The 64729-nt window shown below is 33.3% G+C and overlaps 5 protein-coding genes and 1 non-coding gene across 9 annotated transcripts; 3 read left to right on the top strand and 3 right to left on the bottom strand.

The window, feature by feature from the left end:
* Positions 1–19528: 19528 nt before the first annotated feature.
* On the bottom strand, positions 19529–22057 carry LOC107624278 (UDP-galactose/UDP-glucose transporter 3). The gene is made up of 7 exons (XM_021113705.2): positions 21954–22057; positions 21771–21868; positions 21467–21617; positions 21279–21310; positions 20723–20831; positions 20469–20585; positions 19529–20125 (listed from the first exon to the last, which is right to left on the bottom strand). Exons 1-7 carry the CDS (start codon positions 22055–22057, stop codon positions 19720–19722), a joined length of 1017 nt encoding a protein of 338 aa, XP_020969364.1. The 3' UTR covers positions 19529–19719.
* Positions 22058–33241: 11184 nt separating this feature from the next.
* On the top strand, positions 33242–34945 carry LOC148581875 (serine/threonine-protein phosphatase 7 long form homolog). Its single transcript, XM_088494261.1, has 5 exons — positions 33242–33669; positions 33732–33822; positions 33908–34433; positions 34490–34603; positions 34779–34945. Exons 1-5 carry the CDS (start codon positions 33242–33244, stop codon positions 34943–34945), a joined length of 1326 nt encoding a protein of 441 aa, XP_088350387.1.
* A 6-nt stretch (positions 34946–34951) lies between these two features.
* LOC148581874 (uncharacterized) lies at positions 34952–36501 on the bottom strand. Its single transcript, XM_088494256.1, has 3 exons — positions 35913–36501; positions 35558–35744; positions 34952–35489 (listed from the first exon to the last, which is right to left on the bottom strand). Exons 1-3 carry the CDS (start codon positions 36499–36501, stop codon positions 34952–34954), a joined length of 1314 nt encoding a protein of 437 aa, XP_088350382.1.
* Positions 36502–37629: 1128 nt separating this feature from the next.
* LOC107621464 (transcription factor MYB88-like) lies at positions 37630–40806 on the top strand. 4 transcript variants are annotated; one of them, XM_088495202.1, is made up of 8 exons: positions 37630–37915; positions 38213–38278; positions 38478–38740; positions 38818–38984; positions 39159–39304; positions 39679–39813; positions 39880–40082; positions 40218–40806. In XM_088495202.1, the coding sequence occupies exons 6-8, from the start codon at positions 39767–39769 to the stop codon at positions 40388–40390; spliced, it is 423 nt and encodes a 140-aa protein (XP_088351328.1). In that variant the 5' UTR covers positions 37630–37915; positions 38213–38278; positions 38478–38740; positions 38818–38984; positions 39159–39304; positions 39679–39766; the 3' UTR covers positions 40391–40806. The 4 variants fall into 4 exon arrangements, with proteins under 4 accessions (XP_088351328.1, XP_088351326.1, XP_088351323.1 ...); XM_088495200.1 differs by having other exon boundaries at positions 39390–39813; XM_088495197.1 differs by having other exon boundaries at positions 39159–39813.
* Positions 40807–42890: 2084 nt separating this feature from the next.
* LOC107621465 (uncharacterized) lies at positions 42891–44020 on the bottom strand. The gene is made up of 4 exons (XM_016323484.3): positions 43898–44020; positions 43491–43814; positions 43322–43423; positions 42891–43247 (listed from the first exon to the last, which is right to left on the bottom strand). The coding sequence occupies exons 1-4, from the start codon at positions 44006–44008 to the stop codon at positions 42891–42893; spliced, it is 894 nt and encodes a 297-aa protein (XP_016178970.1). The 5' UTR covers positions 44009–44020.
* Positions 44021–64367: 20347 nt separating this feature from the next.
* On the top strand, positions 64368–64475 carry LOC148581873 (small nucleolar RNA R71). Its single transcript, XR_015896507.1, has one exon. It is a non-coding gene; the product is annotated as a small nucleolar RNA R71 (small nucleolar RNA).
* The last annotated feature ends 254 nt before the right edge of the window (positions 64476–64729 follow it).

The raw sequence follows: 64729 nt of genomic DNA, 5'->3' as shown, positions 1-64729 counted from the left end.
CATCACCCTCACTGGTGAATATTTATCCATCACCATCACTGGTGAATATTTATGGGGGCGAGCTCATCCGGGCCTTTCACAGTGCCCGGCCACACTTACGACATTAGGTTAACAGAGCTTCGAGTCTCAACCTGGAGCACATGGTGGCTAGCCATTGCTACTACCCAGGGAAACCCTCATCTCCAATGGTGGAAGTGCCAACATTCACAATTCATTCAACAGCATATATGCATTTATACTTAGCCATAAACATGGCTCCGCCGCCACACGGCATAATCCAGCCATCCGGCTCACGTTAAATCCATAACCAGCCAATTCATTAACAATTACGGCCATTCGGCCCATGGCATAACAAGCACTTCCACCGCCATCCTCCACATCTCACATAATCATCTTTGATCCTCATGGATCATTCATTTTTCCCTTGCTTCACTCGCAAGTTACCACATTCACTAGCCCTTTTCCTCATGCTAGGCATATCATAATGATTTAAGACATAAGTGGTGAGATTGGAGGCTTAGAAGTATGAAGTTTGGCTTTTAAAACTCAAAAATCAACTTTGGGATGAAAACAGGGCCACGCGTACGCGCACTCCACGCGCACGCGTGGATGATGCTTTCTCGAAGAACGGCGCATACGCGCCAAGTGCGCCTACGCGCGAGGGGTCATTCTGCTAAAAATTTTCTAAGTTAAAATCTGCAGAATTCACAGATTCAACCCCCAATCTTCCGACGGTCATAACTCTCTCATTTTAAATCATTTTTCACCCGTTCTTCGAACAGCATGGACATCCCGGATCCAATTTCATTTCTAAACAGATTTGGCACAAATCAAAGATCCGTAGTCCAAGTTATGTCCCATCAAAGTATGCCCAAAAACCATATTTTCATTCAAAACCACAAAGTGCCATTTTCAAAACAAGCCACTTTCAACTCTTTTCAAAATCAATTAAAACATGCCAATTTCATCCCTTTTCTTTGAAATCAATCAAAGTGTACCAAATTCAACAACAAGCCATCCTCAACTCACGCATTGACATTTTACCAAAATTCTCAAAACTACCTCCAACCATTTTAACACTTCTCCATCAAAAGGCCAAAGGATAAACACAATATTATGTCATACATCCTTCTCATCCCAATTTCTAACAATATCAATTTCCAATCAACCATCATTATACATAATCATCATACTCACCAACAATATGGCACCACCCATCAATTCAACCTCAATCATTCATCAAGCATATATCACAACATGCATTTTCTCACATATCACACAATCAAGGCATCAATATTCATAATCACACATATGATCACATCATATATCTCAACCATTCCACAACATCATCAATTCAATGCCTATCTTAGGGCCTCTAGCCTAAGTATTTCCTACCACATTACATATTAGATACGGGAAACCGAAACCATACCTTAGCCGATTTCCCAAGCTCAACCGGAGCACTTCCAAACCACTTGTCCACAAGCTCTCAAGGTATCAACACCTCCAAGAACAGATTTTATCACACAAAACCCTCTTCCAAGCTTTCCAAAATCACCAATCAAGCTCCAATATTCACATATACACAACCTAAGCCACAATCATCATACCCATACACAACATCTCAATGCCCAAACCTCATAGAACAACAAATTACACTAGGGTTGAGAATCTTACCACACCCAAGGTCCAAAGAGACAAGATTAACCTTCTCCTTCAAGAGAGTTGGGTCCTATAACATCAAAGAACCCAAAATCTCAACATTTTTACTCATGAAACTCGAAATCAAGGGCTGGAATTTCGAACAGTAAAACGTGGCTTACCTCAAGATTAATTGTATGGGTTTTGTAGAGCTCTCCGCGGTGAACGCGTGGCCGCAAACGGAGCGGCAATCGGAGCTCTAGATCAAAAGTTATGGTGGTTTGAAGATCAAGTGAGAGATAGAACTTGAGAGAGTGTTCTTCCCTCCATGGCCTCCATTTCAGCGTGTTTAGTGTCTCAAATGAGGAGAGAGAGTGCTGAAAACTAGGGTTTTGGTTTAGTTTAGTTGGGCCAAGGGCCCACTTTGGGTCCGGTTGGCCCGGTTTGGCCCGTTCGGTCCAATCTTGGTCCGATTTCTATAAAATTGGAACCGAAATTCTCGTCTCAATTTCCTCTATCATATTAAGCCATAAAAATAACATTTTTGGCTTTCTAGAATAAATTCTCATTTATGGGTTAATTAGCCGTTAATTAACCGGATCTTACAGGATGCACGTCGGGGGACAGTCTAAGTACAATTCAGACTTGTCGGGTTGGCTGGATAACCGACAGATGAGCCTCATCAGCCATAGGACAGGCATGCATCATATGCATTTGTATGCTTTGCTTGAGTTTGAACTTGTTTTGGTTTGCCTAATTGCTAAACTGTTCGTAACTGCTACTTGGACTATTTGCTGTAATTGCTGCCTACTTGTGTTTTCTTTGTCTGCCTTGCCTGTGTTTGTCCTGACATGCTACATTTGAGATTGAACTTTGGTGCTATATTAATGATTGTGTTGTTTGATTGCGTGGTTGGTTTCTGATTGAAAGTTTCTTATAAGAAAGGAAAAGTTTCAGATTTCTGAAAGATTAAACATTGTTTCTTTGAAAAGGTTTTGAACAATTACCTATTGGTTTTTAAAAGATTCATAAGGCAATAATAATCACTGAGCTTGAAAACAGTTTTCTTATAAAATATCTTCTTATGACAACTTTGAAACTCCGTGGTGAGACCGTGTGGTTAGGTTCTCACCCCCCTACAGCTTTACCTTTTCAGGAACCAGATGAAGAGGCATTAAGAAGAGTTATACTGCGCTTGGTTTATAAGATGTTGTATTAATTAGATTATTTTCTTCCCTCGTCTTTGTTATTATAAGTTTGTAAGAGGGATAGGAATTGTATGTTTTATATGTATATTATATTATGAGTTATTATGTAAGGAGTCTTGTATATGAATCTATGCCTGTTTGTATTCTTCTTAAGATAAAGTGTTTGTTTCCGGTTTTCTAAGAAATCAGCGATACAATGTCGAGTCACAGGCTCCTATGTTAGTATTTAGTATGTAAAGTAGTCATAATACTTCTTTCTATCAGAGTCGCGCAGCCGGAAGCGTGACTTCTGATAGTGAGGGTGTTACAGGAATCACCACTGCTCCCACTTGACTATATCTTAATCACCGTAAACTTTTTCTTAGGTTTAACTAACATGTATTAATAGAATGTTTTAACAATTATTCTCCACATATAAGTCATTTACACATATAAGTTCATACAGGTCATTTATATTCTCGCACCCTGCACATAATTCTTCTTCTTCTTCTTCTTCTTCTTCTTCTTCTTCTTCTGACACTTCATCTTCTTTTTCTTCTCCTTCTTTTTCGTTATTTTTCTCTTTCGTTATCGTCATCACCAATACCACCAACTCCTCCTCCTCCTTCTCTCATTGGACTTTTTTCTCCTTTCTTCCTTTTCCTCCTTCTTCTCCATCATCTTCATCATCATGATCATCATCATTATAGCATCGTTGTCTTCTTCTTATATGTATCGTTGTTATCGTTATTGTTATCGTTATCCTAGAAATTTTGCCATATTGATGATGTTGTGTGATCCAAAATTTTTGCCATAGAATTTTCTCAATGAGTAATACCCAAAATAGGTCTCCAAAGATTTTGCGGTCCAACAGATTTGTCTCTCAGAAAAATTAATTAGGTCACAGGTTCCCAAGATATTAGATATATGTCATATAGGTTCCCAAGTCAGGTTGAACCGGTTAACACGACATTCTCTCTCCTATGTGGAGGTTGTAGGTGTGACGTGTCAGGTAAAGCAACACGCGTCGTGCTCAGGACACATTAGTCCCCGGACACGTGGCTAAAACGATGTCGTTTTGGGACAACGCCAAACGACGCTATTTTGAGGGGACAGATACGTCTCCACTGTTCCCTGATTCTCAAAACTTTGATGTTTTAAAGCCAAATAGGTCTCCTAAAATTTTTGTTATAAGTCAAAAAGGTCCCTTAATAAGGGGCACCTATCTACCTATCTACAATAAGGGGGATATACAAAATTACGGAAACTATAGAGGGATCAAGCTCATGAGCCATACCATGAAGTTATGGAAAAGGGTGATAGAACGAAGGTTGAGAAAAGAGACATAAGTAACAGAAAACCAATTTGGTTTTATGCCAGGCAGATCCACCACCGAAGCAATATACCTGTTAAGAAGGATGATGGAGAGGTATCGTAGTAATAAAAAGGATCTACATATGGTGCTTATTGATTTGGAAAAACCATACAATAGGGTGCCAAGGGAGGTCTTATGGAAGGTTTTAGAAAAGAAGAGAGTAAGGATCACATATATTCGTGCAATTAAAGACATGTATGATGGGGTCACAACAAGTGGGAAAACTCAAGGTGGTGAGACAGAGGAATTTTTTATTGGTATAGGATTACACCAGGGATCTTCCTTAAACCCAAACCTTTTCACATTAGTCTTGTAAGTACTCACAGATCACATCCAAGAGCCTGTGCCATAGTGCATGCTTTTTGCCGATGATATCATCCTTATGGGAGAGTCAAGAGAAGACCTAAATAAGAAGTTGGACTTATAGAGAGAAGCTCTGGAAGTGTATGGTCTGTGCATAAGACGTAGCAAGACGGAATATATGGAATGTAAGTTCGGTCTGCAAAGGAAAAACCCTAATATAGAGGTGAAGATTGGAGAAAATATCCTACGAAAAGTTAAAAGTTTTAAGTATCTTGGGTGCATCATATAGGATAATGGAGAGATTGAACATGATGTAAATCATAGGATCCAAGCAGGTTGGTCAAAATGGCAGAGTGCATCTGGTTTTATATGTGACAAAAAAGTGCATTTAAAACTTAAAGGTAAATTCTATCGCACTGATATAAGACCGGCTATGCTTTATGGTACAGAGTGTTGGGCGGCCAAAGGGAAGCACGAACATAAGCTAAATATGGCAGAGATGAAGATGTTGAGATGAATGAGCGGTCATACGCGATTTGATAAAATAAGGAACGAAGATATAAGGGAAAGAATTGGAGTAGCATCCATTGTGGAAAAGATGGTAGAATCGCATCTTAGGTGGTTTGGGGATGTGAGAAGAAGACCGACAGAGCACCCAGTTAGGAGGGTGGATGAGATGGAGGATGGACAAGGGGTGAAAGGCAGAGGAAGACCTAAAAAGACCATCCATAAGATGGTCAAACGAAATCTACATATAAATGGTCTCGCTATAGACATGATACATGACAGAACTCAATGACGTCGTTTGATTCATGTAGTCGACCTCAACTAGTGGGACAAGGCTTTGTTGTTATTCATCTTTCCTTTCTTGTTTTACCTTCTCAAGTTTCTTCTTGTTTTACTCTTTCTTAACAAGAATAAAAACAAAAAAATCAGACAAAGAAGAAGAAGAAACACATAATGCTACAAAATTACTTGAAAGAGAATGAACTTACATTCATTCAACTAAAAGAAAGAAAGAAATAAGAAAAAAAAAAGAAGAAAAAATGCAGCATTAGAGAAAATATTTTTTTTGTAGTTGCAGCAAATTTTGGGGTAAAACTAAGACATTTAGGTGTATTATTTAAGAATTTTTGGTGGATTTGTACTGATAAATTCTACATAAATCAAAGATCTTCCTCTTCCTCTTCCTTATCTTCTGCTGCTTCTTCTTCCTTTTTTTTATCATCATCACCATCTTCTTCCTTTTTTTTTGCTTTTTCATCTTTCCTTTTTTGTATTACCTCTCAAGTTTCTTCTTGTTTTACTCTTTCTTAACAAGAATAAAAATAAAAAATCAAACAAAGAAGAAGAAGAAACACATAATATTGCAAAATTATTTGGAAAAGAATGAACCTATATTCATTCAACTAAAAGAAAGAAAGAAATAAGGGAAAAAAATGAAGAAAAAATGCAGCATTAGAGAAAATATTTTTGTGTAGTTGCAGCAAATTTTGGGATAAAACTAAGACATTTAGATGTATTGTTTGAGAATTTTCGGTAGATTTGTACTGATAAATTCTGCATAATTCAAAACTCTTTCTCTTCCTCCTCATCTTCCTCATCTTCTGCTGCTTCTTCTTCTTTTTTATATCATCATCACCATCTTTTTTTCCTTATTCATCTTTCCTTTCTTGTTTTACCTTCTCAAGTTTCTTCCTGTTTTACTCTTTCTTAACAAGAATAAAAACAAAAAAAATCAAACAAAGAAGAAGAAAAAACACATAATGCTGCAAAATTACTTGGAAGATGATGAACTTACATTCATTCAACTAAAAGAAAGAAAGAAATAAGAAAAAAAGAAGAAGAAAAAATGCATCATTAGAGAAAATATTTTTGTGTAGTTGTAGCAAATTTCGGGGTGAAACTAAGACATTTAGGTGTATTGTTTGAGAATTTTCGATAAATTTGTACTGATAAATTCTGCATAATTCAAAGCTCTTCCTCTTCCTCTTCTTCCTCCTCATCTTCTGCTGCTTCTTCTTTATTTTTTATCATCATCACCATCTTTTTTTTCTTATTCATCTTTCCTTTTTTGTTTTACCTTCTCAAGTTTGTTCTTGTTTTACTCTTTCTTAACAAGAATAAAAACAAAAAAAAATCAAACAAAGAAGAAGAAAAAACACATAATACTGCAAAATTACTTAGAAGAGGATGAACTTACATTCATTCAACTAAACGAAAGAAAGAAATAAGAAAAAGAAGAAGAAGAAAAAGTATTAGAGAAAATATTTTCTGTAGTTGCAGCAAATTTTGGGGTAAAACTAAGACATTTAGGTGTATTGTTTAAGAATTTTCGGTGAATTTGTATTAATAAATTCTGCATAATTCAAAACTCTTTCTTCTTTCTCCTCCTCATCTTCTGCTGCTTCTTATTCATCTTTTCTTTCTTGTTTTACCTTCTAAAAAAATACATAGTATTGCAAAATCAATAGAAAGAGGAGGAGAAAAAAAGTGCAGCAACAACAGTAGCAATAAAAAGAACGACGAAGAGGATGAAACATGCGAAGAAGAAGAAGAAGGAACGCAAAGAAGAAGGAGAAGAAAGAGGAGGAGGAGGAGGAACGTCATGATTTCACGCGCGCGTTATGAAAATAGATTTTATTGGTTTAGGGTTAACTTGTATAAATTTATATACCAAAAAAATTTGTATGTGTAACAGATCTCATGGTTTAAATGTTTTCATTTAACAAATAAAAAATAAATGTATTAAAAACTTAATCCTTTTGTATTTTTTTTAAGTCTTAATTTATTATCTTAACATGTGCCTTAGGGCACAAGTTAGATAAAAAAAATTTCTTTGCAATATCAAATTAACATAGGCAACAACGCCGAAACACACACACAGCACAAAGCAGAACAAACAGAGCAGAGTTTCTTTCATTCTACAATCTACACTATAACTTGCAAAAAGGAATGAACAAAATAAATAAGATATCTAAGAACAGAGCCTCACTTATGTAAGTCCATATCAAACAAACCACATTCTGCGCCAAGTTCAGAAATGCAAGGTGCTCAAACCTCTCGCCATTTTGGACCAAACCGCTTCAGAGACCTGAACCATTCCAAAAAAGAAACCAAATTTAGAAAAGAAAAATAAAACCGAAAAATTTAAAGAGTTTCCTAAAGAACGCCTTAGTAGATGTAGCCATGTAGGCAAACCAAATGCCAGTGACGTAGAACGCCAGAACCAGGACACGGCGGAGGCCGGCTCCGTGAGCCTCCATTAATGTAACGACAGCATTTTGAGGTTTATGAAGATGAATCGTGAATGAATGCCACGATATGTGCGAGTGTTTTGGGCATAGTTGTAAAAACCGAACCAGATCGACCGATTTGATCGAAAAACCAATAAACTAGACCCTAAGCCGGTTTGGTTATCTCTTGGACCGTTTAAGGAAGAAAACTGGTAAAAACTGAAGAAATCGATCAAAATCGGTGAGAACCGGTACAAACCGGTCTAATCGAATCGGTCTGTTGTGAAAATTTTCCAAAATGCTAAAGCTAATGTTCGAACCTAGAACCTTGGTAATGCAGCCTCTTTCTCTTACTGCTCAGCCACCATGCTTCCTACTATTACATATGACAAATAATAATTATATAGTATACATTCAACTACATAATTTTATAAATATCTAATTTAATTTAATTTTTTATTTTTTATTTTTTGAATTAATTATATTTTAATTATGTGTCATTATTAATATAAATATAAAGTTCACTAAAAATTTATTAATTTGCTTGATCTATTTCAATGCTAGTATTGTGATTAAGATTATTTGTTTTGATGCTAGTGTTAAAATCTACTGATATTATAGTTAGATGACACGCTTTATGAATTAATTGTTACTCTTATTGTGTCAAATTAAGAAACTATTATAGTAGTACTGACAAATTCTATGTTTTTCTATTAATTATTTTTAGAATTTGAGACTTGATTCTTCATAAAATGTTAGTGTAGATATGTATTTTAAATTTTAATTTTAAGTTTTTTATTATTTTTATTTATGTGAGACTAGTTTTATCGGTTCAACCAGTAATTTATCGGTTAAACCAATAAACCAATGAACTAGTAACTTGACCGGTTCAATCACCGATTTAGTTCTGACAACTATGATTTGGGAGAAATTCATGAGTCCCTATTCTTTATTAATAGATTTTTTTTGTCAACTGCCATTACACACATCCCTTCCTTTTTTAAATGGGTTTCATATATCAATTTTCTAGACATAGCTAGGATTTGAACTCATTGCACCTCCTAACAAGACAAACATAGTTGCCACTAAATCAAGTCTTACTGTGCTTCCTTTATTAATAGATTAATTACCTTTTGTATTTTTTAAAATACACAAAATATTTTTGCATTAAATGTTTATGTTTACAATATGAATAAATTAATCTCAAAAATAGCACAAAACAGTTTTTAATAAGTTTAAAAAATCTCAAAACATTCTTTAAAAAATGTTTAAAAAATTAAAATAGTCCTTTAAAATTATTTATATATAATTATTTTTAAGAACAAATCACGTATATAAACCATTGGCATGAAAAAATTACGTGTATCAACCAAATGAAATTACCTTACGTGCATGTCCCTAAAAAGTATATCTATATAAATCGAATGAGGTGCATTCTATTTACAAGAATCAATAGTAAATCGAATTAGAGTATTTGATTTAGTGTGTTCAGCTGTAAATTGAAACAGGCAGTATCGATTTACTAGGGGAGCACATAGTATTGAGCTTACATCATAGAAATTCAAAATATACCAGTTCAAATTAGCACATAGTTTTCGGATTGCTGGTAAATCGAATCAGGGACGTTTGAATTAGCATATGATTTTTGAATTAAAGGTAAATCGAATCAGGACAGTTCGATTTACATGGAAGGTGGCTCGAAGGTAAATCTATAACACCTAATTCGATTTACTCTTATTCTCGCTATATATGGAGTTCGAATTTAGTTCATTCGAATTACATTTCACCTCCATACTCCACCACATCCGAAAATCCAAAGAAACTGATGCTATTCTACAAGTTTGATATCGTACAAATGGAGGACGACCCAAATCGAATCTATCGGTTGGATGGAGTCGCGCATATTGGTGGTAGCGTGCATGATGAGGTTAGTAAATTTTTATTTTTTTTTAATTTAAAAAATAAATTATTGTTAATGATATTGAGTCACTTAGAACTTGATTATTAGAATTATTAGAATGTCTAAACTTAAAGTAGTAGCTAGAGTATTGATTTAGGAGTGAGTGTGTTAGAGGATTGTTAGTGATATTAAACCGTTTAAAACTTGAAGTTTATAATTAATAGGCTTTGTAAACCTTGATTAGTAGTTAGAGTATTCATAAAGAGGTAAGAACCTTTAAGTTAATTTCGATTTCAAGCTTCGGATTATGTAGGTAGTAGAAGATTGGCCTAGAGAATAGAATAATTTAATTTATTTTAAAAATTGAATTATAAAATGTTATATTAATGATGTAAGACAATTATAGGAATACACTAAAGGGTTTAGGGTTATGCTGTAAATAATAGATTAACTATGTTTTGTTAAAATTTAATGTAAATATGGTTAAAGTATTTTTCGATTAATATTAGCCGTTTTAGGTGAATGTTGTTTTGTAAAGTGTTATGATTCTAAGACAATTTTTCGATGTCATGCAACCCACCGCTGTATCTCGAGCATGAGAAGGCAACATGGTATGCCGTTACATGATGAGAGGATCATGCCGTACGTCCAGATGGCTGGCTTGGCCCATCTCGCGAGGCTCAACGACCACTGGTTTAGGTTGGATGAGCCGTTAGTCAGTGCATTTGTGGAGAGATGGCGTTCGGAGACTCATACATTTCATATGCCATTTGGTGAGTGCACGATTACGCTACAGGATATAGCCTACCATCTTGGGCTCCCGATCGACAGACAGTACGTTAGCAGTTGTCTGATGGACTTCGAGCGGTACATCGAGGGAGGCCGTCCAGCATGGACTTGGTTTGAGAAGTTGTTGGGTTGTTGCACCGCCGGACTGCTTCGACAAGTTCACTGTAAAGTGCACTTGGATGCAGGAGACATTCAGTCATCTTCTAGAGCGCGCAGACGAGAAGACAGTTAGGAGGTACGTGAGAGCATACATGATGATGCTATTATCAACACAGCTCTTCGGGAACAAGTCTGGTACACGCCCGCATGTGTATTCGGTGGCTGCCATACGTGGTGATATTAGAGGACATGGGCGGATATAGCTGGGGATTTGCCGCCCTGTCGTGGTTATACAAGTGCCTATGTCGTGTGGCCAACAAGCACGTGGTGAAGTTGGCAGGACCACTGCAGCTCCTCCAGTCTTGGATCTTCTAGCGATTCCCGGGTTTTAGGCTTGGCGGGTTTGTCACAAGGTACAAAGTTGATTATTAGTTCTTTTCTGTGCTCCTATTTTTTCCGATTTTTTTGTCACTTGCTAATAACATTTCTTGGGTGGTAGGTGGTCTGGTTATCAGCTGACGTCGAGCGAGAAGGGACCTCGAATTGCGCATTGCAGACTGCATATAGATTTACTTCGTCTTGGCGATGTGAGTACGAAACAGTTTAGTCTTTTATTCTTGACTTATTTTGTGTGGTTACTGGAGATGAATCTTTATGTTAGACCCGATTGCCTTTTCAGTTCGTTTGGATGCCGTACAGCTCGCCAGACGTCATGCAGGTAGTGCATCCCGAGATATTAGAGTCACGTCACACAGCGTTATGGATGTCTACGACGTTACCCGCACTGACATCGATTTACTTTGAAACGTACTAAGTATGCATAAATCAAATGTGACTAATTTGATTTACTTGGAATGTAACCATGCATGCATAAATCGAATGAGGCTAACTCGATTTACATGAATAGCTACTAAATCGAATTTCACTGTTTCAATTTACATAGAACTATGCTAAATCGAGTTTGGTTGCTTCAATTTACATAGAAATGCCCTCTAGGAAGATAGACGTAACGATTCTCTTTTTTGGTGATTTGCGTAATATTAAATTGGCATTGATTTATCTAAGTGATTTGCCCTATTTTTAAATTAATAAATTTTAATTTTTTAACTTTTTATCTATTTATCTCAAATTTAATTATTTATATATATATAAAATTTTATGTATTTTCAAATGCTAAATTATAAATTAATTTTAAAATTAAAAAATTTAAAATTTAAATAAACTCATATTTATTTTTTATTATGTAAATCTTAATTTAATTTTTAAGTATCATATTTTATGATATTTTTTAATAATGAAAAAGAGAATGAGTTAGCGAAGAATTTTTATGTAACATAAAATTTTTCACATAAATAATGGATAATATTTATAAAAAATCTTATGAAGATAATACTTTGAAACTTGCATGCAAATAAACTCATCTATGAAATTAAATTGGTAAGTTTTGGTCAATTACAAAATTAATGTGAATGATTTACAAAATTTCAATGCAATGTGAAAACTTCTAATACTTTGCAACACTTAAAGAATAAATGTCTTAGCAAATTCAAGTGTTTTGTTCATATTTTTTTAAAGTTTAGAATTTGTAAAGTTGATAAAATAAGTTTACAGTTAAAACTATTTGTGCTACTATAATTAATAGTTATATCAAGAAAAATTATTTTTTTCACTTATAAATATTTTTTTAAATTTATTTCGTGTCAGTATTTTAGGAGTTTAAGTATATAAATAATGATTTTTATAATGCAACGACCTCTTAAATTTAGTTATTATTATTATTATGGTGTTTACATCACCTCAATGTAAGTATCATATGTTAATAATTAAATAATACTATTTCTTATAACATTTTAATCTTAATGAATAAAATTATTTTTTAGTTTATATTTTTTTATTTTTTGTATTATTTGTTTATTATGTATATTTTTAATAATATTTTATTATTATGATTAATAAAAATAAAGTAATTACTCAAATTAGTCCCCGGAATTTTTGAAATTAGACACTTTAGTTATTCGAATTTTAAAATATACAAAATTATTTCCAACGTTTGTTTCTGTTAGACAATACAGTTCCTCTCCATTAGACAATACAGTCCCCCTCCATTAGTAACTAACAGTAATTGCTGACGTGGAACGTTAACTCGCACATGCGGCCGTTAAGTGTCCACGTGTGCAAGCTAGACAATCAGTTCCCAAAGTTAAATACAAAATAGCCTTTAAAAATCTTGAAAATATCAAAATAGTCCTTAAATTTTTCTTTTAAATTCTAAAACAGTCCCTTTGAATATTTTAAATCTTTTTCAAAAGCCAACATCTTATAATATTTTTATGAGTAATTACTCAAATCAGTCTTCAAGAATTTTAAAAGTAGACCTTTTAGTCCTTAAAAAAAATTAATACACAAAACATCCCCAATGTTTAACTCCGGCAAACAAATCCAGTCCCCAATTCATTTTTCGGAGGAATAATTACCCAAATCAGTCCCCAAAAATTTTAAAATTGGACATTCTAGTTTCTAAGAAAAATTAATACCCAAATCAATCATCAACGTTTTTCTCCGTCAGACATAACAGTCCTCGTCCATTTTTCAACATGACTCACTAAATTCTTCAAGTATTTATTAGAAAAAGAATATTAGTAGATATTATAATCAAATTAACTTTTAAGGTTAAATTAAACCTATTTGGTTTTTAATATAGTATTTTTTTTTAAAAATTATTGAACCATCCTCACTGCATACATAATTCTAAATCTAATAAAAAGAGATGCACTAAGTCTCATATTCTGTTAAATTAAAAGCATATTATTGTAGTTTGTTTAGTTTTATATCTTGTTTATACGTTTCATTTTGTTATGTTGAATATTCTCTAACTTCAAGCCAAATATGTCTTTCATTAAGAAGTGGTCTAAACATTGATTATATACATGTGTATGCACTTAAAATTGTAAATAAATATGTTCATACAATCATTATCATTGAAATTATTTGATATTTTTGGATTTAATGTAACTTAACTTAGTGTAATAGCTAGGAATTAAGTATAATCAAAGTTATTTTTTTATTTTCACTTGAATCTCAACTTGATTACCAAATTATCAATTAACTCAAAAAACTAACTAAATTTCTATTTCATAATAAATACCATACTAAAAATCAAATAGGTTTAACTTAACCTTAATTAAAAGTTAATTTGATTATAATATATACTAATATTTTTTTTATAATAAATACTTGAAGAATTTAGTGTGTTATCCGAAAAATAGACAGAGACTATTATGTCTGATGTAAAAAATGATGGAGATTAATTTGTGAATTAATTTTTGTAGAAATTAAAATGTCTGATTTTAAAATCCTTAAAACTGATTTGGATAATTATTTCACTAAAAAATGAACTAAAGACTGATTTATTAGTCAAAGTAAAATTTTAAAAATATTTTTGTGTATTAATTTTTTTTAAAAAAAATTAAAATGTTCACTTTTAAAATTTTGGATTCTGAATTAGATAATTACTTTTTTACCTTCGATGTTATCTTTTTTAACCTTTACAGTTTACTCTATGGAAAATTTAGAGTGACCGGCCAGTGATAGCAGTGAATAGCCAATAACAATGAGAGATAAAAACTGTAGTGATGTTGAAAAGAACAAGAAAAAAAAAATGAAGGGACAAATAGTGAATATAAAAACAAAAAATAACTTTAAAAAATTAATTAAAATTAACTATTAAAAATTAATTTTTTAGCTAGACTCTTCATCTCAATTTTTGTTAAGATTAGTATAATTTTTAACAACTTTCAGCATAAATAAGAGGTTATTTAATTAGAAATAAAATTAAAATACTAAAATTAATCGTAAAAAATTATCAGTTTATTATGATGATGAATTTAACCATAAAAATATTAAAACTAACTCGTGATTATAAATGATAAATTTTAATAGATAGAATTATTCAAATCCTAAAATACTATAAAAAAAATTCTCAAAAGTTATCAGTTTTTTGACACATTATTCTAGAAATTAATTAAGAATTTAAAACAAGTTAACTCATCGTAAATTATTAAAAAGTAAAGTATCACTTTTGTTCTTAGCGTTTAGAATAAGTCTCAAAATTATCACTAACATTATTTACTTTATTTTAAATTAGTCCAAAATCGCCCCCAAAAAAAAGTTAGTCCATTCTTTTTTCTTTCTCCAAATTTACTTTAATTTTAATTAACCATAAACTCTAACCCTACACATAATTAATCTTACTAAATATAACCTAACTTTAATCCTAAACTCCAATTCTTATGTCATCCCATCTCCCATCTCCAACTCTCTCCACCATCAATCTCAGCCTTACACCATCTGTCATCTACCAGCACGCAACAACATCCACTGTCACTATCATCACTACTAGCATCATCCTATTTAAAGGTGTTCAGATTTAAATCGATCCAAAAAAAATCACGAAAGTACACCAATTCAAATCAAAAATTGAAACAAACTGCTCAATTTTAAATTTTTTAGATTTTGGATCGGATTTATTGCGGTTCGGTTCGGTTTACAATTCTGCTTTGCACAATCAAATCGAACCGAACCACATATATAATGATAATATAAATATTAAATATAATAATAATAATAACAGTATAAGACCCTCCACCTTTTCTCGTAGCACTTAGGCTATGTTTGGTTGGAAGAAAAAAAATAGAAAGAAAGGAAATAAAAAGAAAAAAAAGAAAGGAAAGAAATTGAGTGAATTTTTATTTTTCTTAGATGTGTTTGGATGGAAGGAAAATAAGAAGGAAAGAAATGTTATAAAAAGACAATTTTACCATTGTATTATAAAATATATTAAAAAAAGTGAAGGGATAATATTAGAAGTAGAGAGAAAAAATAAGTTTTCTCTTCCTTTTCTTTCCAATATTGGAGCCTACCAATTTTTTTCCATCCCTTTTTCTTCCTCTCTAATTTTTCTTCTTAACCAAACAATAAAAAATAATCATTTTCCTTCTCATTTCCTTTCTTCCCTTTTCTTTTCTTCCATTTTTCCTTCAAATAAATATAGCCTTAGCAGTAGCACAGTGCCGCACACACAGTCACACACCCCATGCTCATTTCCTACAAACACAAACCCTAACCTAAAGTGGAGCATCTTATGTGGTTGATTCACATAAAAATGGTACTAGCAATATTAAAAGTCACTTGTTAAATCAGTGTAAAAAATTTTTTAAAAAAATTCACTTGATTCCACACAAAAAAATACTTGTTATGTAGCAACTTAAAAAAGAAGAAGGAAATGGGCTGGGTAATTGTTTGACTACTATATCATTTAATCCTAATTTATGTAGACAAATCCTTGCTAAAATGATAATAGTAGATGAGTTGTCTTTTAGATTTGTCGAAGGGCCCTTCGTTATTTCATGAGTGTTTTGCAGTCAAAATTTCGTATTCCGAGAAGGATTTCAGTTACTAGGGATTGTTGGAACTTGTTCATGAATGAAAAACATAAGTTGAAGAGTGTTTTTATAAACTCAAATCAAAGTGTGTTTGACCACTAATTGTTGGACTTCTGTATAAAATGTAAACTATCTTTGCCTCACTGCACATTTTATTGATCAAGATTGGAAGTTGCAAAAGAGATTTCTTAACTTTTGTATCATTAAGAATCATAAAGGTGAAACAATTGGTAGGAAGATAGAAAAATGTCTTTTAAAAATGAGAATAAGTAGAGTCTTTAGCATCATAGTTGATAATGCTAGTTCAAATGATATTGCCATTTATTACTTGAAAGGTAGAATGGAGGATTGGACTTCACATCCTTTAAAAGGTGAACATTTTCATATTAGGTATTGTGCTCATATTTTGAATTTGGTAGTGAATGATGGTTTGAAGGATATGCATTCTTCAATTAGCAAATTAGGAATGTTGTTAGATATGACTGTGCTTCTCCTAGTCGCATGGATAGGTTTAAAAATTGTGTTAAAGAGGCTAGGATCCAAAACTGCTCTTGTGTGCAATTAGATGTCCCACTAATTGGAATTTCACTTACATAATGCTTGATAGTGATTTAAAATTTCAAAAGGCCTTTAAGAGATTAAATAGAGGGATGCTGAGTTTGTAATGATAAAGGGGGCATTTCAAAGAATGAAGATTGAGATAATGCAAGAATCTTTGTGAGATTTTTGAAGATTTTTTCGATGTAACAAAAAAAGTCTCGATTACTACATTTGTGACCTTTTCTTCATATTTTCATCACTTTTGTTTAATTCTTAGTTCTTTGAAGACTTGGGCTAATAATAATGACATATTACTTAAGGGTATGGCTATAAAAATGAAGGCTAAGCATGATAAATATTGGGGTAACTTGAAGAATATGAACATAATAATTTTTGTTGCTGTGGTACTTGATCCTAGATACAATATTAAGTTTGTTGAGTGGAGTTTTCAAAGGTTGTTTGAGAAGGAGGATGCTGATTTTTTATGTGGTAAGGTGAAAAAAGTATTCAATGACTTATTTAACAGCTATAAAGTTGCTCTCAATAATGACCAAGCACACCAATCTGCACAACACAGCTAAGATGTGGAGATGGATGATGGTGCCTTTGATGATGTTCGCTTTGCAGTAACATTTGAAAATGATGTACAAGCAAGTGAGAGTGTCAACACAAATGAAATAGATTTGTACCTCATGGAGTCCTTGGAGAAGCAACATTTGAAAATGATGTACAAGCAAGTGAGAGTGTCAACACAAATGAAATAGATTTGTACCTCATGGAGTCCTTGGAGAAACCAGTTAATCCAAGTAGTTTTGACATTTTAACTTAGTGAAACGTGAGCTCTAATAATTACAAATATTCTCTTCTTAGTCAAATTACGAGGGATATTCTAACTATGCCTGTATCTACGGTTGTTTCTGAATTTGCCTTTAGCACTTGAGGTAAAGTGCTTAATCAATATAGGAGTTCTCTTATCCTAAAAACTGTTAAAGTTTTGATTTGTGCACAAAATTAGTTTTGAACCAATTTATTGCCAATTGATCTTGAAGAATCTTTTAAAGAATTTGAAAAACTTGAAAAAAGTAATGTTCTTTATTATTATGTTTTATTTTATCTGCAAATATTGATTAACTTTACTACTTGATAATATGTTTAAGTTACTAATATTTATTTTATTATATTTTATTATAGAACTTGAGCCAATTTTTTAACTAGTAGATGAAGAAGACTCTGGTGATGAATCTAATTAGTGATCAATGCTTCACCTCTCAGTTTGGAGTTTTTTATGTTATGTTTTTATTAAGACTTGTTATGTTATTTAATTTTGTGTTATTGAGACTTGTTTTTATACTAAAAAATTATAATTTTATCAAGACTTGTTGAATTTGTTGAATTGCTTGACATGTTACTTTATAATGTTTATGAGATTTATGTTTTATTATTATGTTGGGTTGTTGGAGAGATTATAATATTTATGGGATTATTAATACTTTAGTAGTGTGCATTTATACTATGTCAGGTAGCATTAGCTTTGAAAACTAAGTTATTTTTTATTTAAAAAATTGCAAATCCAAATTGATCCAAACCGCTTGTAATTGGATCGGATTAGTTCGGATCGAATTTTCAAAAAAAGTTCATCCAAATCAAACCATACCACACATAAAATAAATATTCGGATCGAATGACTTTTCTTTTAAAACCGAACTAAACCGCACCGTAAACACCCCTAATCCTACCACCACCACCAACATCATTTACCACCATTCACAACAGTGACTCTTAATCTAATTGTATGAGTATAAGCCATCAACTCTCTTCAGTTCCAATAATACCCAGACATATCAAATGGACTCTTGTTTTTGTTTTTCTAAAAACCATGTTGATTTGAAGGAGCAACATCTCAATCATTGCATTTAAAGACTCAATTGAGAGTTGGAATAAGACAATGGCTAAAAGTCAACAAGAAAAAAAAATGATATACAAGTTGCAACATACCAAGATCCCTGGCGCTTTCCATCTCAAAGTTAGATTCACCAAATCCTTAATTGAGTTAATTCGGTATCATACATATCAGTGCAGTAATTGACATCATTTATATATAAAGAAAGAGAAAACTAACATGAAATTACTCTAGGCAAGCCAATAGTCTCGGGGTAGAAATAAAATTAAACTAGATAGGGTCATTAGGCTGCTTTATGTGTAGAATATCGGTGCTCTCCTCATTGGCTGATACTTTAATGTGGTGACATGTTTCTTCTACAAATCTTCGCTTCTCTACGCTCTGCAGAAAGAGGCAAAAATATGAAGCTTAATTTAGCTAAAGAGAACAGCATTTCATCACACATCAATTCAAATAACAAGAAAATTATTTTCCAACATGATTATACACAGATGCAACATCAGAATCTGCTGTTTCTATCAAGAAAATGAGGTAAAGTACACGTTATGAATCCCATGCACAAATTCTACAAAGAATGATGCTAAAATATTCTCCTACTGTAATGCAGCAGGGCTCATATCACTGATGATGGAGGGAAGATCAAGTTTGGAGATAAATCACATTTACAAGATGGAACTTGGATAAATTTTAATCACAAAACGGTAGACAATACTTTAATCCTAATCATTTAATAGTTTCAACGAAACAAATAAGGAAGGTGCAAATGAGTGGATTTTATTTCAAAATTTAATCCAAACTATTTATTTAGTTCTGATGGCTTATTTATATTCTCTTATTTCTCATATAAAGATAGTTTGCTATACTCACCTTATAGAAAGTAGGCAAGGAATTGTACATAAAATGAAGTTTTGGCATGTAAAAATAAATATATGAACCAAGAAGAAATGAAATATTTAACCTTAACTTCTATTTCTAAAAATAGCATCTACTCAATTAGAGTTATTACTTATCAATATCAAATTACAACGGGTGTAATGTTAATTGAATATAGCCATTATTCCATTCCGACATACCACTTATCCACAACGGAATGAGATATAAACTACATTTACATTGAGATCAAATGATAGATGGATGGTATATTGCCCGGAGTACAATTACAACTATATTAAAGAAACATTTCTATGAAATTCTTATAAATCTAAATTGGGTTCATCAAAACTTTTAAGGTTATCAAGATATAACAATGGTTGATGGGCAAATGAGCCAACACCAACGTGTGAATTCAAATTTGCTGAAGGTTGCTCCTCAAGTGGCTTTTCTTTTCTGCAGTCGTTGTAGCTTCTGCCACTTGAGGTAGATCTGGTATGACAATCCAGTGAATACCATACAAACACAACCCCATTGTTTTGTTGAAAGCGGATTTCCACTCAACAGAGAAGATACCACAATGCTAACGAATTTGCGAGTGGTAGTAATGGTGGTGTTAGCCAAAGAGCCAAATCGGCTTATTGTCAAAAAGATGAAGTTTTGGCCCACAGCACCACAACAGCAGAAGAGAATAATATCCCATGCTGCCTCTGGATGCTGTTTGCAGAAGCGAACAGCTTCAAATCCACTTCCACTGGGCCAGCCAAACATGTAAATCATATTGTATATGGTTCCCCATAAATTCATTCCCAACATAATATTCCAAGCACTTGTTTTAGGGTACCTGAGTAACAAAAACCAGTAATTGCATTAAATTAATAACACTTGCTATAGTCTTAAATATGAATCATCTCCCATTTTAAAATCTAAACATTGCTGAAAAGTTAACATTCAAACACCCGAAAAATAGAACTAAAAATTTTTTACATTTAGCGTCATTATCCTCATCATAATTTTACTTATACACATCATTATCTTGGAATAATGGGGAAAAGTCAGAGTCAGTGAATCAAGAAGAGAGGGGAGGGGGGAGGGGGAGGCATTATGTCAAGGAAGGACAAGAATCCAAAAGTTTTGCAGTTTACAAGCAATCAGACAGATCGAGGAACAAGGTTTGCTTATTTTACCTTGCTTTTAAGGAATCCTGAGTTGCATTTATAAATCCATCAAATGTAAGGTTCAGGAAACATAGTCCATATCCAAGGGTAGCATTTGGATGTGCTAACTTGCTCATAGTCTTTGAGATAGTATGCCAATAAGCATAAGCAAAGATGAGAAATTCGAAAGCTAAGCTGCATTCTCAATCCACATGAATTTTTTATACGCAACATGGGAAAGTGTATCCCTATAGTAATATTTTCTGTATTATTCTGATAAGTTCCTAACCTTTAAAAGCGCAAATGTTGATACCCCTCCAACAACAAGGAATGTACAGACGTATTCTGGAAAAGTGTATCTTATACCATACACTATAGTACCCATCAACATAACTGTATCATGGTAAAGTGAGTACTTGTTATGAAATATAAAATAACTACTAAAATGTAAATAACTAGAGGATGGTAGAACGCTTTTTTATAAAAAAATGACCATAGGCTTCAGGCTTCTCCATTTTTACATACTTAGAGGTGGTAAGAAGTAAGGAAACGATGTTTTTTTTTTTTTTACAAACTTCACCAAATAGATATTTTTAATCTCCTATAAGTATATGAAAGGATGTGAAACACAAATAGAAATGATTAAACACAATGCATTACTACTCATAAATGCAAGGTTACTATGAGATGGGTAATAACATGGTGTTCCACCTAATGTGATTCTATTTGAACCCAAATAGACATAAAAAGGCTATACCACTTTGAATTGATTTGAATTATCCTAAATAAATTCAGTTTTTCTGGAGCATGAAATAGTGACAGTGATATACATATACTGACCTGGAATCATTTTTGAGGATTTTTGCCAGTACCTGCAAGCAGACAACAAAGCAAATACACCACCACCATTAAAAACCAGTATACTGAAGACACAGAAATATATCACATCCATACAATGGAGGTAGGTCCAAAATCTCTAAAAAGGCCTCTTTCCAAAAAAAAAAAAAAACAGTTTGAAGAGCTCATACAATGAAGAAAAGTAACATGCCTGAGCCGGGTAACTAATATACTTGAGTGCTTCAATTTCCATCGCTGGACCAATAGTGTTGGTAATTCCACAACTCCAGTAAGACCACCAAGGTGCACCACCACTACTCCCACTTGACCATATCTTAATCACTGTATTATTATTATTTTGCAATATCAAAATAACATAAGCAACCACACTAAAACGCGCATAAACACAAAGCAGAACAAACAAAATTTCTTTCGTTCTACACTGTAACTTGCAGAAATGAAAGAACCAAACAAAGAAGTAAAACAGGGGCTCACTTATGTAAGACCATATCAAATAAACCACATTCTGCGCCAAGTTCAGAAATGCAAGGTGCTCAAACCTCTCGCCATTTGGACCGAACCGCTTTGTGGATCTGACTCATTTTAAAAGAGAAAAACGAATTCAGAAACGAAAATTTAAAAATTCGTAACAGAAATGATCGAATCAGCGTGTCTTACAGAGTTTCTTGAAGAATGCCTTGGTAGATGTAGGCAGACCAGATGCCGGCGACACAGAAGGTCAGAACTAGGACGCGGCGGAGACCGGATCCGTGAGCCTCCATGAATGAAACGACGGCGTTTTGAGGTTTATGTACTTTAATATGATGATGAATGAATGCCACGATATGTGTGTGCTTCGGGAGAAAGACGGGAATATAGGAGGGTGGGATCGGTGCGCGCCAACTTACGTCGAAATTCCACGTGGACATTTTTTATTGGTTTCATATACACAGTGGCTCTGCTCATTCGCTGATGCTATAAAATGGTGACATGTTTCTTCAACAAATCTTCACTTTCATAGAGCTGGACCTTTATAAAATTTTAGATTATTAATATTTTTTCTTTTTAAATTTAGCTATTTAATTTTTTACACTAAAATATTAATCTTTTAATATTTTTATGAAAAATAATAATATCATTAATTCTTGATAATATCATTACTGTATTATATATTTGTATAAATTTATAAAAAATAAATAATATTATTAGAATAAGAGTGTTATTATTTATTTATTTATATATTATTTATCTTATAATTAATACAATTGTATTTTTTAAAAAATAATTTAATTAATTAAATCTTTTGAAATTAATTTAGAGATAATGTAATATTTTAGAAACAAATTTAACTGTTAACTTTTATTTTTGTGCTAACCAAGAGGTGCATTAAAATTAATTACTTTAGGTGTATATCAAAATTAATTATTAAAATAAAATATATATGTAATATAAAATACATTAGATTTTCAGCTGCTTTTAACGTGTAAATAATATTTTTAATTAAAAATGTGCTTTTAACTTAATGGTATGTGTTAAGAGTTTGTTTTAGGTAAGTTTTTAAAAAAATATTTTTTTGAGTTTTTTTTTAATTTTATAAAAAAATAAAAATAATTTTATGTTTGGTTATTTTATGAAAAAAAATTTTATTTATTAATTATGATTAAATATACAATTTTGCTAGAGAACCGGTTCAGCCAACTCCTGTTAACTCTTTAATAGGCTGGACCTCGAAATTCATCTTAATAAAAATAAATTAATATATATAAATGTTTCTTTTACTAAGTATCAAAATGTTTCTTTTTCATACTAAATAAATGTTCTTTTATATATTTTTTGAATTTTTTTATATTACAAATGTGAATGTCTCTATTTCTTTAAGAATTTCATAATTTTTTTTAAATTTTATAGATATCTAATTATTTTGTCAAAATATAACTAGATATTTCTTTTGTTAAACATTAGGATGTTTTTTTCATATTAAATAAATATTTTTTTATATTTTTATAATTGTTCATGATCTCAAATCTTCATTCACTTGAAACTATGGTAGATTATTTCGGCTTCTTGAAACCTTCATGGTTGAAACCTTCACTCGCCATGAAGGAGTCAACACCTTTATTATGAAGTCTTTTATATTCCAATCTATTTGCAATGATGTATCTTCTAACAAGCAAACAATTCCTGCAAATATGTAAAGAGAACAAAGTTAAATAAATACAAAATAACCTTCACTGTTGCAAATGAACATAGGCATAGAGATCAATTTCCCTTTTCCCACCACCAATGATAAAAACTACCCGATACTGAAAATCAATTTCATTAAAAATACTCACTACCAGTGAAGAGAGCCTGACGGTGAGAGAGAGAGGAGTCGGTGTGTGGTTGTTAGAGGGAGATAGATTAATGTGGGAGAGGAGAAAGGTTTTTATAAGTTTTAATTAGGTTTATTTAATTAATTTTAAATTTTTTTTAATTTTGAATTTAAAAAATTTAAAATTAATTATTAATGTAATTATAATTAAATTGTTCCATTCTTAGTTGATTAAGAGTTGTTCCATATACTTTTTCTTAAATATAATAATCTAAAAGTAATTTTTGTTTACTTATTACGTAAAAATATTTTTTTTAAAAAAATTAAAAAAAAATAAATTATAACTTCTCAAAAAAATTATTTTCTAATATTTTTATTTTTATTATTATAAATTTATTAAATATATTAAAAATAAAAAAATTATTAAAAATTTTTTTACCAATTTATTAGTGCTCAAACAAATACTAATACTAAATGTGTGTTTAAATGTGTGTTTGGATTAGAGTTTGCAAACAAGAATTTGTATAAAATTGATTTTATAAACTTTGATTTTGATAAAAAGTAAGTTCGTATTAAACGTGATTTATGTTTAGTAATTTTGTATAAAAACGGATTATAACAAAATGAATATTGTTTGGATTACATCATTCAAAATTACGTTTAGACAAAAAATACTAAAAAAAAAGACATAAATTTATATCATTCAAAATTATATTATTTTAACACTATTTGACTATAATTTCTTTTAAAAATAATTTAAATTTATGTGTTAAAATTTAGTACTCCTTTTGTATTTAATTATTTCTAATGAAATTTATATTATAAAAATTAACAATAATAAATAAAATATATACTAATTTAAAAATATATAATAAAAAATATACAAAGTCAAATAAAAAAATAAAGTTCTATTAAAAAATACGTATTAATAAAAATGATTAAAAAAATTTATATAAACAATGAATACTAAAAAATCTATTAAAAAAAATACAATAATATACCTAAGTGAACATTAAAAACATTCTAAATAAAAATATTCATACTATTAGCAAGAAAAAAAAATAAAAATTAATAAAAATTAAAACTTTAACAAAGAGTACTAATAATAATATTAAAAAAAATATTTGTTTATAAAGCATAGTTATAGCTATAAAAAAAATACTTAAGAACTCTTATGATTATTTTTTTGGTATCTTTTATTGTAAATGAGATTAAATGACAAAATTAGTAGAATGTCAATTAAAATTAATTGATCAAGTGAACACAAAAATTAAATGCAAAAGTTACAATTAGTTGCTTCTGATAAACGGGAGTTCAAATAAAAAATTATGTTCGCCTTTAAAGAAAAAAAAGTTAACCAAACAAAAATTATAAAGTTCAAAAAAATTAAACATATTTTTTATGCTTCCAACGTGTTTACCAAACATTAACACAGCCTAAATCTTCATAACTGAAATCTATTCCCATGATAGCACCTTCATTATTTTTCTCGCACACACACCTAAACCACCACATCTCCCTCTTTTCCTTAGCCTTCTCATCTTCCCTCTTCTTCCAACTTTTTTTTAAATTCTGAATCTGATATTAATTATTTAATTGTATTTTATGGTGATTATTTAATTGTATTTTATGGTGGTGGCATGACATACTGAAATGCGGTTTTCCTCCTCATCAAACATGGAAAGAGCTCAAGCGACTTTAAACTAAGAATATGCATATTAAAATATTGAATAGGATTTAAGTTCAATTTGAATAAATAATTTAATTAATTTTTTTTAAAAATAACTTAAACAACAAATTTTTATATTAAAAATAACTTATAAATAAATTATTTTGTATTTAATTTTTTAATTCTAAAAGTGTTTATTTAAAAACATATAAACATAGAATAGAACACCAGCATCTCACATAATTCATATAAACAATAACACGAGCAGAATTCTTTAAAAAACACAATAACAGTAAGGGTAATTACAACAGGTTACTATTATGTATTGAAAATAAGTCAAAAAATTGAGTCCAAATACAAAACAGAGAAATAGAGCATTTCAATTCAGCAGGTTACTCATGAAAATTACCTGAAATCCTGAACACGGTGAAGAGATTAGGGCCTAGGGGTGAGAGATTGGGGGTTTTCCACCAGAGAATCCAAGCAGCTGCTGCTAGTGTTGCTCTGGTTCTTGAGCATCAAGGTTTTCCACCAGAGCTCGCCGTCTTCGATTTTATCCAGATCCAGATCCAAGATTCAACGCCATAACAGCCTGCTCAAGGATCTGAACATTGTCGTCAATGTTGACGAGAAAATCGACCAGCGCAGGCAGGAACGGCGGGGGTGAACGGCAGAATAGGTGAGAGTCTGAGAGATTGGGGGTCAGGGGGTGAACGGCGGGGTGAACGATTTCAGAAATTGGGGATGAATGGGTGAGATTGGGGTCAGGAGATTTGGGTTTCACTTTGTTTCAGGCTTTCACATTTCAGCGCCGTGAAGGAAGGAACAAGGAAGGAAACAGGGAAGGGACGAAGGGTGAAGTGCAAAATGTGAAAATGAGATTAGGATTAGGTTAGGTGGCTGCAACACAAAGTAACTAACGTATATATATTTTTTATTTTTTAATTTTTAATTATTTTATGCGAATATGCAGATTCGCGGATCGGATACGCGGATACAGCACAGAAATCTGCGATCCGATCCTTAAGACCATCTCCAGTAGGCAAGGTTGCGAGAACCGGACCGGTCAATAAACCAGTGAGGTCACTGGATCAATGGTTCACTGGTTCGACCGGGATTGAACCGGAGTTCAACCGGTTTAATTAAATATTAAATAAAATTATTAAACTTAATAAAATTCAATAATTTATAACTTAATAAAATTTAACATTTCACATAATAAATTATCCATTACTTAAGATTAGAGGTTCACAAACAACTTCAAACATCAAAGTTTATAACTAAACAAAAAATAAAACGTACATAATGACAAACCCATAGTGTTCTACATTCAAAAGATACAATTACTAACTTTCTATACACAAACAAGGACTATCCCTATGGTTTCTATACACAAACAAGGAGTTTTCTAATCAGATATGGCAAATTTCCACAACAAAGAATAGAAAGATATTAGGCTATTAGCAACACCAAATTTCATCCAGAACACACACACACATAGACAGGCAGACTATTGCTGTCAAAACAATACAGATTACTTTCTTAATCGTTATTATTAAGGAACACAATTTGCCCTACTTTGTCCAATAGATTTGCTCACTTTATTAGGATTTACTGATTTAGCATGATTCAATCTTATCCTCCATAATATGAATATCAAACACTACAGAATATTACAGAGAAAAAATGGGCAAGGAAGATATGTAGCTTTTCAAAAAGATTAAGGCAATCTTGGTTATCTTCAAATTCAACTTTAGCCCAATTTAAGCAGCAAAAAATTGAAGCATCAAAATTAAACAGATATAGGAACAGAAACATCAAAGATAAACATGAAGTCATGAACAGAAAGGAACATGAACAGAGAGCAACATGTTTTCTGTGATAGAGAAGAACAGGAACAAGAACAGAACCATGAACAGAATCATGCCCGCATACATGAACCGAGGTGGAAGGCAGAGTATTACCGGCGAGCTGGGCGAGGTGGAGAGCTGGGCGACGACGGTGGAGGTGGGGAGCTGGGCGACGGTGATGGAGGAGAGGTGCGACGGTGGAGGTGGAGAGCTCGGCGACGACGGTGGAGGTGGAGAGCTCGGCGACGACGGTGGAGGTGGAGAGCTCGGCGACGACGGTGGAGGTGGGGAGCTGGGCGACGGCGATGGAGGAGAGGTGCGACGGTGGAGGTGGCGAGCTGGGCGACTACGATGGAGGAGCGGAGCTCCGCGATGGCGATGGAGGAGAGGTGCGACGGCGATGAGGGGCTGTGGCTTGTCGGAGGGTGAGAGGGTGAGAGAAACTGAGATACTGACTGAGGGTGGTGGCTGGTGGCAATTAGGGATTTATGGTTCGTGGCTGAAGATAGCCCTTTTCTCTTTTTTTTTTCCTTCAAAACGACGCCGTTTTGAAGTTTAATTTTCAAACCAATAAACCGTGAAAAAACCAGACGGTTCTTCCAGTTCATCGGTTAACCGTCAGTTCGACCGGTTTTTTCACCGGTTTTTTGCTAGCCGGTTTCTGACCTTACCCGGACCGGTTAGGTGACCGGTTTCTGATTTTTCCGGTTGAATTGGCCGATCCGGTTCGGTTTTCAGAACCATGCCAGTAGGGAATTCATTTCAGTCCCTATTTATGGCTCACCTGTCATAAAAAGTGATTCCACATTAAATTTTGCGTCATAACCAATAAATAGGAACTCAAAGAATCTCTCTCTTCTCCATTAGAAGAAACTAACTTTAATCCCTATTGTGGTCCCACCTAATTAGTTAATTAAAATAATTAAAATTAATATAATTATTTTTTTATAATAATATTATTTAAATTTATAAATTTAAAATAATTTAATATTATAAAATATTAAAATAAATAACTTAAATTTGATTAGTATTTTAAATTTCATAAATAAAAATAAATAATCCAACTAAAAATTATTTTATAATATATAAAAATTAAATTTATTTTTTATGTAAAATAAATTTAATTAAATATAATTTAATATAATAATATAAATAATATTTGATATTGATTTAACATAATTATTTATATTAATTATAATTTAATATAACTAATTATTAAATAATTAATATAAATAATTAATTAAATAGATATATAAATATTTAATATATATATTTAACATATTTTTTATTTTTTTTATTAACTTACCACATGGCATGATTTTATTGGTTGTTGCAAGTTCTTATTTAGAGGGACTCTTAACCTTGATTCCCGTAAAGAGCCATCTTTCTCTTTTCACTCCAATGGTAATTGAGTCTCCATTAGGGGTGCACATGGGTCGGGTGAAGCCGGATTTTATGTGACCCAGATTCGGCTTGAAATATACACCGGGTCTATTTATTAGGCCCGAACCCGACCCTAGACCCGATGAAACCAATACACTTTCGGGCCACAATTATACCGGGTGAAAACCGGGCCGTTAACATTACATTACGTTGATACCTTCTTGTAAGCTAGCATGTAAAAATATCCAAATTTTCAAGACTTCAACCATTAGTTAACATGGTAAAATTCACTTAGAAAAATATAACAAGAACCAACCCCTTTTCAAAATTAAAGCATAACCACAATCAATACTAAAGCATAACCACATTCAATACTAATATTGTCTAATAATACCAAATATTTAAATCAATACAAATAACACAATTTTATGTATTAGTCTAAAGTCTTATGCATTCTAAATATAAAACATTAATTTATAGTCTTATAATGACTAATAACACAAAATATTAAAGTTTACAATACTTAAATTCCACATAAGAATAGTCATGATCCATCACTAATAATACAAAATATTGATTGTGTATGATGACCGGGCCGACTTCGGGTGACCCGAGCTATGGCCCGGATCCGACCCGAAATAATGACCGGGTCTATTTTTAAGACCCGTACCCGACCCTAAACCCGATGAAATCACACCAAATTAGTCCTTAAAGTGTTCGGAACCGAGCCGGACATTCGAGCCAGGCCGAGTCTGTGCACCCCTAGTCTCCATATATAAAAAAAGAAACTCTATTTCTTACTATTGGAATTGGTCTAATAGGTGCGGATCGAATGATCCAATCCATAGACAGCCTTAGGTAAAACATTATCACTATTGTTTAATGGCTTTGGCTGCTTTTAAAGTGCATTTATTTTATTGAGTTCGTTACTCTTTTGCTATCCACCGCCAATATTACTTTTTAGAAAAATGACGGTTGATTAAAATTTAATTGATTACTATTAAAATTAAAAGATAAACTATTATTTTTATTGACAAATATATATTCAGAATGTAGGTACATTTATTTACGAAAAAATAAAAATAACTTTGTACAAAAAAGGATTTCAGTTAACAAAAATATTTTATGTCTAAAAAATTATTCAAAATTTTTAGTTTATTTTTCCTAAATCTATTCTATCCTTAATTTTCAACACTTCTCTCTACTATAACACTCAAATCATTTTTCATAGAACTCTCATCTTAGAGAATTGAAAAAAAAAAATGATATAGATGACTCCAAAACAAATGATAAAAGTGACATAAATAAATCAGAGGAAAAAGCAAAAAAAAACCTAAAAATTTAAGGCTGAACTCAATTTATAATATAATGATAAAAAAATGTGTGGTAGATTTTTTATATAAAGAAGGACTAAAAAAAAAATCAAAATAGATGATTGTGTTTAATCTAAAAAAAATCGGAAGAAGGCAAAGAGCAACGAAAAGTTAAAAAAAAAAAAATTTTACGAGGTATAATTAGGGGATGGCAATATGTACTCTATCTGTGTGGGTACCTAATTTGACTCCATCCGTTTGGATAAGGTTGCCAATCCAATCCGCAGCGGGTAGGGTAGGGTGCGGGTTGAGTATCAATCCTACCCGACCAACCCGCACTCTATATATGTATATGTTATATACTTATATAAAAATTATGTTTTAAGTGGATGTTGAACCAAAGACCTCTCACTAAATACAAAAGATCCATAACTACTAAAAAGAATTATTAATTGATAATTTAATTTTTTTACATAAAAATCAATTCTATTTTAAATTATCATCAAATTATATATTTTTGGTGTAATGCACGAAGTTTAACTTCTAAGAGCTTGAGTGTTTCTGTTATAGGTGTTTTCATCTATTATTTAATTTTTGAAAAATACTATTTATAAACCAAAATCAGTCACTAAAATCAGCCACCAATATATTTGTGTATAAATATATGTGTAATTTAATTTATTTTCAATGGGTATTTGTATTCTAATATATATTTAATATTAGTAGCTGACTTTGATGGCTGATTTTGATATACACGTAGCATAAACTCTTATTTTTTATACTTGTGTTTTGGAATCTTGGATTTTGTTGTGTTTGGTTACGAGGGAGTTGTTTGTTTCGGTGTTTGTGGGTGTTGGTCTGTAAGTTTGAAGTGCCTCTTATTAGGTTTGTTGTGGTTTGGTTGGCTCAACTAGTTTGTTTCGTTGAGCTTTTAACTTTACTTTCCATTTGTGGTTGAGTATTCTAACTAACAATTGAAAAAAAAACAATAAAATAAATTAGGTTAAAAGGGATCATTTAACAATTTTAGATAATTTTTAAAGATTTAAATATTTTTATTAATCAAAATTTATCTTTTATGAATATAAAATTATTTTTATTTTTTTGTAATTAAGTTTGTTATTGTTTCAAATATTAGTGGATAAAAATAATAGTTTATCCAAAACTAAATAACCCACAAAACGTGATTTCAAGTACAGGTTAATTTGTAAATATTTTAGGGCTGATGCAAATCAGGTTTATTATTTTGGTAATTAAATTGAATCTAATTGGATTAATAAATAAACTTAAATTGATAAATGAAAATCACAATTATTAGAAAAAATAAATTATTAGATTGAAATAAAAACCAAATTAATATAATACAAATAATAAATTTATTGATTTTACTTTTTAAATCAATTCAAATTATACTGTAAATAATTTTTTTTAATTGTTCAAATGACCCAATTTTCTTATCATTATAAATGAAATAGATATTCATATATTTCACTTATATTGTAAACGAGATAAGTAATATTATTTTTACTTATTTTATTTACAGTAATAGAATATAAAAAAATAAATAATTTTAAAATAATTTAATTTATTTATTTTAAAAAAATTCCAATACCCGCTAAAGCCCAAAAATTAAAAAATATGATCTATAACTACGATTACAAGATCCAAATAATATCAATTTTAGCAAAATTTAAGTTACCAAACATAAATCACTTTATGTTTCATAATCAATCTTGACTAAAATTTATTTTAACAAAATCAATTATAAAACAATAAAAAACAAGCATACTCCATATTTTCTATGACTAATGTAATTAAATTCTATAGAAGAAATGAAAATCATGCATGAAGTTGTGGTTGTACATTATTTGGCATGAATATAATGAAAAGATGAATAAGACGCATGAAGTCATAACCATTAAAATTTCAATGCAAAAGAGTGGGCGGTGTAGCCTAGATTGTTAAGTGTCACGCACAGTCTCATGTCGAGATTTTTAATTTTGATATGGAGGTAGGGTTTATGTATAAGTGTTATGGGAAATTTGGGTGTATCGCCGAATTGTGATGGCGGCCGAACTGAAATCGGACGGACCGATTTAAGACATTGAAATCGGACGGACCAATTTTCAATAATCGGACGGTAGTAAATCGGTGGGTCTAATTTTCTGCATGCTGCCACGTGGCGAACATGCACGCCACTCCTGCCTTGGTTTCGTTCAAAGAAAGCAACTTTAATAGCTTTCCAGCTTCCTTTACTTTACCTTTCTCTTTCACTCTCATCTCTCTCTCTTTGTTTCCATCACTCTCATCTCTTTTGCTCTCTGTTTTTCAATCCCACCACCATTGTTGGACCACCGAAAATACAAGAAAAAATTAGAAAAATACTAAAAAGAAAAAAGATCAAAGATATAAATCAATCAGTGTTTCATATTGTTAATTATCTTGGACATCCTAATTATATAAGTTTCTATTTTTTTAATATTTTGATTTAGCAAGTAAATAATAATAATAGTGATAAAATTTTACTGTTTTTAATAGCAATATATATTATTATAGCATTAAGTAGAGATTAATGATATATATATATATATATATATATATATATATATATGGTTACTGTTAATGATATATATGTATGATATGGTTATAGTTACTATTAGATGTTAGACATAGAGATTGAACTAGAGTTAATTAGTTAGTATTTATCCTTTTAAAGCCTGTACAATAGTTAATGAATGTTAGATTTTTTATTTGATTTGGGTTTATCATGATTATTATTGAATAATATGTTGAAATGAAATGAAGATATGTATATAAATTTAAAATTTAATTATTATTATTATTATTATTATTATTATTATCCGTGGAGTATAATCGTAATGAAAAATTTTATTATTATTATTATGCGTGAAGAATTGTATTTAATTATTATTATTATTATTATTATTATTATTATTATTATTATTATTAATTAAGTTTAATATAATTTAGACAAATAATTAGGCACATTTATTACTATGTTTGTTTACAATAATGTATATATGTTTGATAAGCAGATTATATTATTATAAGGGACATGTAAGGGAAATTATATTATTATTAATATAGTTATGTTACACTGGAATTTATAAAGGAAATGTGATCTTGTAGGGTTTACGGATGTTGATATGTGATCACTTGAAGTTGCCCGATTCGTACAAACTAAATTGTTGAGGGTCCATTTACGGGAGACGGGTTTTTATTATGTTTCCCAAATTGGGGTAATTCAGTGTCAGTCAGCAATGATTAATGCTCTGATTGAGAGATGACATCCTGAGACGCACACATTTCATTTTTCGGTTGGTGAGTGTGCGGTGACGTTGGAAGATGTGGCAATGATTCTCGGTCTGCCGACAAATGGTCTTCCGGTTACAGGACAAACAATGAGTTCTTTTGAGGTGATGGAGGCCGAGTGCTTGCACCAGTTTGGAGTTGCACCGAGGAAGGAAGAATGTAGAGGAAGCTTTATAAAGTTGACGTGGTTTAGGGGTTTGAAAGATCGCATAGTGTTGACTGATGATATTCACATTCAGATGTATGTAAAGTGTCACATAATGTTGTTGTTTGGTACTATTTTGTTTGGAGATAAGTCTGGTGCGGGGGTGCACTGGAAATTTCTGCCGTTGCTCCGTAACTTCTCGGGGATCATACAGTTTAGTTGGGGTTCGGCATGCCTTGCGCACCTGTATAGATCATTGTGTAGGGCAACTCGTGTCGACTGCAAGGAGATAGACGGTCCTTTGACACTTTTGCTTACTTGGGCTTGGATCCGGCTACCATTTCTTGCGCCGATTTCCGGCAACCTCCGATTGTTTTCGATTGCAAACAGGTAAAATGAATTGATGTATGAATTGACGAAAACAAGTTAATTAAGAGATTGTCTTACGACAGGTGGCGTAATTGGGATCGTGAAAACTATGCTTACCGATATCATTCCCTTCCCCACTACAGGAGGTTGTTAGATGATATACAAGAAGGACATGTATGTCATTAAAAAATATTACATGCATTCGTTTTGTCAATGAATTTATAGTTGTGTAATCATCTGATATTTTCGGTGTGTCCAGTTTGTTTGGCAGGCTTATGGCATTGGACACGTTGGTCCAGACCTGATTCCCTTAGACATCCGTCATAATTCTGTTATTTGGAGTGTCACGGTGCCGCTTATATCATTCGAATGTGTCGAGTGGCATGCAACTGATAGAATCAGGAGGCAATTTGGCTTGAGCCAGGGTGTCCCTAATCAAGAGTGGGATCTAGGTGCATCACACGGTGAAGTACTAACTGGGCCTAAAAATCAAGATTGGGCAAATACACACTCTTTCTGGGTGATGCAATGGACCAACCGGTACAGTCACGTTCTAGTTGATGAAATGCGTCCTCCACATTATTCCTTGGACATTTACATGCATTGGTACCGAGGAACTTTCGGTGATCACTTGCAATTGTCCGACCTTGTAGTACAAGAAAATCCAGAAGGTCCCCCGGTTGATAATCAAGAGAATCAACAGGAACAACCAGCGGCACCGGCACCGCCACATCCACCTTCACCCCCCCGCCACCTCCACCGCCACTGCCACAGCAGGATGTTGAGTATTTTGCTCCATATGTTCCTCACACGAATCCGTCTGATTATTTTTCACCGTCAGTACCGGTACATCAACAGTATTGGGGTGGTCCACAGTTTGAGACAGGGGAGCAAGCCTCGCTCTCCCAGCTGCTTGGTTTCATAGCTAGTTCAGGAGCAGGTCACTCACATTCAGGTAATTATGTGAACATCCCGGCCGACCACAGGCACGTTCGGGTGGTGTTACTCTAGGTAGCAGGTCATTGGATTTGAGACCTCGGGATCGCGTTCTATCGAGCCATATTTACTTAGTAAACAGTGGACTAGACAGTGTAATTAAACTTATCGATATTGACGATGAGCTTCTGCAGGTACGGCCTTGAACTTCCTCAAGAAATTCGACTCAATATGCCAGATACAGAACATATGGAAAGCTCTAGGAGGAGACCAAGCCCCATTACTCCGATCAATAGCTGACTTGATAGAATCGTGTCGATCAGAGATAAGTCCGACACCATCACGTGTGACCACATGTTGACGAAGGTTACTTAGAAAAAAAGTACCATGCATCAGAGGTCTCCCCCTCCACTATGGCAAATGCAATAGGCACGATGTTGTTATTACCATCTTGTGAGACTGCAACCAACAAACAACCCTTGTATTTACCATACAAATGAGTCCCGTCTACCTGCACTACTGGCTTGCAATGTCTGAAGGCCCTAATACAAGGGTAATAACTCCAAAAGACTCTATGTAGTACACGGATATCAGGAACCAAGTCATCCCCCTGGTACGCAGGCATTGTTTCATAGTGAACCACTGCTGACGGCTCCTTGTGACACATGGCCTCAAAACATATGGGTAAAGCTTTGTACGATGCCTCCCAACCTCCGAAAATTGACTCAACCACCTTCTGCTTTGCTAACCAAGCTTTCCAATAGTTGATGGTGTAGTTAAACTTCGACTGGACTTCCGCAATGACTGATTTCACCTTCAAAGATGGGTCAACCTCAACCAATGGCTTAATTGCTTCTGCAACTGTCTTGGAGTCCAGTTTCGAATGGTCTTGAGAAATTGTCGACCTGGTACAAGTGTGACTACCATTGTACCTCCTTATCTCCTAGTAGTACTTCTTCTGCATTTTCGTAACCTGATCAGCCAATCACAACATTTGCTATATTGTGCATATTTAGCATAGAATGTCGCCGGTTCCGGCTCATAAACCCGATAGTCTACCCCTCTACGGATGGTATAGTCTTTCATTGCCTTGATTACTTCCTCCCTTGAACTGAATTCCATCGCCACCATAAATTCACCATCGGCCACAACAGGAAGCTCTGCCACAATCGCACCACAAGATATATATTTTCATAAATAATCATTAAATATATATATATCTTAACAATTAAAATCCTCCTATAATAGTCTTTACATTCGCTATTCTATCTATATAGAGAACTAGTAATTAATAAATTAATCAAATGGTATGGTCACAAACAGCATACCTGCATTCATATATTGCGGAAACTCCGGTGCATTCATTGCTTCCAAGTCCAACGACCGCATGAAAGAAGGCTCCTGAAACGGAAGCGAGTTTGCTAGTGAATTAGCAACCTCCGCCACATCTGCGTTCATGGTGCCGTCAGCTCCATCTTCGTCTTCACCTGGACCAACGATCTCATAGTTACTTTCAAAATCCTCCTCGCTATCACTATCATAATCTTCCAGTTCAATATTTCGGTCCGCTTCAGATTGCTCGAACTCAATATACAACTCGATGCACGATATTCGCTGGCGATTCTCAATATACATTGAAAATATTTCCTGTATACTCGCTTCATCTGTCACGTATTTCGTCTGAAAATGAACGAATCCACCAAATACAGGTAAAGGATACCTGTACAAAATACACGATATTCTTCTAGATCTTTCTGAATGTATCTTCTCACAAATCACACATTTCAATTCATCCAATGACAACGTGAACAGAATAACAACATCTAATGAATTTTCACATACAAATTGAACTCCCTCATATGTTTCTAATAAAATCTGTCCATAACAATAAATTTTTAATACAACTCTATCATCCATAATATTATACTACTTTAAATCGGACTCACTCTCAATAAAATCTAACCTACAAAAATAAAGAAGGATGAGAGAAGAGGAAGAACATAACCTAAATGCAGAGACTAACGGACTGAAGAAGAAGAAGAAATGGGGGTTCTGGGTACAATCTTCGTTTATGTATGCATGACTCACTAAATCGGACGGTCCGACCGGTTCATTCACAATTTTCCACGCATTAGAAATCGCTGCCACCGATTACTTTGCAGCTGATTTACCGAGCAGCAAATCGGTGGGTCCGATTAAGGTGCCAAGGGATCAAAAAAAAAATTTTTTTTTTACCACAAATCCCTGGGACCGATTTGTGGTCTCTTGGATTCAACTGAATTCGGCCAACAACAAATCGGTCCGTCCGATTACATGTAACACAGACCAACCAACCCATAAATCGGACCGTCCGATTTGAGTTTCTTTCTCCAGCAATAAATCGGACGGTCCGATTTCATCTCCCACCTAACTCCAGCTTTCCACCGTCACAGCCTTGTATAACACGCACAATCTCCATAACGCCGGGTTACTCACAATCGGTTATCATATAAAAAAAAAAAAAAAAGCCTCTCATGTCACCTTAAAATTCACAAAATTTCAAAATTCATATAGCCAAGTAATTATGTATGCATGCAGCTGTTGTACATGGTTACTATTATATATACCCTTAACATTTTTACTATAAAAAATTACATTAGTATCAACCCTCACTCAGATTCCTTGGACTTAATACTTATTTTGAATCATAGTATTATAAATAATAAATCATATTAAAATAACCTTACGATATACTCCAATGCATATGCATATATAATTAACTAAGATAACTTAGATTATACATACATATGATTTGATCACACATGGTAGTATTACATAGGTGCAAGCTGTGAAAGTGGGGCATTATTATTATATAAACTGCACTGTGCACACTAGACACTTGACACTGCACAAGTCACATTGCAGGACCCTCTCATCTCATGGAATTCAGCGTTACATTCAAACTTCCCCTTATACCCGCACACTAACCTAAGTTAAACTATATTAATTAATTAATCCTGCTCGCTTGCTCCTATTAGTTTAGACTTTATGTTTTCTCTCCCTCTGATTCTTTCTTGCAAGAAAAGAGAACCACCCAACTCATAATAAACTCATAAGCTGAGTGACCGTTTTGAAAAGTTGGAGAGAGAACGAAAACATTGTTGAAATATGATATGAGACAGATCAATCTTACTACTTTGGTCTTAAAGTCTTTGGTTCAGTTCCAACTTCCAAGTTCCAACACTCCACAGTGTTGTTGCTCACTTTCATTGGTTCTTACCAGATTTTTTTTTTCTTTTAGTTTAAGTCAGATGGTATCACAACAAACGGCACAAAATTTCATATAGTTGAGGTACAATTTTATTTTGTGTCTACCTAACAAATTTTTGAGTTTGAACCTACCCTTATTTTCACCTCATTTGTGTATCCCTCAAAGTTTCTGAAATTTGTTTAGATCCAGCACTTTTTTCTGGATTATTAGTTACACATTAGCACAACATCAAATAAATGGTTGGTAGTTGGTACTTATTTGGGTTTGGAGAAATTCAAGATTTTGATCTAATCCCATTTACCATTTGACAATCCACTTTTGTATTATTCACTGCCCATTTTCTATTTTTCTTCATTTCATGTTCTTCTTTGACTGCAGAATATAGAGATTGAGATCAAAGGAGGGTGTCTGAAAAGTTAGTATCCGAGGCAATTTTTTTAGAGGGTAATACTCCTTTATATTATTATTATATTTTTCAGTTCTCACCTTTTGGTAATGTCTTTTGGAAATGGAATTTATGCTTGTTATAGGTAAAGGCCAATGAAAGAGAAAGAAGAAGTGGTTCGACCTTCTTTTTTTGCCCCCTTTTTTCATTTTTTTTTTCATCCACAAACCATAATAGCTTTTATATTATTTTACAAAGGTGGAGCGTTTGGTTTTAGCATGCAAGCAAGAGAGCCACCTCAATAGAAAAACACCTTTGAGAGACAAATCAAAGACATGAAGAAACAGGAAGAACAGTGTAATAGAGAATTTAAGAAGAAGGGTCACATTGTAACCTGCAGCTTTAGCTAAAGAGAACAACATTTCATCACACATCAATTCAAATAACAAGAAAATTGTTTTCCAACATGCTTATAATACAGATGCAACATCAGAATCTGCTATATCTATCAAGAAAATGAGGTAAAGTACGGTTTATGAATCCCAATACACAAATTTACAAAGAATGATGCTAAAATATTCTCCTATTGTAATGCAAGAGGGCTCATATCACGGATGATGGAGGGAAGATCAAGTTTGGAGATAGATCACATTTGCGAAATGGAACTTTAATAAATCAGCATCCAAGGACACCATTCGCAGTATTAGCTCAAAACTCACAAAACATAAACAATTTGCTAGACGAGCTTCAAATTTGCAATGCCAAGTTTAGTAGTTCTGGGAACTATCTCCAAATTGAATTTTATTAGTTACATACATAACATGATTCTCAAATTTTGAAACCTAAAGCATAAAACAAGTTGCAGTTAAGATGTTCAGCAAATGTAACTTTGGCCATCCTCCTATTCTAATATTAAACTGGTTTATTATGCCTTTGCAGCTCAAAATAATAAAACTTAAGGAACATTCCTAAAAAGGGATGACCCAAAAATAGATGCATTAATGCAACAAGCAGAGTTGCTGAGCTCACTAGCTCAAAATATTGATACAGAGGACATGGACCAAAGTCTTGAAAACACGTGGAAGGTGAACCTCCATAATCTCTTGGCCTATATTGTTTTGATTTTGAGCATTGAGCACGTTATGATTTTGTCATAATTGAAATATGTAGTTGGTTTCATGAGCACAGCCTCTAGTAGAGACAACATATTTCTAGTCTCTAATAAAAGTTCAGCATCAACAGAACCAAAGCAGAATCATAGAAGTCACATTTGTAGCATCAAAATGTAACTATAAAGTACTAGGCATTTCTCTAGTCATGAAGATGGCAAGAGACATGAATCATTAAAGGAAGTTGACCTTGCCTTTAAGAAGTCTGAAGTAACTGTCATTCTTGAGCAGATATGAGAAATGCCATTACTTTGTAGAGTTCAACTGACACTACTTTGGATTGGTGCTAGGTTCTTCAAGAGTTTTTGAACCGAACCAAAGAAGCAAACAACCCGAAATGCAAGATTCAAGGTTTAAAGCTTGCTTATCTTAAAAAATATGGTTGAAGAATTGAGTAGTAATGAGGGAGGCCAGCCATGTTGGAGGTACTTTAAAAATATAATTTCTTGTATGCTTAACAAGAAGACTAATATTTTTTTAATATGATTCAGGCAAATGGATCTGTATGAAGACTCTCCAGCCAGTTCTGAATACAGTACAGGATCAACTATCCTCCCTCTCTCAGCTGGTGACATTATGGAACACTCTTCACACCGGGATATAGAAACTGAAATGAAAACCACACAAATTGAAGATAAGAAAGAAGTAGATGGATGTGAGAGAGGTGTTCTAGTTACTGCAACCCTGGATCAAGGTAACATAATTCATTATTAAGAATGAAAATTCTATCATTTTTCTAAAGTATATTACTTTTTCTCCTTCATGTATTAATACCCTTATCATTTTAATGAACCAAAATGCTAATAAGATATACATATTTCCATACTAGATATACTACCGAATTCGGAAGAACAAATAAACAATGATAGCGCTGTTTCTGCCTCATCAAGAGTGGAGTTTGGTTCCCCTGTTCAAGTAACTCCGATATTCAGATCTTTGGCTGCAGGGATTCCCAGCCCACAATTTTCGGAACCCAAACACCTTGGGATTAAACAATTTTAAGACCAACAGAAATACTATCACAGTAATAGTAACAACTAACAAGTATTAATATACTGTTAATAACATTATATATTTGGAAACCCCACTGAACCAATGTTCCTACAATATCAATAATCAATATGAATCAGAAGCAGGACTTCAAGAAAGCTATTAAATTATCCATTCTAGCAGTAACATGATAATGCAGTGCAATTTAGGTGTGGTGTTGGATCAGTGGAATCAAATCATGTTTTAACTGCAGTAAGCAGATTATAGATCCAAAGTTATCAATAAAGAATAAATTGCTACTTTCTAGTTTCTAGGTCCGTTCCGATGCAGATGAAGACAGCATCCAAAACATAGGTCAACTACATAGCCATGAAGCATATTTTGTTATCTCCTCCTAATTAGTTTCATCTGTATACTTGCTATGAGCAATTAGCCAATTAGTCGTGACCCTTTTTCTTGTCATGCATTCCAATTTATCAAAGTTGGATCGGTGTGCGCCAACTTACGTCGAAATTCCATGTGGACGTTTCTTATTGGTTTCATATACACTGTGGCTCTGCTCATTCGCTAATGCTATAAAGTGGTGAAATGTTTCTTCTACAAATTTTCACTTTCATACCTTTACTAGAGCAGAACCCATGCTACCCGCGGGCATGAACAAAATAACTACGCACACCCTCTATGTAAAAGCCAATTAAATGAATATAATTATATAAATAATTTATCTTTCAACAAAAAAGTTGCATTCCATTGGGTAACAATTACATGTTGTTTCAAATTAAAATTTTAAGTCTTTTTTTAGATTTGACTTTGGACAGAACAAATGTAACAACAAATAATGACATTATTTGCTAGACCAACAATGATTCATTAAGGAGATGATATATCATATTTAATACGGTAATAAAAAGAATAACATTTTTATAAATAAATATATGCAACTATAAAACACATAATGTAAGTTATGTTCATAGTTATTAATTACTATAATATAAAGAAAATTATAAAAAAATAAAAACAAAAATTTTTTTTATCACAAAATAGACAACTTATCTTTTCCAATGTTTAGCATCCCATTATGATAAATTATTCGAATCTCTGGGTAAAGAGTTGAAAATCATCGCATATACACAGTTTTATCACATCTATTATTACATTTTTAATACGTCTTTTTCTTGTTGAAAAATTATTAAAATATTTTTTCAACTTCTTTTACACCAATCCTAAAATTATTCTTTTGAATTTTAAAATTCAATTCTCTTCTCTCCGATCCTAATTAACTTATTATTTTCTTGTTAATAATAAAATATAAATTTCGATAATTAATCACATGTCCCAAAAATAAAATAATAATGAGACATTGGTACAAAGCCTTTCTTTAACTCACTACAAGAATATGGCCGATTAGCTACTACAAAAAGAGTCGTAAAATCATCGCTAATCTGACGCAAAATATAATTTGTGACAGATTAGCTACCGACTAGCAACTAATGGTTTCCTCGCTAATTACAAGTCGCAGATCAGTGACGCAAACACAATAGTCGCTAATTCATCGGAAAGTTTTTTAACTACCGAATAAATAGTCGCAAATCAATCACTAAAGTAAAAGCTAATTCCGCAGAAGAAATTGACTAAACGGTAGTCGCTAATTAGCGATAAATTCTACTGCAGCAGATTCATCGCTAAATACAAGCTAACTGCGTAGACAAAATGGGATGGTTGGTTGACGCTAATTAGCGAGGAATTTTTTCGAACCTAACTCGTCGCAAGTTGTCCGCTAATATGGTCGCAAATCTATAGCTAATCTTTGAAAATCCTTAATCAAATTTGTAGGAATTTTGTCGCTAAACCAAAGCTATTCGAAATGATAAAGTAGAGTTATGAAATAGTCGCTAATTTGCTAAGAAATAATATGTAGTCAATTAGTTGCAATATTATCGCAAAATGTCATCGCAAATTCCTTTTAAAATAGTAACAAATCGATAGGTATCTCACAATTGTTTCAGTCGCAATAGCGTCTTTAATTTGTCACCATCATCAACAACGAGTATGTCGCTAATTTTACTAGAATATCAGTTAGAATTCCAATTTTTTCGTTATACTAAAATAAATATCATATTATTTTTTTATTTTATTGATTGAAATGAAAGATTATAATGCATAAAAATAAAATTAGTTCATAAAAATTAATCATGTTTAAAAAAAAAATCAAACCCAACATATTTATTAAAATAAAAGTCTAATGCAACATCTCCAACATAGATACTTCACAAATAAAATACCAAAACAAGCTAAATCTAACAATATCTGTAACTATAAAATCAATCCAAATAATTATTTATCAACTAAGTAAACTATCAATAAAAGTAAGTCAACTTCTATAAAAACTGAAAATGAAACAAATTGCCTAATTAATTATCTATCAAACAAATAAACTACGATAATAAGCTAAGCCTAACAAAATGCATTAACATAAGCCACCTAATCAAATATTATTCCCAGCAAAATCACTCTAATGGTTCTTCTCTTGGGGGAATCCTGGAATCTTAGAAAGGAGAGACAATAAATTACTCTGTATAGCTTCATTTACAACACTAGGCAACACTGCATTTATAGCACTAGGCAATGCTTCTTTAATAGCCTCAGTGATGTCTGTGTGTGAAACTGACTTGACTGTAGAAACACCTGTATCTTCAGGTAATGGCACATCTCTATGATCATGAATACCAATATCCAAACTGCGGCCTAACCCATGAACTCGTCCTTTCTTGTTGGTTCCTGCAACTTCTGTCCACACGTCAGGATCAACTTCAGGTTGATCTATTAAATCTTCTCCATATTTTTGTGATATTGCCTCTCCATATGAGTCCTACAGTAGAAAAATAAGGACATATTATTAAGAAAATTAAAACTAAATTATACTACAAAATTAAAGACACTTACAATAATTTCCTTGGATACTTCAGAAACATATTCTCCACTTTTTTTCTTATGAACATCATCATATACTTCAAGGAAAGATACACGACGCTTCAACTTAGCTTCCTGCAACAACATTTATTAGAATATACTATCATAAATCATTTGTTATAGACAATATTTTTCTTTATACCTTTCTTCTCTTGTGTTCGCCAAAACTGATAGACCCTGCAGTGTGTAGTTTATGAGCAGGCATAGCAGCCCTATTTTTTTGACCGGCCACAGACTTGTTTTGCCACTTTGAATCTAACCAATGATCAACTAATCCATTCCAAACATCAACTTTCATTGCTTTAGGTCCATGACCCTTAATATCAGCAATACTAGTAGAGTTTGCCTCCTTAAAAGCTCTATCCCTTGCTCTTTTCAAAATATCAGGATAGCGGTCATGCATTGTCTTATTCCAAACAGTTCTTGCCATAGCCTTATCATAATTTGATGCAAATTCATGTTTTTCCTAAATTTAAAGAGGGAAAGAATTAGCAAATACTCAATCCAATTATTTGTAAAAAATCATAGTGAAACATTATAATTACTAACCAGAAAACCTTTAAACAATTCGTCCTTCATGTTTGGACAATAATCCTGCCATCTTGGCGCTGGAGAAGGCATCCTACTTAATAAATCTTTCGTGATGTCACGAGTTACCATATGATCTGTAAATCTCTTCCTACATTAAAAAATACACAATTATCAAAAATAGTTTAACACACAATAACATAGATCATCAAAGCAACAACAAATTCTAGACTTAGCTATACTACTCATAACTTTAAAGTAATTCATAAAAATAAAATAGATCAAAAGAATATAAAGCTCCCAAGAGTGCAAGACTAAAGCAGCAACCATTATTATCTTCATGCAAGCAATCCCAACAAACAGTTTTTCAAATAAAAATCAAGTTTATCAAATATAGAGGGAAAAAGAAGTGATCTCATTCATCCCAAACATGTCTTAAAAAGTAACGATAATAAAGGAGTAATAAGCAAAAATAACAACTTCAGCATCACTATAATTTAATTTGGAGATTGCATGTTCTTCTCTGCTGCCATCGAAGCAAGTCAAGCACCGTTGTGCCCTCAAGAGTTTTGGGAGTGAGGTGAAATAGCTGAGGGCAAGAGAAGTTAGGGTGTTTTGGTTTTGCTATCTTTGATTCTTCTAATTGCTAACTAAAACGGCACCGTGTACTTGTATAGTTTTTTTCTTTTTTAAGATGTATATAAATATAATTTAAATTAACTATTTAATTAATCCAAGGCAAATAAATTAATTTGTCTTATTGATTGTATGGTTAACTATATTTATATATTCGATTAAATTGAAGTCATAATTACATTAATATTCAACAAATTAAATAAAGACAACAAAATTAAATTAACATTCAACAAAATTTAAAAAAAAAATCCGGTTATGACGGTTCATTATTTTTAATACAATATAATGTTAATAATTTATTATAAAATTATAATATAATATCATTATTTTTTTTTCAAAGATACAAATAAGAAGAATTACTGATATAATAATGATCTTGTTAAGATTAAATAGAAATAACATTTGAAAGCAAAAAAGAAAATACTAAATATATAGAATTCTCCGAAATTAAAGAACATTAATTTTGACATGGTAATTTACTTTTGTACCTAGAGAATCACCAACTCTAAAGAAATGGTTGAGACCAATTGGTGTAGTAAGTTGGATACTTGGATAAGATGGAATAACCCAACCTGCTGAATCTCCAACTATGAATTGAGTTTTATGCCGAAGAACAGTGACAATTCTCTGCTAAAAGAAGCAGCAATGATAAAAATGACAAAACAAAACATTTCTTGTGCTTCAATAGCATCATCTTCAACTTCTCAGATTAGAGAATGTGACACAATTTTGAGAAACAAAAGTAAGAGATAGGTAAGTAGGTATATTTATTGATTATGGATTTATGTGCAGAGGCTAGTGATCAAAACAAAGAGGCTAGTGATCAGATTAGTTGGTTTAAGTTATTTTATATTTATATTTAACTCCATGGAATGTGATACCAAAATAATACATGTGATGTATGGGGGATTTAAAAATGGGGTTTTGGAAAAAAGCTAGGAAGATTTGTTTTTATTTTTATTTTTTATTTTTATTTTTTTGCTTAAAGATAAGAAATATTATAAATAATATTTAAATACATGAAGAATAAGCATTTTACTATTACTCTACTAGAATAGAAATCACACTAAAACTTATAATGATAAAATAAAGACTCAATTATAATTTTATCAAATTTTTAATTAGGTCTTTATAGTTTAAAGTTTAGAATGGAGTCCCTGTATTAGATAAATATTTTAATTAGATCATTTCTAATTATTTTTTGTGAAAAATACAAACTCTTTAAATTTTTGTTTTTATTTGTTATGTAGAATGAAATATAGAATATTCTAAAAACAAATATTCTAAAATTATTGTATTTTTCTGAAAAATAATAAATAATAAAAATTTGTGATTTAGGGATTCCTAATTCAACCAACTTGTTTTAAAAAACCTATTAGCATGCATCTCAGTGCATAGTAATTTTAATGATATATGGGCAAGCATTATATCCAAGAGATATGTATTCATTCAAATCAAAACATATGGAACTCTAACCGTGTGTATGCTTTAATATTAGGAATTAATTTCTTTCATTTAATCTGCAACTGTTACTGCGTTATATGAATTAATTAATGTCCTTACTAATTTCAACACGATTTAAGTATAATATTAAAATTATTACGTTGTTATTATATGTAACAATTAAGATGAAAATTTTATAAATGTTTGTAAATTTATTTATTTTCTCAATTTTATTTAATTTAAAATAAATGTAAAAATTTAAATTTAAAAAAATCTTTTTTTATTTTATATTTAATATTTTAAATCATCATTAGTCATTATTCTTTCGAAATTTTTAATTTATATTTTCATTATTTTTTTTCTTCATACACATATTTATTATTATTTTTTTCATATAAAGTGGAAGAAAGATAGAAAAAGATTATTAATTTATTATATGTACTCAGTAGGATAATACAGAAGAGAAGACAATAAAGATATAAGTTATGTGTAAAATAAAAAGGGTAAATGACCTTAATTTGTTTTTATTAAAAATTAAACTATAATTTTATATATTAATAAATATACAAATTTATTTAATTTTTATATATTTATATTTATTATAATATTTTTAAAATTTAATAATGGTGCAACCAGCAGCATGATGAAGTTGAATTTAACTATACAAGGTAGGGGTATAAGATTTTATTGACATTATTTTTTCTGAAAGAGTAGTAAGAAGATAAGTTAAGAACATGCCAACTAAGTAATTAGTTAGATGATAGTTATACAATATACAATAATAATAAATATTTTGTTAGCTTATTTTTTTAATGCATAGAATAAAATAATTTTTTTAATTTTAAAATTATTAATTATATAAAAGAGTATTATATTTGAATCTCACTTTAGTGAAAAATTCACGTTGAGTTCATATTTTTATTAAGTATTATTTATCATTTTTATTAAGTATTCTCAATATTATTATTATTATTATTAATTTTTTATTTACTTTGTCCAAAAAGAATCAATAATTTATACATTATAATCTTATTATCGAGAGTACTTAAAAGAGTACCAAAATATGTTATTTTATATGTTATTTTTAATTTAATAAATAAAAATTAATTTTAAAAAAGTCTCATAATTAAATATTTTGTTAATTTTTTTTTTAATGCATGGAATAAAATAATTTTTTTAATTTTTAAATTATTATTGATTATGCAAAGTATTTTAATAAAACCATCAAATTTATTCGAATTATGCACGAAGAGAAATGCATGTAAATCGAAATAAGTAAATTCGATTTACAAAACCATCAAATCGAATCAAATGGTTTCGATTTACGTTGGGCATGAAATCCGTTACCTAAATCGAATCTTGTTAATTCGATTTAAACGTTGTTAGAAATCGAATTCACTAAATACGATTTATTCACTTTTCAACCATTTACGTAATTCGAATTAACTCATTTCGATTTTTATTCTACAAATCGAATCAAATTGATTCGATTTACTACGTGTTTCGCTAAATCAATTCGATTTATATAAAAACGTAGTTTGAGACTTTGACGTTGTATTTTTTGATTTGGGATAATCAGGACATATTGAAATGCATTAAGTTTATTAAGGTCATTTGCCCAAATAAAAAGGTAACGGTAAAAAGAAGAAGAAAGAAAAATTAACTGATAATTATATTTTTGACCAATTTTTAAAATGACAGTTATATCATTTAGAGATAATAATAATGATACATGTATAAAGAATAAAAAGAGAAAAGAATAGTGTATAATATGATGAGATGATATAATCAAAATATAAATTAATAATTTTAAAAAATAATAAAATTAAAGATAATTAAAGATATTTAAGATAAAATTGAAGTAATACATTTTTTTATCTATTAAAATTATGGATGAAAATAAAAAAATGCTTTGCATATAAATTTTTAAATTTGCTTCTAATTAAATAGGATTGAGAAAATAAATAAAATTTAATAACATTTATAGGTAACTAATCTTTAAATAATATTAGTAAGTGTTTATATTGATTTAGTTACACACAATAACAACCTTATATTTTTTTAATCTTATTTTTTAATTTAAATTTATTTGTTTTAAAGATTTTACATGTTAAATAATTTAATATATTTTATCTTTTTCATAATTATTTACAATTATTAATATTAAATTTATAATTTTAAAAATAAAAATATAAAATTACTTTCTTAAACTCAATAGAAAAAGTGGCTGAATAGGCACGATAGTGCCGGATGAGCCGCTAATTAAAGTAATGACGGAATGAGAACTAACGTTTTTCCTCACAAATTAATAACAACATGAAATAAACAAGTAAAGTCTATCAGTTGTTAAGCGGTCACTATTTTCTCACTAAATAAGCTTTTGATTAGTGACTCAATTGCGACAAGTTACTTCTAAAACTTTTCGCAGTTGGCTTTGGAGTTGTTACAACTCTTCGACGGATTTTTAACAAGATTAGCGAGTAATTTGCTACAAAATAGGTAGGATATAGCTTCTGCTTTGCGACAAGATTGCAGTTGCCAAGTCGCTCGCTAAATTAAACTTGCGACAACTTAGCGACAAATGTATTTCGCCCGCTAATCAGCGACTTGAAATCAGCGAACGAAGTATGCCAGTTGTTAAACGGTCGCAAATTTCTCACTACTTAGGTCCGAGGCGCTCAGTATCCGTATTTTCACTTTAGCGACTAATTAGCAAGGAACACTTTCCTAGCTAAATGATTTATCTGTTGCGACGAGTTAGCGACGACTATTTTCTGTCGCCACCCTAATTTTGAATTTTACAATATTATGCGACATTTTAGCGAGAAACTAATTGCTCGCTAAAAATAAAAATTTTGGTGACAAATTAGCTACCAAATTGTCCATCGCAAAATGTATTTCAAGTCTTTGTGACGGATTAGCTAGGAATATTGTTTCTCACTAATTACTCTTTTCACACAAAGTTTATTTAGCGACGAACTAGTGTGTGAGTTGTTTCTCGCTAATTATATATCAAACACTTGCGACGGAATAGTGATAATAATATCCCTCGCTACTTTAATTTTATTTGATTGAATCCCTAAGTGACTGATTTGCTAGAACATTGTCACTCGCTAATTAATTTGTGACAAATTAGCGAGAAAATTTTCCTCGCTCATTTTTTAGCTATAAAAGTTAATTTGCGAGAAACAGACTTACTCGTAAATCTCTCGCTAATCAGTGGCTTTTCTCAAGTTTGGATATTTTGTGACCGCTCATTGTTTTTGTCGGTAATGCGTCACTAATTCCTCGTAAGTTAGTGACGGATTAGTGACAAAAAATATTTCTCGCAAAAAATCATCGCTAATTTGTCAAATTCTTGTAGTGACTCTTCTAATTTAAAAATAGAATAAATATGGTAAAAAGTTCCATCAAGAAGAGGACTAAATAAAAAAAAATTAATTAGCAAAGTTAGATGGCCAAAAAAATTTTTCAATAGTAGAAATTTAGTACTCCTAAATAAAACAATTAAACCTTGTTCCTCCAAAAAATTATAAACCTTGTTTGACAAAGCTATAAACTAATAAAATCTCTTTCAAGGTTAATCATTCAATTTTCTTTAGAATCATTCTTCTAATTTTCAAATTTTGATAAGAAAAACAAATTAAATTTAGAAAAACTAATATTCAAATAAAATTACGCTAAATAAATAAAAATGAGGAGGAATAAAAAGTAATATAATAGAAATTTCTAAACTTTTAAATGAAAAAAATTATTAAAAAACTTGTTCAAACATAAATAGTGTCTGAACGTAATATTTTTCACAGTATAACATAATACTTTCAAACACAAAATGATAGCTAACTTAAATAAATGTAGAATTTTACAAACTTATTTTTTATCATCTACACAGGTAAAGTACTCCCTTGAACTAAAAATAAATAAAAATAATGAATACAGTTTTTTGCCCAGAAACAGAACAATAAAAAAATTATATTATGGTATCTAAATTATATTCCTTTGATTGATGTTTTCTTGGGGTTCACTTAAGTATTAACGATTAGATTCGATCACAGCAGTTTGTGGAGTTATCATTAATGTTGCAACAAGTTTATGGTGAGGTTGCAATCATCGAAGACTTCAATGCCATCACAAACCAGCATGAAAAAAGAGGGCGAAAATGAGAAATCCCCTGCTTTCATGGGATTATTCACAGTTGTTTTAGGTTACTCATTACTATTCTGGCCTCTGCCTCGACCACGTCCGCGTCCACGAGTCATCATTTGGTTCCTGTTCACACCAAACAAGTGATATCAAGGAGGTCAGTCTTAATATTTTAAGTCTAATACTTCAAAGTCCCAAATGCATGCTCATAAACAAATATGCCACATATATAAATTAGATATCCTAATTATCATATACACATAAGCAGGGTATACCCAGAAGTATAGCCAGTCTGTACCTCAGGCTCTATAGGAATGAACCACTTTGATACCATAATGTAACACCCTACCACATAAAGCCTTATGCTTAAGTCGTAAAGTAAGGGTGGCAAGGTATTACTACCTCTAAAAGAAAAGACTTATATGTATATAATTAGAAGAAATTGTAACCAGGAGCCTTGAAGAAGAAGCTACGCAAGAACAAAACCGAAAATTTGCGTCACACTCGCACAGATACACATAAAACGGATAGGTAAGATCAAGAGGAAGGCTAAAAATATTATATATACATATTAGGATTCCAAAATATAGATAACAAGCTCCGAACTCGACCTGCGAAGCTAAGGTCGGCCAGAGTATACAGACATATATATACATAACCCAAAGTTTTTTCCAAAACATAAACAAAACATCTGTTTCTCCAAAATCAATCTTTGAGGGGGCAGAAATAAAAAATATACATTGAAGAGTCTATATACATTTATGTATATAGCCTAAAACAAAATATGACAGCCCAAAAGATAGCTCTTCACTTGTAAGGAGGGTCTCCAGACGCTCAACGATGTGCCTCTTAACCTACATCTGAAAAACAATATCATATGTATGGAATGAGAACCGGGGATCCTCAACATGGTAAAGGTGCCCGCATAATTAATATATAAGGTCTCGGGAGAGCCATAGGCATTCCTAGAACTTCGATACTCAGATTTAAACTTAAAGAAGCATACTAACCAAAAATTCGGAAATCTATTTATGGATTCTAATTCTAATCTAACTTTAACATAACATTTCACTTTCTGTCTCCTCTAACCTTCTGAATTACCCGTGGAACATCCCCCCCCCCCTTTACACCCTCCACCAAGAGGGGTCTCTCAGAAAACATGCACTTACAATTCAAGTAAGGAAAACACATATAGAATACAAATATGGTTAATAGGCAATTAGTAGATAAGCATAGTTAATTAAATAATTAGGCAAAGCAAGATAATGCACACTCAAGCAAATTATACAAATGAACATGATGTATACTTGTCCTATGGCTTATGAGTCTTATATGTCAGTTATATAGCCAACCCGACATGTCCTAGTATCTAACCATGGACAGACCCTTTGTGCGCGTTTCCCCAAGCTCAAGATTATCCATGGAGAGAACTCCATTCTCAATCATGTCTCATTCAATCTCAAATTCGTCATTATTGTTTCCATAATTACCAATTACTTCTCTTTCAGCATTATCAACACCCTATTACATAGTTAATCATTTCACAGCTCTCCTTCAATGTCTACTTAACCTATTCAATATGCTCACCCTAATTCTAAAGTTTAACAACTCACCATGAGACCCTAATCAGGTGTTAAAAAGGTTTGGAAAGCTAGAAAATAGATTTTAAACTCAAAAGTTCAACTTTTATCCAAAACCACCAAAGCATAAGTTTTTCCAAAATTTTCAATTCAAAGTCCATCATATCACAACCCAAAATATCCCCTCATGTCTCAAACCATATTCACATGCTTTCCAAATCACTTCACAACATACCAACACTCAAAACCACACAATCTATTCAATAAATTCATTCATACAATCTCACCAAATCAAACACTAACCATTAACACTTCATATCAAATGCATATATCAAATACATATATCATATCTACTTCCCATATCTAGCCACAATGCACATTAGACTTCCACAATCATTTCTATATCTATAGAACATGAACAATTCACATAATTCAGCTTATCCTATAGTCAATTAACCTAAGTTTTCACGTGACATTAAATATTAATTACGAAAAACCAAAACCATACCTTGACCAATTTCTCTCAAACTTAAAACACCACAAAACCCCTCTTTGCAAGCTTTCTAACCTCCAAATTAAATTCAATGAGTCTTGGCCACCAAAGCTTAATTCCAGGCGTTCTAATTTACCAATTCAACTTAAATTCAATCTAATCTATAAAAATCACCACAATTAACACTAGGGCTCACAAAATTCGGCAAACCACAAGGTTTTAGAGTTTTCTTACCTTACCCGTTGATGATTGGGGTAAGACTCAACAATTATCCACCACTAAATCGAACCTAAATCATCAAAAACATCAAAACCTTCAATACCCATAACCAAGAATCATAAATTCAGTATAAGGGATAACTGGGAATGAATAAAAAAGTTTCTTACCACTCTTTTCAAATCAAATTGAAGAGAATTCTGAGGCGAACACGTGGTCGCTAACGACTTGTCAATCGGAACTCCGGATTGAAAGTTATAAGGATTTGAAATTAGAAGTGGGGGGTTAGGGTTTTTTCGCATTAATCTCTCTTCTTCAGCGTATCTCCAGGAGTGAAGGGGGAAGAAAGCTTGTTTTGGTGTTTTATAGGTTGGGCCTTGGGCCTGATTTGGGCCCGATTCAATCGGTTCGATCTGTTGGCCCGATTTTGAGCCAAAAATCTTTAAAATTAGTGTTAAAATTCGTATTTTAAATATTTTTTACTTCTCTAAACTATAAAATTTTAATTTTATAATTTTTTTGAGTAATAATTAATTTATTGGCTAATCATTTATTAATTTCGTAGAGTTTACAGTATGTGGTTCTGGAAGTTAGATTATTCAGGATATATGGAAGGACAAAGTGGGGGGCTCACCTATGTATAGCTTGGCCCAAAAAGTTAAGAAATGTAGGCACGAGCTTGTAGCATGGCAGAACAGGAGCAGATCAAATTCTAAAGTGAAAATTGATGAGCATCTTCAATAAATTGAGGAATTGCGAACCATAGGGACACATGGTGGTGAGGAGATGACAAAGTTAGAGCGTATTGAAAGATATCACAATGAGAAAATGTATTGGAAGGAAAAATGTATTGGAAAGATGTCCAGCTTAACTCCCATTTCATACATCAAGCCCTTGCTTCTTGTTCTTAAGGTAATGTATGAACTCATGGGCAATAAGGATATTATTTGAAATAAGCCTCCCTTTAATGAATGCACTCTGAGACTGACTAATCAAGTTGTTCATAATAGGTTGGAGTCTATGAACAATTACCTTTGACATGACTTTATAGATAATCGTGAAAAGACTGATAGGCCGAATTTGAGACATACTGCTGGCATCCGGAACCTTCCGAATAAGGCATATTTGAGTGCGATTAAATCCCTTAAGAATCCTCCCACCTACGAAGAAGCTACACACGACTTGAAAAACATCATCACTAACAATATCCCAGTAACATTGAAATAACTTTGCCATCATGCCATCTTCACCTAGGGAACATTGAGGGTAGATGCTGAATGTTGCTCTCCTGACTTTCTCCCTAGAAACTGGTCTACAGAGCCTTTGATTCATGGCAGCTATGACCTTAGGCTCAAAATTAGTAAAAAGCGGTTATGGATCTGTATGACAAGTGGAGGTGAATATATTCTTAAAATCCTTTCAGCCATTTTTGCAATATCAGCGTTTGTGGACGCAACATCCCCATTCTCACCAAACAGTCTCCATATGCGATTCCGCCGAGTTCTAGTCCTAAACATATAATCAAAGAATTTTGTGTTCTGATTCTCTGCTTGGAGCCATTTAACTCTAGATTTTTCCTTTCAATACATTTTCTCACAAAACAAACTAATTTAAGGAGTTCAGATTAACAGGAGGTGCCTCGAGTCAGCCACCTGTTATTTGCAGATGATTCGATCCTCTTTAACAAAGCTACAAAACCAAACTGTGAGAGAATTCTGGACCTATTGGACCATTATCGAAGTTTCAGTGGACAGCAGGACAATTTGAGCAAGTCAGCAATCTTTTTTAGCCACAATACTCCAATGGAGACTTGGCACCAGCTAGTTAATGCTCTCCATATTAACCACATTGGGGCGCAAGATAAATATCTTGAACTTCCAGTTGTGGCTAATAAATCCAAGTTGTCTACTTTCAACTTGATTAAAGAAAAGGTTCAGAAAAAAGCCCAGAATTGGAAGCGCAACCTACTCTCGGCAGGAGGAAGACTGGTATTAATTAAAGTTATAGGGGAGGTTATACCAATCTATTTTCTATCATGCCTTCGATTGCCAGATTCTCTGATTATGGAGATTCACAATATCCTGGCTCAACTTTGGTGGGGTCAAACGGGGAAGAACGCAAGTTGCATTGGCTTAGTTGGGAAACTATGACATGACCTAAGAAAGAGGGAGGTTTGGGACTAAACGACCTCAGGGCCCAGAATCTTGCTCTCTTAGAAAAATAATGATGGCGCTTAATTACTAATCCTAATTCACTCTTAGCTAGAATCCTCAAAAGTAGATACTTTAAATACTCTGACGTAATGAAAGCAGAGGTTAGAGTATTATTTTCCTAGGGATGTAGAAGTGTCCTCGAAGACAGAAAAGTGGTGGAAAAAGAAATGTAATGGAGAATTGGCACTCGAGAGGACATCCAGATTGTTGGCGAACTATAGCTTCTTCTGCCATACCCCTGTACATTACCTCCATCATTGTTCCTACGAAACACAACACAACCTTTTTTCAGAATAAAGGATCTAATAAACCAAGAACAGAGAAGCTGGAACTAACAACTCATCCAAGAGATTTTTCCTGTGGACATCAGTAATCGAATATTAACAATCCAATTGGTGGAAGATGAAGACAAGTTACATTGGACTATGAGTAATACGCACCAATACTTTGTTGCATCAGGGTACAAAGTTGCATATAATTTCTTCCATAGCCCAATTGAAAGCTGCCCAGACTACTTCAGACAGAGCTCTTTGCGGAATGGAATGTGGAAACTTCTGATTCCTTACAAGGTAAAGATTTTTCTCTGGAAGTCACTGCATGAACGCCTTCCAGTTTTACAAAACATCCACCGTAGATTTTCAGAAACATTAAGGGACTGCCCTGTTTGCCACAGGGAAGAGAAATCAACCTCCCATTGTCTAATCTACTGTACCGAGGCTCAGGAGGTATAGAAGCAAACACCTATTAGCCAATTACTACTACCACAGAGAATCACGACTTTCTGGGAGTGATGGACCCAAATTAAAGAGAAGATACTGCAACCCTCAGAGTCTTTGAGCAAATCAACAATCCAGCTACTGCAGTGGTGGAATCGGCAGTGAAGTTGTGCAGAGAACTTCAACGACACTCAGGGAGGAGCTTGAGCCCTAATCTTTGAACGATTTTCTTTAATCTTTTGTTACCCATCCAATTATTTCGAAGTTATGTTATTGTTTCTTTTCTCTATTGCTAAGCTAAGCATTCTATGGGAGATCCCCAATTTCTGATTGTAAGTCGTAATTTGGACAACTTTAATTATTTTAGTAATAATATAATACATGCCACTGTCTTTGGAAAAAAATAACAAAAATATTTAAATATTAATAAAAATATTTTTATTTACTTTTTAATATATAGATAATTAATAAAATTTAATATTTTACATTAATAACTGTATATAATTAAAAAATAATTAATTAAAAAATATTTAATTAAATATTTCTATTTGTCTATATATATATATATATATATAAAGGTTTAATTACTCTGCAGGTCCCTATAGTTTCACCGAATTTTTAATTAGGTCCCTATACTTTTTTTCTTTTCAATTGAGTCCCTATACATTAAATTTTTTTTTTCAATTTAGTCCCTACCGTCATAAAACTGTTTGAAATAATAGAATATTCCATTAAAAAAATCGAATATTCTCATAATTTGGTTAAAAGACCTAATTAAAAACACCTCTATTTTTTTAGAATACCATAAATACCCGTTATATTTTGTCCCCCAAAATCAAAGAACTCTAACTACCCTTAAGTTATTCTCCTAAGTTTCCATTTCTCCTCCGTTGCACTCTGCTGCCGTCTTCCATGGCGTCGTCGTCCGTCGCTGGGTGGTCGTTGTCCCTCTGCGTCGCCCACGGGTGGATTACACTTTGATTATGTAAAATTCATCGCTCTTTCTTTCCCCGGCAACGGCGCCAAAAACTTGGTGCACGAATTGTGAATCACACTTTTTACAACTCGTACCACTAACCAGCAAGTGCACTGGGTCATCCAAGTAATACCTTATGTGAGTAAGGGTCGAATCCCACGGAGATTGTTGGTTTGAAGCAATCTATGGTTATCTTGCAATTCTTAGTCAGAAGTCAATTGTATTTATCAGTTGAATTGCGAATAAACAAGAGAGCATGGGTTAAAGGTTACTTGTTATGCAGTAATGGAGAATATGTTGGAGTTTTGGAGATGCTTTGTCTTCTGAATCTCTGCTTTCCTCTGTCCTCTGATTCACGCACGCACGTCCTTCTATGGCAAGCTGTGTGTTGGGGCATCACCGTTGTCAATGGTTACATCCCCTCCTCTTGTGAAAATGGTCCAAATGCTCTGTCACAGCACGGCTAATCATCTGAGGTTCCCGATCATGCTGGAATAGGATTCACCCTCCTTTTGCGTCTGTCACTACGCCCAGCACTCGCGAGTTTGAAGCTCGTCACAGTCATTCAATCCCTGAATCCTACTCGGAATACCACAGACAAGGTTTAGACTTTCCGGATTCTCATGAATGCCGCCATCAATCTAGCTTATACCACGAAGATTCTGATTAAGGAATCTAAGAGATATTCATTCAATCTGATGTAGAACGGAGGTGATTGTCAGACACATGTTCGTGGATTGAGAAAGGTGATGAGTGTCACTGATCATCACCTTCTCCATAGTTAGGCGCAAATGGATATCTTAGATAGGAACACGCATGTTTGAATTGAAAACAGAAATACTTGCATTAATTCATTGAGACACAGCAGAGCTCCTCACCCCCAACAATGGAGTTTAGAGACTCATGCCATCAAAGAGTACAAAGTTCGGATCTGAAATGTCATGAGATGCAAAATAAGTCTCTAAAAGTTGTTTAAATACTAAACTAGTAGCCTAGGTTTACAAAAAATGAGTAAACTATGATGGGTGGTGCAGAGATCCACTTCTGGGGCCCACTTGGTGTGTGCTAGGGCTGAGACTTGAATAATTCACGTGCATAAGGCTGTTTTGGGCGTTCAACGCCAGGTTTGGATCCATTTCTGGCGTTGAACTCCAACTTTTGATCCTTTTCTGGCGCTGGACGCTAGAATTGGGCAGAGAATTGGCGTTGAACGCCAGTTTACGTCATCTATCTTTGAGAAAAGTATGAACTATTATATATTTCTGGAAAGCCCTGGATGTCTAATTTCCAATGCAATTGGAAGCGCGCCATTTTGAGTTCTGTAGCTCCAGAAAATCCACTTTGAGTGCAGGGAGGTCAGAATCCAACAGCATCAGCAGTCCTTTTTCAGCCTGAATCAGATTTTTGCTCAGCTCCCTCAATTTCAGCCAGAAAAATACCTGAAATTACAGAAAAACACACAACTCATAGTAAAGTCCAAAAATATGAATTTTTCCTAAAAAATAATGGAAATAAACTAAAAACTAACTAGAATATACTAAAAACTATATGAAATTAACCCCAAAAAGCGTATAAAATATCCGCTCATCACAACACCAAACTTAAACTGTTGCTTGTCTTCAAGTAACTAGACAAATAAAATAGAAGACTAATAGGTTGAGAAGTAATAATATCTTAGAGTTTTTGAGTGAAGCTTAGATTCTAATTAGATGAGCGGGACTAGTAGCTTTTTGCTTCCGAACAGTTTTGGCATCTCACTTTATCCATTGAAGCTCAGAGTGATTGGCATCTATAGGAACTTAGAATTCAGATAGTGTTATTGATTCTCCTATTTCAGTATGATGATTCTTGAACACAGCTATTTCATGAGTCTTGGCCGTGGCCCTAAGCACTTTGTTTTCCAGTATTACCACCAGATACATAAATGCCAAAGACACATAATTGGGTGAACCTTTTAGATTGTGACTCAACTTTGCTAAAGTCCCCAATTAGAGGTGTCCAGAGTTCTTAAGCACACTCTTCTTTCTGCTTTGGACCTTGACTTTAACCGCTCAGTCTCAAGTTTTCACTTGACACCTTCACGCCACAAGCACATGGTTAGGGACAGCTTGGTTTAGCCGCTTAGGCCAGGATTTTATTCCCTTAGGCCCTCCTATCCACTGATGCTCAAAGCCTTGGGATCATTTTTGTTACCCTTGCCTTTTGGTTTTAAGGGCTATTGGCATTTTTTTTTATGAAAACAAAGGAAAAAATTTTGAAAGATTTTTGAAAAATTTTTGAAAACAAAACAAAAAGAAAATTACCTAATCTGAGCAACAGGATGAACCGTTAGTTGTCCAAACTCAAACAATCCCCGGCAACGGCGCCAAAAACTTGGTGCGCAGAAATTGTGATTACACTTTGATTATGTAAAATTCATCGCTCTTTCTTTCCCTGGTAATGGCGCCAAAAACATGATGCCAATACCATGGTTCACAACTTCGCACAACTAACCAGCAAGTGCACTGGGTCGTCCAAGTAATACCTTACGTGAGTAAGGGTCGAATCCCACGGAGATTGTTGGTATGAAGCAAGCTATGGTCACCTTGTAAATCTCAGTCAGGCGGATATCAAATGGTTATGGAGTTTTCGAAAATAATTAATAAAATAGGGATAGAAATACTTATGTAAATCATTGGTGAGAATTTCAGATAAGCGAATAGAGATGCTTTCGTTCCTCTGAACCTCTGCTTTCCTACTATCTTCATCCAATCAGTCTTATTCCCTTCCATGGCTGGCTTTATGTAATGCATCACCATTGTCAATGGCTACTTTCGGTCTTCTCTCGGGAAAATGATCCAAATGCCCTGTCACGGCATGGCTAATCGTCTGGAGGCATCACCCTTGTCAATGGTTACATCCTATCCTCTCAATGAAAGTGGTCAACGCACCCTGTCACGGCAGGACTATTCATCTGTCGGTTCTCGATCATGCTGGAATAGGATTTACTATCCTTTTGCGTCTGTTACTACGCCCAGCAATCGCGAGTTTGAAGCTCCTCACAGTCATTCAATCATTGAATCCTACTCGGAATACCACAGACAAGGTTTAGACTTTCCGGATTCTCTTGAATGCCGCCATCATTCTAGCTTACACCACGAAGATTCCGATTAAGAGATCTAAGAGATACTCATTCAATCTAATGTAGAATGGAAGTGGTTGTCAAGCACGCATTCATAGGGAATGATGATGATTGTCACGTTCATCACATTCAGGTTGAAGTGCGAATGAATATCTTAGAAGCGAAATAAGATGAATTGAATAGAAAACAGTAGTACTTTGCATTAATCTTTGAGGAACAGCAGAGTTCCACACCTTAATCTATGGAGTGTAGAAACTCTACCGTTAAAAATACATAAGTGAATAGAGGGTAGGCATGGCCGAGTGGCCAGCCTCCCATGGAGGTCTAGAGATCTCAAAATGATCAAAAGATATCTAATACAATAGTAAAAGGTCCTATTTATAATAAACTAGCTACTAGGTTTTACAGAAGTAAGTAATTGATGCATAAATCCACTTCTGGGGCCCACTTGGTGTGTGCTTGGGCTGAGCTTGAATGTTACACGTGCAGAGGCTCTTTCTGGAGTTGAACGCCAGCTTTTGTGCCATTTTGGGCGTTGAACTCCACTTTGCAGCTTGTTTCTGGCGCTGGACGCCAGAATTGGGCAGAGAGCTGGCGTTGAATGCCAGTTTGCATCGTCTAAACTTGGGCAAAGTATGGACTATTATACATTTCTGGAAATCCCTGCATGTCTACTTTCCAACGCAATTGGAAGCGCGCCATTTCTAGTTCTGTAGCTCCATAAAATCCACTTTGAGTGAAGGGAGGTCAGAATCCAACAGCATCAGCAGTCCTTCTTCAACCTCTGAATCTGATTTTTGCTCAAGTCCCTCAATTTCAGCTAGAAAATACCTGAAATCACAGAAAAACACACAAACTCATAGTAAAGTCCAGAAATGTGAATTTAACATAAAAACTAATGAAAACATCCCTAAAAGTAACTAGATTCTACTAAAAACATACTAAAAACAATGCCAAAAAGCGTATAAATTATCCGCTCATCACAACACCAAACTTAAATTGTTGCTTGTCCCCAAGCAACTGAAAATCAAATAGGATAAAAAGAAGAGAATATACTATAAATTCCAAACTATCAATGAAACATAGCTTCATCATATGAGCGGGACTTATAGCTTTTTGCCTCTTGAATAGTTTTGGCATCTCACTTTATCCATTGAGGTTCAGAATGATTGGCATCTATAGGAACTCAGAGTTCAGATAGTGTTATTGATTCTCCTAGTTCAGTATGATGATTCTTGAACACAGCTATTTTATGAGTCTTGGCCGGGCCCTAAGCACTTTGTTTTCCAGTATTACCACCGGATACATAAATGCCACAGACACATAATTGGGTGAACCTTTTCAGATTGTGACTTAGCTTTGCTAAAGTCCCCAATTAGAGGTGTCCAGGGTTCTTAAGCACACTCTTTTTTTTGCTTTGGACCTTGACTTTAACCGCTCAGTCTCAAGTTTTCACTTGACACCTTCACGCCACAAGCACATGGTTAAGGACAGCTTGGTTTAGCCGCTTAGGCCAGGATTTTATTCCTTTAGGCCCTCCTATCCACTGATGCTCAAAGCCTTGGGATCCTTTTTATTTGCCCTTGCCTTTTAGTTTTAAGGGTTATTGGCTTTTTGCTCTTGCCTCTTGGTTTTAAGAGCTTTGGCTTTTTCTGCTTGCTTTTTCTTTTTCTTTCTTTCTATTTTTTTTTTCGCCTATATTTTTTTTTTCTGCAAGCTTTGTTCTTTGCTGCTTTTTCTTGCTTCAAGAATCATTTTTATGATTTTTCAGATTATCAAATAACATGTCTCCTTGTCATCATTCTTTCAAGAGCCAACATATTTAACATTCTTAAACAACAACTTCAAAAGACATATGCACTGTTCAAGCATACATTCAGAAAACAAGAAGCATTGTCACCACATCAATATAATTAAGCTAAGTTCAAGGATAAATTCGAAACTCGTGTACTTCTTGTTCTTTTGAATTAAAACATTTTTCATTTAAGAGAGGTGATGGATTCATAGGACATTCATAACTTTAAGACATAGTTACTAACTACTAATAATCATGTAATGAAGACACAAACATAGATAAGCACATAACATAGAAAATGAAAAACAGAAGAAATAAGAACAAGGAATGAATCCACCTTAGTGATGGTGGCGTTTCCTTCTTGAGGAACCAATGATGTCCTTGAGCTCTTCTATGTCTCTTCCTTGTCTTTGTTGCTCCTCCCTCATTGCTTTTTGATCTTCTCTTATTTCATGAAGGATGATGGAGTGCTCTTGATGTTCCACCCTTAATTGTCCCATGATAGAACTTACTTCTCCTAGGGAGTTGTTGATTTGCTCCCAAAAATTCTGTGGAGGAAACTGTATCACCTGAGGTATCTCAGAGATTTCTTGATGATGAGCTTCTTCATGTGCCTGTTGAGATCCATGAATGTGCTCTCTTGTTTGCTCCATCCTTTTCTTAGTGATGGGCTTGTGAGATGAATCCTTCCATCTCCCATGGCTCAGAGGTGGAAGCAATTGTCTTCCCTTTCCTCTTTCTTTGAGGTTTCTCTGGCCTTAGGTGCCATTAATGGTTATGGAAAAACAAAAAAGCTATGCTTTTACCACACCAAACTTAGAATGTTGCTCGCCCTCGAGAAAAAGAAGAAAGAATAGAAGAAAAAGAAGAAGATATGGAGGAGATGAAGGGATGTGTGTATTCGGCCATATGGGTGGGATTGGGTGGGAGAGAGATGCTGAATTTTGAAGGTAGGTGGGTGTATGGATGTGAGTGGTAAATGGAAAACAGAAGGGATGATCATGAATGGAGAGAGAGATGATGAGGTAGGTGGGGATCCTGTGGGGTCTACAGATCCTGAGGTGTTCAAGGATTTACAACCTTGCACCAATTTAGGCATGTAAAATGCCCTTGCACACAACTCTGGGCGTTCAACGCCCATTTGTTGCCCATTTCTGGCGTTGAACGCCAGAACCATGCTTGTTCTGGGCGTTCAGCGCCAGCTCCTCTCCAGGGTGCAATTCTGGCGTTCAGCGCCCAGATGATGCCCATTTTGGGCGTTCAGCGCCAGAACCATGCTCTGTTCTGGCGTTGAATGCCAGGCAGATGCTTCCTCCAGGGTGTGATTTTTCTTCTGCTATTTTTGATTTCGTTTTCAATTTTTATATTTATTTTGTGACTCCACATGATCATGAACCTATAAAGACATATAACTAAGAAAAATATAGTTAGATAAATAAAAATTGGGTTGCCTCCCAACAAGCGCTTCTTTAATGTCAATAGCTTGACAGTGGGCTCTCATGGAGCCTCACAGATGTGCAGAGCTTTGTTGAGACCTCCCAACACCAAACTTAGAGTTTGGATATGGGGGTTTGACACCAAACTTAGAGTTTGATTGTGGGGGCTTTGGTTGACTCTGCTTTGAGAGAAGCCTTTATGCTTCCTCTCCATGGATGCAGAGAGAGATCTTTGAGTTGTAAACACAAGGTTGTCCTCATTCAATTGAAGGATCAATTCTCCTCTGTCCACATCAATCACAGCTCTTGCTGTGGCTAGGAAAGGTCTTCCTAGGATGATGGATTCATCCTCTTCCTTTCCAGTGTCCAGGACTACGAAATCAGTAGGGATGTAAAGGCCTTCAACCTTTACTAACACATCCTCTACTTGTCCATAAGCCTGTTTTCTTGAATTGTCTGCCATCTCTAATGAGATTTTAGCAGCTTGCACCCCATAGATTCCCAGTTTCTCTATTACAGAGAGGGTCATGAGGTTTATCCCTGAACCAAGATCACACAGAGCCTTAAAGATCATGGTGCCTATGGTACAAGGTATTATGAACTTTCCAGGATCCTGTCTCTTCTGAGGCAATGTTAGTTGATCCAGATCACTTAGTTCATTGGTAAACAAGGGAGGTTCATCTTCCCAAGTCTCAATACCAAATAATTTGGCATTCAGCTTCATGATTGCACCAAGAAACTTGGAAGCTTGCTCTTCAGTAACATCCTCATTCTCTTCAGAAGAGGAATGCTCATCAGAGCTCATGAATGGCATAAGGAGGTTCAATGGAATCTCTATGGTCTCTAGATGAGCCTCAGAGTCCTTTGGTTCCTCAGAGGGAAGCTCCTTATTGATCACTGGACGTCCCAGGAGGTCTTCCTCCTTGGGATTCACGTCGTCCTCTCCCTCATTGGGTTCCGCCATTTTGGTTATGTCAATGGCCTTGCACTCTCCTTTTGGATTTTCTTCTGTATTGCTTGGGAGAGTGCTAGGAGGGATTTCAGTGATCCTTTTACTCAGCTGGCCCATTTGTGCTTCCAAATTTCTAATGGAAGACCTTGTTTCATTCATGAAACTCACAGTGGCCTTAGATAGATCAGAGACTAAGTTTGCTAAGCTAGATGGGTTCTGCTCAGAATTCTCTGTCTGTCGCTGAGTGGATGATGGAAAAAGCTTGCTATTGCTAAACCTGTTTCTTCCACCATTATTAAAGCCTTGTTGAGGCTTTTGATCCTTCCATGAGAAATTTGGATGATTTCTCCATGATGAGTTATAGGTGTTTCCATAAGGTTCACCTAAGTAATTCACCTCTGCTATTGCAGGGTTCTCAGGATCATAAGCTTCTTCTTCAGAAGATGCCTCTTGAGTACTATTGGATGCAGCTTGCATTCCATTCAGACTCTGAGAAATCATATTGACTTGCTGAGTCAATATTTTTTTCTGAGCCAATATGGCATTCAGAGTATCAACTTCAAGAACTCCCTTCTTCATAGGCGTCCCATTACTCACAGGATTCCTCTCAGAAGTGTACATAAACTGGTTATTAGCAACCATGTCAATGAGTTCTTGAGCTTCTGTAGGCGTTTTCTTTAGGTGAATGGATCCACCTGCAGAAGTATCCAATGACATATTTGATAGCTCAGATAAACCATCATAGAATATATCCAGGATGGTCCATTCTGAAAGCATGTCAGAAGGACACTTTTTGGTCAACTGTTTGTATCTTTCCCAAGCTTCATAGAGGGATTCACCTTCTTTCTGTCTGAAGGTTTGAACATCCACTCTAAGCTTGCTCAGCTTTTGAGGAGGAAAGAACTTGGCTAAGAAAGCCGTGACCAGCTTATCCCAAGAGTTCAGGCTGTCTTTGGGTTGAGAGTCCAACCACACTCTAGCTCTGTCTCTTTACAGCAAAAGGAAAAAGCATGAGCCTGTAGACTTCAGGATCTACTCTATTAGTCTTAACAGTATCACATATCTGCAAGAACTCAGTTAAGAACTGAAAAGGATCTTCAGATGGAAGTCCATGAAACTTGCAGTTCTGCTGC

Source organism: Arachis ipaensis, chromosome B10, assembly GCF_059453495.1.
Source record: "Arachis ipaensis isolate K30076 ecotype BB chromosome B10, ASM5945349v1, whole genome shotgun sequence".
NCBI lineage: Eukaryota > Viridiplantae > Streptophyta > Magnoliopsida > Fabales > Fabaceae > Arachis > Arachis ipaensis.
Note: the sequence above shows the minus strand (reverse complement) of the source record. Positions and strands in the feature narration are given on the sequence as shown.

Coding starts and splice junctions, on each gene's coding strand:
- LOC107624278 (XM_021113705.2), bottom strand. CDS start 22,057: ATGGAGGCTCACGGATCCGGTCTCCGCCGCGTCCTAGTTCTGACCTTC. Junction 21,618..21,770: donor TTTGATATGGTCTTACATAA/GTGAGCCCCTGT, acceptor ATAATAATACAG/TGATTAAGATATGGTCAAGT. Junction 20,832..21,278: donor ATCCTCAAAAATGATTCCAG/GTCAGTATATGT, acceptor ACCATGATACAG/TTATGTTGATGGGTACTATA.
- LOC148581875 (XM_088494261.1), top strand. CDS start 33,242: ATGGAGGCCGAGTGCTTGCACCAGTTTGGAGTTGCACCGAGGAAGGAA. Junction 33,670..33,731: donor TTGTTTTCGATTGCAAACAG/GTAAAATGAATT, acceptor GTCTTACGACAG/GTGGCGTAATTGGGATCGTG. Junction 34,434..34,489: donor CTGCCACAGCAGGATGTTGA/GTATTTTGCTCC, acceptor TTTCACCGTCAG/TACCGGTACATCAACAGTAT.
- LOC148581874 (XM_088494256.1), bottom strand. CDS start 36,501: ATGGATGATAGAGTTGTATTAAAAATTTATTGTTATGGACAGATTTTA. Junction 35,745..35,912: donor TCCGCAATATATGAATGCAG/GTATGCTGTTTG, acceptor CGATTGTGGCAG/AGCTTCCTGTTGTGGCCGAT. Junction 35,490..35,557: donor TGTTGTGATTGGCTGATCAG/GTTACGAAAATG, acceptor CACTTGTACCAG/GTCGACAATTTCTCAAGACC.
- LOC107621464 (XM_088495202.1), top strand. CDS start 39,767: ATGGTTGAAGAATTGAGTAGTAATGAGGGAGGCCAGCCATGTTGGAG. Junction 39,814..39,879: donor GGAGGCCAGCCATGTTGGAG/GTACTTTAAAAA, acceptor AATATGATTCAG/GCAAATGGATCTGTATGAAG. Junction 40,083..40,217: donor TACTGCAACCCTGGATCAAG/GTAACATAATTC, acceptor TTTCCATACTAG/ATATACTACCGAATTCGGAA.
- LOC107621465 (XM_016323484.3), bottom strand. CDS start 44,008: ATGGTAACTCGTGACATCACGAAAGATTTATTAAGTAGGATGCCTTCT. Junction 43,424..43,490: donor GCGAACACAAGAGAAGAAAG/GTATAAAGAAAA, acceptor ATGTTGTTGCAG/GAAGCTAAGTTGAAGCGTCG. Junction 43,248..43,321: donor AAGTATCCAAGGAAATTATT/GTAAGTGTCTTT, acceptor TTTCTACTGTAG/GACTCATATGGAGAGGCAAT.